We start from the raw sequence: 72089 nt of genomic DNA on the forward strand, positions 1-72089 counted from the left end.
TAACTTTGACAACACGATATAGCTAGATCCTTTGTTGGCTAGTTTTCTTAATCTATTTTGCCATGATCATATCAGTTGTGACTTATTCAATGAAATTTGAGTTTATCTTTGTTTTTGATATATGCTCGACAATGTCTGATGCATCCAACAATAGTGGAAAGTATGGATGAAGGTGGTCCACATTAAACACTAGGTGCAAGCCAAGGAATGGGGGGATACTTAGCTTGAAATCATTTTCACCCATAACCTTTGTGATGGAGTAAGGCCTATATCAGAGTGGTTGAAGCTTCTGATGGGCTCCTGCAAGGTGTTCCTTCTACAAAGGAAACCAAACCTTGTCGCCCACTCAAAACTTATATGGCACCCAATGTTGATCATGAGGTTGTTTGTACTTAGTATCAAATTTATCCAATATATCATGAACTTGCTGGTGGATGTGCTACATGTGTTCAATAAACTTGATGGCTTTATCAACTTTGGATTGAATGTGCATATTTTTCATGTGTAACTGTAAGGGGCATTGCAACATCAATGAGACACGATGCTTGAAATCATATGCCCACCTGAAAGGGGTCGTGGCTAGTTGAGCTACAAAAATATTTTTTGTAGCTATGTTGAATAGAGGGGAGACTCTCATCCCATGTTGGTGGATGCTTAGAGTTGTACATGTGTAGTATGTGAACTATCATCTTGTTGACGACCTTTGTCTATCCATCAGTCTGGTGGTGGAAGGCAGTCGACTTGATGAGCTTGGTGTCCAACAATGATAAATGACTCAACCAAAATGTGCTTAGGAACCTAATATAATGATTTGATATGATGGTATTTGGGATCCCAAAATATACCCACACCCATTCAAAGAAGAGCTTGGTAGTGGCTTCTACTGTGACACTATTCTTCCAGGAATACAATATGGCCATCTTAAAATTTTTATCAATGACTGTAGAGCCTCTACTTTACACCTTATCATCCATCATTACCTACTGTTTTCATCACTTTCCTCTCTCTTTTGCCTCATTTTCCACCCAGATCATTACATTAGTTGTCATTAAACATGATCAAGTGAGCTTTGCTAATGGGTGACTGTTTTGTTTAGTTTTTGACATACTTACAGGCATTCCGCAGCCATCTGCTGATTCCGCAGCCATCTGATGATCCCGCAGCCATTTTGTTGATCTCAAGGTTCCACGTGCTATTTTGCAGAACGAGCCACATGGGCATGTTGGAATATACGTGCTCGAGGTTCCTGTGCCATCAGTTCAGCCAGCCACGTCATCTGTACCTCCGGTCAAAGGGGGTCAAGTTACGGTCAAATAAAGGCAGCTTAACATTGATGCGTAAGCTGTTTGGTCACGTCGGTGGAAAAGATGACTTGTCCGTGTTTTGTAAGCCGTGGGGAACATGATCCAATGTTGGATTCATTGCCCATAACGACCAGGACCTCCAGCTCGACCATGAAGCATATGACGTGTTCACTGCACCTTTAATACGCATGATATTCAGTTTATTTTCTGTTTTATGTTTTACGCATTAGGCCATCTTGCAGATGCCTATAAATACTTGCGTCTGCGTACGCTTATGTTAACTTTTTTAGCTGCTGTAGTTTATGAACTTGTGAGAATTTTAGCATCTTTCTGAACTCTGTTTTTATAGAGCTGTTCCAGCACTTTTGACTATGTATTTCTGCATATGAAGTAATGGAAACAGTGCTGTTTTGAAGTTTTAAAGCATCTGAGTTTTCTGTGGGTTGTATGGATGGAGGGCCCCCGTTCATGACTGCCCTTGTATAAGTATTTCATGTTTATACTTCTGCAATTTCTTTATTTCACATACATCATTTCCTTTTCTTGAGTTATGTACAGCTTGATTTCTTTTCATTGCTGCAGCCTTTATTTTCACTGATCAGATTTGCTTCTTTGCAGGTTTTTACCCGGGATTGAGTGTGTTGTATTTGCTTTAATATCTAATGGTAGTTGCAGTTGTCTTATTCGTAATGCTGCCCTTTTTACTCTGTTTTCTAGATTAGTTTTAGCTTAGTTTTACAAGTTGGATGCTAACTAATTTATGCTCTCTTTATCATGAATGGTTTATCTTTCAAGAGAACAGAACACTAATTAATTGCAGCTTGTTTTTAAGTAGTCTTGGCTTGTGGCACTAATACTTTTTCCACTTGTTACACATAATCACATATGTAGGAAGCAGTATGATGGAAAAGGCTTAGTAGTGTTATAATTTGTCATTTAGAGTTTTTATCAATTCTTGGATTTGTTTTCAGCTACTTCCTAATCGTGTTTTACGCAGTACTATGTGGTAGAAGCAGGGAGTTAGGAAGAGATAACCATTATCATCAGTCCTTGAAGTGATTTTCTTGTTTCTTTTATTTGCAGCAATATGGGTAGAGACTAATGCCATTAGAACGTGGTCATTTGCTTTCAAGTCATTTCAAGTTATTCATTTCTTTCAAGTTCTTTTCCTTTACAAATTCAGCAAGTAATTAGAAATCACCAATCACACACTTTCACTCATCTAGAACTCACTTTTCACACACTTGCACTCATTTGTCTATAATCACCACTCCATTTTAGGAAGATAAATCAACCACAAACAACACCCCCAAACGACAAAAACTCTAAGAGGTTGCTTAAGTACATATAGTACACCTTCACTTCATCAGCTTACGAGCCCCGGGTTGACAATTAATGACATCAATTTAGAAACACTAAATTGACTAAACATTTTGGCGCCGTTGCCGGGGAAGTGAAATTAAGTAGCCATACTTAGAAAAAAAACATAAAAAAAATTTCAAGGAAAGAGGTTAATAACCTATCCAAGTATGCTCTCCTCTTGCACTTCAAAGTGATCTGGAGGATCAGAAAAAGAACTATTAACTTGACTTGAAGAAAAATAAAAAATGACATGCATAGAGCTAGAGATTCTAGAGGACGGTTTTTAGCTAGAGCTCGAAGTTCAATTTTTACAAGTCCATTTGCTTCAAGGGATAGACAAGAGACACCTCCCTTATCTCCAACCGAAACTCCTAGTCCTAGAATTCCCGGAATTCAAGAGCCAAGAGTTGACTCTCCTACACCTTCTATTGAGTTTGAACCAGGAAGAGACTCTTCTCTTTCTCCTACAGGAAGACCAATTGTAATTGAGGAATTGGAATCATCTGAAGAAGAAGGAGAAATCTCTTCTCATTCACCTTTTGTAGAGGAACCAGAAGATTTTGAAATCCCTAGGAGAATCATCATGGCAGAGGAAGAAGGAGGAGGTAGAGGTAGAGGTAGAGGAGGAGGAGGAAATAACAATAACAATAATGGAGGTAGAGGTCCCATTGGAGGAGGAAATAGAAATGGGGATAATTCATTTGGGTTTCCCATTGTTAATGAGGATTCCCGAGCCACCATGAAAAACATATCACCATCTGTCCTCCCTAACTTCCATGGGTTAAGGACTGAGGACCCTGAAACATTCTTATTTGAGTTTGAAGTGGTGTGTCGAACTTATGACTACCTGGATGACTCTCAGAAACTCAAGTTGTTCCCTTCAACACTGAAGGATCAAGCCTTGAAATGGTTTATGGGGTTACTCACTCAATCCATTAGGACTTGGGATGAGATGAAACAGACATTTTTGGATAGGTATTTAGACTATTGCATGCCTACTAATCACAAGGACGAGGTTTTTAAAATGATACAAAAAGAAGATGAGAGTCTAGAAGATTTACTTGAAAGGTTTCAATATAACTTGAAAAGAGCAAAAATGAATACCTTGGATGAAGAGACCTTAAAAGCCCTCTTATTAAAAGCCATTAGGGATGAATGGATAGACATCTTAAACATGATGGGGAAAGGAGATATTTCTCAACTTTCTCTCAATGACATAGCAGAACTTTGTATCCATCTCTCAAGGGGCAAATCAAAAACTCAAAAAGGGCCTAGAGATCCTTCTCTCCTTAGGGCGAATAAATCTGCAACAGGATCAGTGAGTAGGGCTGAAATCGGCAATATGCTTGATGAATTTAAAACTGACATCTTAGGGAGTCTTAGTGAACAACTTGATACCCTTAAGATTCACAATAAACAAAAAGCAGAAGCCGATGCTTTGGCTATCTTTTGCCCGAAATGTAGAAAGAAACATGCTTTAAGGGAATGTCCCTTAGATGCACACGTTGTAGAAACATGTGTAATTTGCTCAGAAACTCATGAGACCAAGGATTGTCCTTCAATTCCTGGCCTCAAAGCAGTCTTTCAAGAGGATCCAGATACACTTGAATCTCTTTGTTTTATTGCAAGGAGACCTTGGCAAGGACAACAGAATCAAGGGTTTAACAACTCTATGAATTCTCAATCCCAACCAAGTTGGAATCCTTGGAAACAACCTTGGCCTCAACCTCAAAATGCTTTCCAAGCATGGATGCAAAGCATGCAAAATCCTTATGGGAGATTTGCACAATTCTATCAATATCCTCCATCATTTCAGAATCAGCAAGCTCCACAACTTCCAAATCAAGGTCAACAATTATCATTGCCATACCCTCAACAACAACAACCTCCTCCACAAAATCAAAATTCTCAACTCTCCCAGTAGAAATCCAATCAACTTCCCTCTCAGCCATTACCAAATCCAAATAATAGGAACCCTCAAAATGCTTACATGATGGAAGGTCAACCATTCCCTACCTATATGGTTGTTCCTCTCAATGAAGTACAACTTAGATCGGGTAGAGTCTTAGATCAACCTTCTACAAGTGTTCAACAACCAAGCATTTCTGAGGAGGAATCTCTCAAAGTCAATAAAGGTTCTGAAGTATCACTTCAAAACCAAAATATCCAAAAAGAAAAAGAAAAAGAATCAACTTCTACAACTCCCATAGTTGAGCAACCTACACCTGCAGCTACACCTCCCTTTCCTGAAAGATTGCAAATTGACAAAGGGGTGGAAAAGCAGATATGGGTGCCTGACTATAGCTTCCTAGATGAATTGAAGAATGTATGTATCAAGATTCCCTTGTTACAAGCCATTAAGGAAATTCCCATTCTAGCGAAGACAATAAAGGAGTTGAGTTTGAAGAAAACAGTAAAAAGAACCAGAGATACCAAAAGGATACATCTAGTTGGAAAAATTGCAGACATAATGATGGGTAAGATTACCATGCAAAAATATGTAGATCCCGGTAGCCCTATTGTCAAAACTCATATTAATGGGGTTGAAATCCCAAATACTCTGATTGACTTAGGAGCCGCGATCAACATCATGAGTAGACAGACCATGGATCAGTTAAAGCTTCCTAACCTTCTCTTTACACCTACTTTGCTGCAACTTGCAGATAGATCAATCATTAAACCTGATGGTGTATTGGAAGATATTCCAGTCTCTCTAGATTCTTGGGAGTATCCAGTTGATTTTATGATTTTAACTCCCAAGAATAATCTAGGAGGACATCCTCTTATTTTAGGAAGACCTTGGCTGGCCACAGCTGATGCTTTCATAAGCTGTAGGTCTGGAGACATGTATATATCAGATGGTAATTCCACCAAGAAGTTCAACTTGTATCCCCCAGCAAAAGCTATAACAGAAATAGGAGAAGATGAATGGGTAGAGGATGAAGATACTATTCAACCTGTTCTAACCATCTCTGAGATCAGTGAGGATAGTCAAATTCTAAATACATTAGAAAATTTTGAAGTATCTTTAGAATATGACTCTGAACATTTTCAGATAGATGCAGACATTGAATATCTCTCCTCTAGACAAATGTCTCTCTTCTCAATGGAAGAGTTTGGTAGTTCTACAGTTGAAATCCTCCCAGGAAAAACATTAAACATTAACAAAAACTTGGGAAGACCACAACAAGAAGAATTAACTAAACTGTTGCAAAAACATTCCACTGCCTTTCCATGGGAATACACTGACATGAAAGGAATCGATCCTAAGACTTGTATTCATCACATCTACATTGAAGAGAATAGCAGACCTATTAGGCAACCACAAAGAAGGATGAATCCAAACCTTAGGGAAATCGTGAAAGAAGAACTCCAGAAATTGCTCAAGGTAAACTTCATTTACCCCATTTGAGATAGCCAATGGGTTTCTCCCTTGGTTATAGTGCCCAAAAAGGATGGTAAATGGAGAGTTTGCATTGATTATCGAGAATTGAACAAGGCAACCTTAAAGGATCATTTTCCTTTACCTTTTATTGATCAGGTACTAGACACCCTAGCAGGTAAAAAGTATTTCTCATTCTTGGATGGTTTTAGTGGGTACAATCAAATTCAGGTAGCACCTGAAGATCAAGACAAAACCACATTTACTTGTCCTTGGGGAACTTTTGCCTACCGAGTACTTCCTTTTGGATTGTGCAATGCACCTGCTACATTTCAAAGGGCTGTATTAGGAATCTTTTCAGATCTGATTCATGATTGTGTAGAGGTATACATGGACGATTTCACAGTTTATGGTAATACATTTGAAGAAGCTTTGGAAAATTTGGAAAAAGTACTGGTAAGATGTAAGGAAACAAATCTTTCTTTAAGTCATGAAAAGTGTTTTATGATGTTTACTGAAGGGATTGTTTTAGGACATCATATTTCAGGAGATGGGATCAAGGTTGATAAATCCAAAGTTGAAGTCATCTCTAAGTTACCTGTTCCAAATTGCCAGAAGGATGTTAGAAGTTTTCTTGGGTTTACTGGGTATTATAGAAGATTTATTGAAAACTTCACTAGGATAGCATCTCCTCTTTTCAAATTGCTTACCAAAGACTGTGAGTTTAAATGGGATCCTGAGTGTCAATCTGCCTTTGAAGCTTTAAAGTCTAGAATATCTGAAGCACCCATCTTAAGGGGGCCAAATTGGAAACTCCCTTTCCACATCTCTACTGATGCTTCAGATACAGCTCTAGGAGCTGTTTTGGGACAAAAGGATTTGATCCCTTATGCCATTTATTACACAAGTAAGAATTTGACTCCTACTGAGTTAAATTATACTGTTACAGAAAAAGAGTTCTTAGCTGTGGTACATGCAATCAACAAGTTTAGACACTACAATGACCATAGATACGCATTCATTACCATGGTTAGTAGAAGTAAGGCTAGACATATAGTTCATGGAAATGGATTCCCAAGACTGGATAGAAGTAGGTAGAGGGGTGCACAGGCCTTGCTTCTTAATGGTTGGCTTGGCGATGACATAGGAAATGTAGGATATGATATATTGGCAAACATCTAGTCAAAGTTTCAACCAATACAAATAATTTTGTAGTATCACCACTATATTCTCCATGCCAAAGTGCCCTACAACCCGACTGTAATGTATCTCCCAAATTAGCTTAGCATGCTCACTTGAAGGAACACAAAGGTGTCCCAAGTAGCACAACAGTGCATCCTGGAGCTAGAATTTTGGAACTTTCTTGCCATCCATCAACATATGGTATGTCATGGTGAATTTTGGATCTGTTTTGTATATTTTTGTCCATCTAGAAGTCTTGTTCCCACGAGAGTTGAGAATAATGGTAAAAGCCACAATCGAGGGCCGAATGAGGAAATTTGTAATGTGATTGGTGCTACCCTTCTTATATTTAATGTTCAAATGGAATTATTGCATATATGTGGACCATTTTTTATGGTGATTATTATGTAGCTTTTCTTGTGTTTGCATAAATTGAAGAGGTCGATGATCTGTGTGGATGATCATCTCCTTCGCCATAATGTAATGTTTCCACTACTAGTAGGCTTACATGATGGAATACATCTCCTTATCATAAGTGGGGTATCTATGAATAGTATTAAAGAGTGTCTCTTTGTGATAGGATGCTTGATTCCCTTGCTAGGTGAGGACTGCCCTAATAGCATACTCGAAGGCATATGTCTCAATCACAAATGGTTGTTGCAAGTCTGGCAATGTGAGGACTAGTGCATAGCAAAGGTGGTGTTTCATCTCAACAAATTCCTTATGTTCTGACTTAGGCCAAAAAAAATCATTTCGCTCCACCCTTGGTAACTTTACTTAAGCACTAGGTGATATTAGAGAATCCCAACATAAAACTGTAGTAAAAATTAGTAAGGCCTAAGAAGTTGGGAAGCTTTGTGAGACTCATTAGGGATAGGAAATCCTGAATGACTTGGATCTTCGCTGGATCCACAACCACACCTTTCTCATCATTAATGTAACCCAGATATTGGACCTCGTCCATGCCAAAGGAGAATTTTTCCAAGTTAACACATAGCTTGTGTTATCACAAAGTATCCAGGACATGTTGGATATGCTGCAAGTGCTCTTTCCAAATATTTTTGAAGGTGAGAATATCATAAAGATATACAACCATGAACAAGTTGGTGAAATATTACAAGTTGTGATCCATCATCCTCACGAAAGTTGCATGGGAATTCGTGAAATTGAATGGCATGACCAACCACTCGAAAATACCTTACCTAGATTTGAAAGCAGTCTTCCATGCATCTGTGGGTTTTATTCAAACTTGGTGATAGTCATACTTTAAGTCAATCTTGCTAAAGTATTTGGACCCCTTTATTTGATCAAGAAGGTCATCAATCCATAGAATTGGGTACATGTTACTAACTGTGATTTTGTTTAGGGCTCGATAATCAATGTAGAGCCTCTAGGTCCCATCCTTCTTCTGTGCGAGTATAATTAGGCTGCCACAGGGTGAGGAACTTGGTCGGATGTGCTATTTTTGTATAATTTCTTGGATATGTCACTTTATTTCCTCATTTTCTAGAAGAGAGCGATGGTAAATTGACCCATTAGGTATAGGTGCATTGGCAGTCAGATCGATGGAATGCTTGACCTAACAATGCAAGGTACATCTATGGGAGAGGAGAAGACGTCTTTGTACTCTTACACAACCTTATCCATTTTTCTTTTCCATGCAGAGCAGCCCTATGTGGAGGCCATGGACATGGCCATGTTCTTCCCCTTACTTTGAGAGTAAATGAGGAGGAAGACAAATTTCCCTATCTAGGAGATGATCTTACTACATTTCTTAATAAAGATCAGAGAAATTGCTATAGTAAGGGATAACTTTGTTATCCTATATAATTTTCTTCCCATAGTAATAATAATAGTACAAGGACTCATACATTGCATGATTCTTCCACAAGTATGGTTGGCCCAACAAAATATAACAAACTTCAAGGGGAGAAAAATCACACAATACCTCATTCGTGAAAGGCTTGATGTTATAGGGTAGGTAACACTCTTGGCTAATATGGATTTATCGTCTTTGATGGAGCCGCCCAATGGTGTATGGTTGCAAGTGTGGTGTTGTCAGTAGACCCAACTTCTTAATGAACTCTACTAAGATGAGGTTCTTTTGACTCCCGCTATCAACAATGAAACATAGTGTAGCCCCCTTTACCCACATTTATGCGTGGAAGAGACACTTACCTTCCTCTAGATCTTTAGGCTCATTATGCAGGACCTTGGTGGCAGAGATAGTCACACTGGGTTCTACATCAATGATCTGTTTCCCCATGTTTGGGTCTAGTTTAGAGTTGGAACATGCATCTCGCTCTAAAGCTTTCATCTCAACCACTAGTGACTATTTTGTGCGACATTAATTTGTGTTATGAGGAGGCTCATGTGGAATTCAAACCACTTTCATGTGTCATTCATCTTCTCGTTGCTATTATTTTATTATGGATTTAATGGGTCATACTGGGTCATTCCACCTTAGCTCTATCCTTCGTTCTATTGTTTGGGGTGCCCTTTCCCTTATTTGGATTTGCAAAACCAAAGTCTTGATTCTTCTGTTTAATTTCTTCTCAATCTGAGTATCATATTGGTATGTGGCGCCAAGCGAGGAGATTTCCAAGAAATCCATCCTTGTCTGGATTTATTTTTGTATATAGGCATGATACTTGAGCACCATATGTCACTCAGAATCCTTGATTCCCAACTTTGTGTGCAAAGTATGAAATATATTCATAAACTTTGGCATGTCTTGGCCCCTTTCATGTCGTATTGTGGTCAAGTTTATCTACTTGTCTTCATAGCTTCCAATAGGTTAATATTGTTCCTCAACAACATATTTATAAGAGTTTCAAGAGGGTGTGACTGAAAATAGTGTAGCGTCCTCTATGGCCCTTTTCTGACAGTAAGTTTCCCACCCGTCCTTAGCATAGAAGGAAACTTTACGCAGTGCAAAAGTAATATTTTCTCTATCAGAATAATTGTGGACTAAAAAATATCCTTCCATCATATTTAACCATTTATCTAGAGAATCTACATCTATCTAGCCTTCAAATATAGGAATATCAAAGTTAACTTGTATATTAAATGGGGTAGTGCCTTTGAAGTGATTGTTGGATGAAAATGTGTCACCCAATGGTAACTGCAAGGATTTCAAAAACCTTGTCCATGATTTCAATTTTCTGTTGCTGGAGGGATTCTTTGTTAAAAATTTTGATAGGATCTCTTTCTCCCTCATCTTTACTTTCTTCCACCATGGGAGGCCATTAGGGTTGGAGAGGACAATCTTGCAAGGGTTCAAGCAGTTTGAGTCCCAACACCTTATACCCCAACCTCATTGGGGACATGCATGGAAAAATAGAGAGAGAAAATTGCTCTGATACCATTGATCCATATTTATGAAGGAATGAAATGAAATACATATTAAAATAAAAACAAAAATATACAGTGAAACTAAAATTCAATTAATAAAATAGAAAATGTTGAAAATTGTTTACATGCAGAATCAAAAGGAAATTAGGTTGGGTGTTGGTAGCTCATCTCTGAGAAGAAATGTGACGGATACTTACCTTATGAACTACGTTACAATGAGGTTTTGAGGCCTTTCTATCATGAAGAAACAATGAGAAATCCTAAACATACAAAAACCTAACTATAGGAGATGAAGTGCCAAAATATTATGTGCCCTGATGGGGTTGGTTGGAATGTTGACTTCCTGGGGTCATAACTTTGGCATACAATCTTTGTTTGGCATGCACGATAGACACTTGGAAATATATATCCAAGAACAACAACTTTCAAATGCAAATATTCGTCATCATCTCATGTTTTCTCTTTTCCCTAGGAAAACACTATTTATGGCCTCAAAATCAATCGAGAAGTTCATGACCTAAAAACTACAAGAAAAAAAAAATATTGAAATAGGAAACTGTGTTGAAAAATATGAAACTGATAGGAAACAATGTTAGGGGTCCAATTGGAATAGGCGAATGTCCACCAATATCCACCGGGATCAACCATTTTTTAAAAACAACCCAAAAGAAAACTGTTATGATAACATTATGATCTATAAATTGTCACAAGTGTTACTCTTAGTAGTTTATTATAATATATCTTAAATGAGACTAAAAAGTACATATAGTTATTTGGTATTATATAGTGTTTACTTATAATTAAAATGTAATATTATAATCATATCAAGCAAAATACTAAAAGGAAATTAGAATAATAAAGATAAGTCACAACAATAAAAGAACACACCATTAACATAATCAACACAGGATGTACTCTAGGAGATTTGATGAGAAAAACATGTCAAGAAGATGAGAATTGTTCCTTTTTCCTTTCTTCTTATAAATATAATGTAATATACGAAGGTATATGAACTTCCTAAAGAGTTATAATAGATATTATGGACTATGAATGGAAACTATATGCTCTTTTTCTTTATCTATTACATTAAAATACCACATTCCTGCGTTATGTATAGCTAGAGAATATAAATAAATACAATAAGAATATTTAAACCCCTTCCTTTTATAGTGGCTCAATTCTTAACATGTCCTAATATGCATCTAAGGTTAGGGTCAATTTTTTTGTATCCCCCAAATATTGATTAAGTTTAGGGTTTTGGAACCTGTTGATGGTGCTGGACCTGCGAACATCAGGGGATCTCCTCGGTATGAAGTCCCAACTAGATCTCACACTGTTTGGTGTAGGAGTCCCATCTGGTATGATGGCTTAGTTTCCATTATCTTAAAGATATGTGTTAGCTCTTGCTTGTTAGCACATGAGAGTGGTCTTCTTTGTCTTCGAACAATGAGGTTCGTTTGCCTCATGAGTGCTAGTGTTACTTGTGTCAAGATTCTTTCAGAGTAGAGAGAGGGTGGGAGCGAGTCTCCAGTCAGAAGGGAGGAAGTCCTAACTTTTTCAGAGACACACAACACAATAGGACATGCACAAATTATAGAAGAGCAATCCACATGGATGTGGCAGTCACACAAAGGGAGATAGCACGTACAACACCTAGTGAGGAAATCTGCATGAGTGCGACGACTGTTATAACAAGTTTATGTGAAAGGTTTTGTCTGATGTCCAGGGAGGTAAAAAACATGGGAAGTACATCATTAACAACTTATAAAACACATTTTCATAAATATATGTGTTAGTTCTAGTCTTTGCAGCCTGTCACCAAGGATCAACATGAGCTCTTACTCTGTCTAGTTTTGTTAGATGTTTTGCACATGATGTTTAACACAAAACATGTCAAAAGTGTGTCCATCAGAATAATCTTGGAAAAATATTTCCAAAGGTATATCACACTCCGTAACCGGCTCCCGGATTAGAAGATATGATCAAAATGAATGAGTGATTCTTAGTTATGCATGTTTTGAGGTCAGTTGCTGCACACAATGACAAGTTTAGTACAAAATCAGTTTCTGAAAGAATGGTAAGGAATTTTTCAAAAGTGAAAGAGATTTTGTTCATCACATACCAAATAACAAAAACCTCCTTCATTTTATGCACAGGTGCTACCATGTGGGAGATATACAGTGATATTTGGAGCTTACATTAAAACAAAGCAAAATTTTCATATTTTTTACTGTTTTAGTCATTTTAGTGCGGGGACATTTACAACAGATGGAAAGTAATTTTGCAAAACCCAAGGGGTTTTTTATTAACCACAAGCCATATAACAAAAACCTCTTTGAGTTTATTCACAGGTGTCATGAATTGGGATATGTGACTATATCTTTACAGCTCATTTTCACAGATTTAATTTTTTAATGATTTTTTGTTTTAGATATGATTTTGTGGAACAAATTGTGAGCTATTGGAAACGAATTTCCAAAAGCTGAGAGAGGTTTTTCTCCAAAATGACATTATCTACAAAAATCACTTTCATTTTTGTAATAGGTGCTATGGTTTAGGAGATACGAGTTCATATTCAACACTTATTTTCAGAAATTCGGCCCAAGTTTAATGTAACTAATTCTATTTTGAAGAAAATGGTTGAGCTCAATCTCTTAGTACAAGGATGAGAAAATGTATATATTTTATGAATTTCATAGTGTAGGGGTTGGATTTTGGTAGAAGGTTGGATACTTGGGATTTCTTGGCACTTCATTGTACATTTCATTTCTGCAATTTTAGCAAAGGAAAGACCAGGGTTTTGCAACACTTGTTGGGATCCATGTGGCTTTGTGTTTTGATGGTGTTTTTCTCTAAGTAATTGCAAGTTTACTGATGTTTATGTGTATCATTTTCCCTTCTCTTTTCTTTTGAAATCAAACAAATGAGTGATTGAGGTAGAATTCATTGGACTGCTGTGCTCTGCCTTGAAATTTTGTTTAATTTTACATGTTTTCATCTGTTTGAGGAGGACTCTTGAGACTTTCTTGCCCTCCTTAGCCCCTCACTAGTCTGATCCATCCATTCATTCAATCCAAAGCATCAAAATGATTGCCTTCCTTGCCCCAATCAGAACTTTGCAAAAACTAGGCCTCATCCCTGGACCCAAATTTGCCTTTCCCTTTTTCCAACAAAAACCCCCAAAAAATCAAATCTAATCCTTGCACTTCATACCTAGCCTAAAATTAGTTTGTTTTTTCATTCATCTCCAGCCCCATTGATTATCTTTCGCTGAGATTGACCCGGAGAGAGCCCTCTCCTGTCCTCGTAGGGCTAGCTACGAGGCTGAGCGTGGTTTGATGTGGACCTAGAACCTTGCCTTTTCAGCCTGAGGCAAATCCAGGCTCTAACAATATGTATTAGAAAATCTAAATGAGTTCAATTATTTAACACTGGTTAAAGCAACATGTATTACAACTGTTCAAGATTAATTCTTACAAACAGTTACAACACATGTGAAAATGTGTTGGCCTATGAGAATGCTTCTGAATTAAGCGAAAGTTCAAAGACACATCGATACACCATACATCACTAACCCCGTGGCCGAGGCATTGGAGCCACTACTCTCTCCTCAAAGAAAATACTACAGACTCTCAAGACTATGTGGGAGGAGCCAAGGTGAAAAGTCCTTTGCATGAAGAAATGAGGGGGTATTTATAGCCAAGGGTAAAACTGGCCCTTGTAAGTGTTCGATTTCCCTCATGATTGTTTGACTTATTTGACTCTTCAGCTTTACATGACTCTTCATAGGACATGTGGGTCTCTTGGATTTCCACATTACATTACGTTGCTTTACACAGTATGGCCCAGAGTAGTAATGTGGTTGACATGACTCATTACATGACTCCACATGACAGTGCTGGTATGTTCATGCTACTACTGGTGTGCATGTCGAGGTGCAATGCTGCTGAGAGATGGATGTCCTCTTGGTGTATCACATCTTCACCTCCACGTTGCAAGATGTACAGAGTCCTCGATGGTCATTGGGTTCGCTTGATGTTGTATGTGCACATTGCTCCTCGATTTTATTTGGCATGCTTGACATGTTCATCTGTTCGCGAAAACATCTCCTTGCTTGTTCTCTTGTTCATCCATCCGTGAGAACATCCTTGCATGTTCACCCATTCATCCGTCTGCAAACACATCTTCCTATGGTTGTCCATTTGTGAACACATGTTCTCGCATGCATCATTTGTTTGTCCATTCGCAAACGTGTCCTTTTGCATGTACTCTCCTTGTTCATCCAATCTGTCGTCGTGTAATGTTTATTCATGTACCTGTATCTGCAGTCACTCATGACAAGATGAAATCAAATCCAAAAACCTCCTAGTCTACCATGATGCATGGTCGTTCACTTTTGGATGCAGGTGACTAGGAGAGAGGACAAGGTTGCGCAACTGCGCGAGGCAAGTTTTAAGCTGGGATGCGAGCTCTGGGCACTGATGGTGAAAATTGCACAGAGGTCACTTAGGAACTGAGATGGATAATTCGAATCAGCCGTGATTGTCCACAGGATCTAGCTCAGATGGAGGGCAGATCTATGCAATTTCTGGAGGGAAGCAGTTTGAGCAGCAGAGGACCTTGGAAGCAAAAACTACACAATTCCTGGAGGGAGCTAGCTCCGGGCTTAAGGAGGCTTGGCAACAAAAATTGTGAAATTCCTGAAGGGAGTTGGTAGTGGGCTGCGGGGTTGCTGGAGATAAAAATTGTGCAATTGTTCGGAAGCTGACCTGCTGAACATCTCTGCGTAGTTTCTGAGCTGAGCGGGATGTTGGGTAGCTGAGGGGCTTGCTCATGAAATCTGCACAATTTTCTGGGTGAGAAGTCGAACGGCTATCTGGGTGTCTAGCTGGAAAAATTGTGCAATTTCTGGAGGAAGACAAGGATGGGCACTAGGTGTTTGTTAGTCCTATCTGCACAATTTTCTTAGCCAGTGGAGCAGGAAAGGTCTGCATCTTTTGTGCAATTTTTTAGGGGAGTGAGTCCCAGGGTGATTTCCCGGTTAAACTCTTCGGTGGACCACTAGGAGGGTTGGTTTATTTGCTTATGGGTAGTGCAGATCGAGATGGCTTGCTGAGGAGCTTTTGCGCTGTTCTGGATGACAGTTGATCTGGTCGATTTCAGGATTTCCTAATGTAGGCTACCTGGGAGACAGCCTCAAGCTCTGCGTAGTTAGGGGCAGCAATACATGTTCACTGAGGGCTAAAAATACACAATGTAGCTCAACGAAGGTTTGGTTGTTGGAGGGTGATCCGGTCGTCATAATTTCAACAAAATGACTAAGTGTATGAGCGACTGAACTTGTGCATACATGACCTTGTGAACACACACTCAACGTGACTCGATGATAACAAACCTCAAACCATAAAGACAAAATATACTCAGTGTGACTGACCAACGGTGCGAGCGACAAGTGCAACACTTATGATAGATCGTTGAACGCCCACGACAACGCTTGTGTGATAGTGCATACAACATCATGTGTGAGTGTGATATATGTTTACATAGTGAACACAACTCAAACACAACCTTGAGCACCACGAGAACGAGGTCGCAAGAATGATATAGCAATCAAAATGCAGAAGATGACAGTTGGTTGAACAAGTGGAAAAGAAGCAAGACATGTAGAAGAAACACATAAGATGACTTTTCGTGTTTGCGCACATGCATGTTACTGAGGACAAGGTGATATGACAATGACAAGTAGTCCTAAAAACTCAAATAAGAAGTGTACTTCGAAATAAGTTCCGTACCTACCATACTTACCCTTAAGATGATCATGCATCTGACGGAGTTTGCATGCAGTCCTGATCTTTTCCATTACTCAGTTCCTTGGTCCTTCTCCTCAACTCCTTGGAAGTGGTTTCGGCATGTCACCTTTTCCTGTAGTCACTAAGAGGTAGATCTGTTAAATTTCAGTGGACAGTGATTGTTGCTAGAATGATGCCATGGGAGGCTCATCTACACAATTTCTACATGCAAGACTGACAAGACAACTTGGAAAACATTGCACAGTTTTGAGGCTCAAAGCACTGTTGTGGGACAGGGCTCCTAGAGGACACCTCTGTGCAATTTCTTAGTGCAGTTCAGCTGGACTGCTCAGCGTATTTCTGGAGAGTAGTGTTGGCTAGGGCCTCTGCAGGCCGCGGGGTTTCAGCAGGCAAGGGAGGAAGCTTGATGGTTGCAGAAACAAAGTGCATAGTTCATAGAAGTTGGATCAGGCTAGGTTTCTTGGGAAAATGGCTAAGTGTGAGATCAGTGAAACATATGCAAAAATTGATGGGAATCGACTGTGATCGCAAACGGACACTTAGTGACACAACATAGACCATCCAAAATACATAAGACATACCTTTATTGATGTAACAACCTTCGTGACATGAGTACATGAGGTGAGTGTGAAACATGTCTATGTGATGGGAACCAATCATGCACACACAACTCCCTTGAAGCAAGACAACATCCCATTTCCATGACAAACAACAACCCCTGTGCCTAAATATGACATATGCTGCATGAAGATGATAACGCAAACAACTCTTAAGATCAAGGAGGGAAGCTTGAAATCATCAACTTACCAATCATGTTACCAAGGATAATTGATCGCATGATCCGAGGTAGGCTCCAAAATTTGCATGCGAACCAAAATTTTGAAGGGTGGTTGTAGCCGCTACAACACTTGGCGACACACTGGTAGAAATCTAGCTCTTTTTATGGACCTTGTTTCGTGAAAATCAAGTCTAACACCTCCGGGAGTATTGTTCAGTTCTCTAATCATCTTGACTCCCACACTAGCTTGATTGAAAGATGTAGCATCTTCCATGTTCTTGGTCGGTCAGCACACATTCCAAGCCAACTCGACATAGTTGTTTAGATTGGGATGAGGGTTATATTGGTGCATAAGCAATATGATAGTCAGAGTTTAAGTTTCATATCTGGTGTTGCTCTACTATTAACGGGCCTTGATAGTACCCCAACGGAGTCACACAGGAACACAAGCATCGCTCCGCTGCCAGTGAGCCTGGTTAGTACCCCGGCGGAGTTATTTGCATCACCTCTATACACAGGAAGCCTTTCTCTTCTTTTGCCTTATTCAATTTTCATTTTTTTTTTTTTTTCATTTTTCAAAACTATGCATAGCACTTATTCATTTCAGAGGTGGAAGAGGGATCCTGACTTATTGAGAGCAGAAGAGGTTATTCCTTCAGTGAATTATTTTGTATATACCTCTGACATGCTCGTTAAGTTTTTCCCCCTCACCTTACTCTACTTGACTAAGCTGACAAGGGTTAACCCAAAACAACCGACTAGAGTAGGTGATACTAGTTAGCATGCAAACATTGTGTTTTCATCAAGGTTCACTTCGAATAGCACGTATTTTTCATTGGTACATCATGGAATGAAGACAACAAGTTCATCATAAAGAGAGAGGACAATAGATAACCAAGTGTTGATATCTATACAAGTCCTCTTAGATTCACTCAGCTTGTCTCGAGAGCTAAACATGGTTTCACAAGAGGCTAACCTACAGGTACAAGCAAGAAAATAAAGCAAAAAGAAAAAAGCAGAACTAAAGTGAAAGAAAAACAAGAAAAGCAAGCAAGCAAGAAAATCGAAAATAAAAGAAAAGAAAGAGGCAAAGATTACTCCTACTCTTAGGCTAAACAATGCATGGGCCTATTCACGTGGAGTGATATTTCCAATGCAACCATTTGTGCCTTGGCTGGCCCATGTTGGTGAAGGAATGGTTCGTGAGAAGCACAGTAAAGTGAACCAACAAACACAAAATATATAAAAATGAACACCAACACGCTCCAAGTTTTAAAATATCCACAGAAAAGAAAAGAGTGAATGCACGAGATAGACATTATGCGGACTTAACATGGTGCTATGACACACTGCATACAAATGATAAACATATGCACTTTATTCATTGTGGCAGACACACAACCATGAGAAAAATAGACAACTTACACCTTTCAAGTGTGCTTGTTGTGAATGATTTCTCCAGTGCGAAAATGATGGGATCATGTGATTTCGGTGGAGGAAGTGAAATATGTTTGTTCAATTGATCTTCAATGCATACAGATGAGCGATGAGGAGCATCAGGTGTTTCAAAATTTTTATGATCAGAAGTGGAACTAACCTCAGGACAACGAGGGTCAGACACAACCATTAGCTTAGGCTGAAGTGCCTCGATAGCTTACGGGGTTTCCACTTCATCGATAGATATAATATCATCGGAGACCAGTGTCTTAGACAGATTAACAATGAGTGAATCAACATCATGATCAAATGAAGAAGTACAAAGATCATGACAACCAAGATCAGAAAATTTAGGATGTTTGTCGGCATCCTCATCATTTGATGAGTCACACAGAGGGGTAGATGAAAAGAAATAATGTTCACCCTCTGCGTTTTCGAAAAAACCAGATGAAAAATCAAGTGGATGTTCAATGAAGAATTTGTCCTCTCCACTGTCAAATGTTGTATTGACATTCGGTGCATTTTGCGAATGATCAGAAGTAGATGCATCCGTGGATGGATTTACACAAGGAAAACCAAAGATAACAAAATCACCAACGATGTCAAGAAAAAGTAGAGCAGACACGGACAGAAGGAGGTCATCCTTCATTGTGGGTTCATTCTTATATGCTCAGTCATATTGTTCGTGAATGACAATGCAGGTTGGTTGTGCAACATCAACTCTGTCGATGGCTTGATCCTCGTTCACAATAGGTGTAGAGTCCGAAATGGAAGAACACAAGATAATGCAATCTAGAGGAATAACATAATGCAGAGATGGAGGTTGAGATAACAAGTGTGTATGACAACTCATGGGCTTCTTAACCAAATCTATGCAGATATTGGGAGTAGTGAGGGTGGGAGGATGTGACATTTGAACAGGTGTGTGCGCATGTTTTCCCACATCACTGTACTGTGGTGGAGCTATTTGATGAGGGGAAGGTGAACAATCACTTATGATGGTGACTGTGTCCGCTTGTGATTCACAGCTCCATCACTGTAGTATGTCAAGCAGGGTTTGAACTTCAACTTTATCTTGGGATAGAGTGATTTGGTAAGGAAATATTCAAATCTGTCCATGAGATATTGGAATTTCATCTGACATTTCAAAGCTTCAAACATGAATAGACAGAAGCACTGTGAAAAATACATAGGCGATTCATGCAGGGTCTTCCGTTGTTTTAACAATTTTTTATCAAGTGCTTCAAGATAAAAATGGTGAAAAAAATTCAATCATATCATTGAAATACTTGAATGAGTGCAAATAGTTATGAGGTAATATGCTACACCATCATAATGGGTGGTCATGAAGTGTGTGCATGAGCAACGAACAGACCTCTGTTTCATTAAAACCTTCCACATTCTCCATGAGTGCATGGAAGTCATCTAATTGCCCAATCCAGGCCACTTCGCCTTCACCATCATACATGATTTGTGACAAGTCATCCCAGAAATCCCTCTCGACGTGAAAGATATTTCCGTTTGACAGACATTTTGGAAGGTGAACCATAAAAACTCCATGATAGATGTGTGAAGATTCAACACATATTGTGAGGACTCAGCTTGTCATCTAGCTCTCCTTCTAGTGCCAAAATGTTGATGGTGTTGGACTTGCCAACATTAGGGGATCTCTCCGGTATGAAGTCCCAACTAGACCTCACATCATTTGGTGTAGGAGTCCCATTCGGTACGATGGTCCAGTTTCCACTATCTTAAAGATATTCCTTAGCTCTTGCTTGTCAGCACATGACAATGGTCTATTTTGTCTTTGTACAGTGAGGTTCACATGCCCGGTGAGTGCTAGTGTTACTTGTGACAAGGTTCTTTCACAGTAGAGAGAGAGGATGGGAGTGAGTCTCTAGTTGGAAGGGAGGAAGTCCCAACTCTGTCAGAGACACACAACACAACTGGACATGCACATCTTCCGGAAGAGAAATCCACATGGATGTGGTAGTCACACAAAGGAAGTTAGCATGTACAACACCCAGTGAGGTAGTCCGCGCGAGTGCGATAATCGTTATAACAAGTTTACGTGAAAGGTTATATCTGATGTCTGGGGAGGTAGCCAACACGGGTAGGACAACGTTAACAACTTATACAAAACATTTTCAAAAATATATGTATTAGAACATCTGAATGAGTTCAATTGTTTAACACGAGTTAAAGCAAATGTATTACAAGTTTTCAAGTTTAATTCTTACAAACAGTTACAACACATGTGTGAAAATATGATGGCCCGTGAGCAGGCTTTTGAATTAAGCAAAAGTTACAAGACACATCGATACACCATACATTACTAACTGTGTGGCTGGGGCGTTGGAGCCACTACTCGCTCCTTAAAGAAAAGTTTACAGACTCTCAAGGCTATGTGGGAGGAGCCAAGGTGAAAATTCCTTTACATGTACAAATATGGGGGTATTTATAGCCAAGGGTAAAACTGGCCCTTGTGACTGTTCGACTTCCCTCATGACTATTTGACTTATTTGGCTCTTCAACTTTACATGACTCTTCTTATGACATGTGGGTCTCTAGGACTTCCACGTTACATTACATTGATTTACACAGTATGGCCCATAATAGTGATGTGGTCGACATGACTCATGACACGACTCCACATAAAAGTGCTAGTATGTGCATGTTGTTGCTGAGTGATGGATGTCCTCTTGGTGTATCACAGCTTCACCTCCGCATGGAAAGGTGTGCGGAGTCCTCGATGGTCATTGGGTTTGCTTGATGTTGAATGTGCGTGTTGCTCCTCACTTGTATTTGGCATGCTTGACATGTTTGTCCGTTCGCAAAAATATCTCCTTGCATGTTCACTCATCCGTCTGCCTGTGAACACATCCTTGCATGTTCTTCCATTCGTTCGTCCATGAACACATCTTTGCATGGCCATTCATTCGCGAACACATCTCCTCGCATGCATCATTTGTTTGTCTGTTCGCAAACAAGTCCTTTTGCATGTGCTCTCCTTGTTCATCCCATCTGTCATCACGTCATGTTTATTCATGTACCTATATCTGCAGTCACTCATGACGAGACAACATCAAATACAAAAACCTCCTAGTCTACCATGATTCATGGTCGTTCACTTTCGGATGCAGGTGACCGGGAGAGAGGACAAGGCTGCGAAACTGCGAGGCAAGTTTGAAGCTGGGATGCAAGCTTCGGGAACTACTGGTGAAAATTGTGTAGAGATCAGTGGGGATCTGAGATGGACAATCCAGATCAATAGTAACTATCTGTGGGATCGGGTTTGGATGGAAGGTAGATCTGCGCAATTTCTGAAGGGAAGCAGTTAGGGCAGCAAAAGGCCTTGGTAGCAAAAATTGTGCAATTCCAAGAGGGAGCTGGCTTCAAGCTTCAGGAGGCTTGGCAACAAAAACTGCACAATTCCTGGAGGGAGCTGGTAGCGGGCTGTGGGATGGCTTGGCAGCAAAAGCTACACAATTCCTAGAGGGAGCTGGCAGCGGGCAGAGGGGTTGCTGGAGACAAAAATTACACAATTGCTGGGAGGATGACCTTTTGAACACCTCTACGTAGTTTTTGAGCTGAGCAGGATGCTAGGAAACTAAGGGGCTTGCTCATGAAATCTGTAAAGTTTTCTGGGAGAGTAGCCAACCGATTGTTTGGGTGGCTGACTGGAAAAACTACTCAATTTTTGGAGGGAGAAAGGGATGGGAACTAGGTTTATGTCCGGCTTGTCTGTGCAATTTTCTCAGTCAGCGGAGCAGGTAAGGTCTGCAGCTTCTACACAATTTTTTAGTGGAGTGAGTCCCGAGGTGACTACCCGGTCAAACTCTTTGGTTGACCAGTAGGAGAGTTGGTTGATTTGCTTGTGGGCAACGCAGATTGAGATGGCTTGCTGAGGAACTTTTGCGTTGTTCTGGATGATAGTCGGTCTGGTCGATTTCAGGATTGCCTAGTGCAAGCTGCCTAGGAGATAGCTTCAAGCTCTGCGTAATTCTAGGCAGCAATACATGTTCACTGAGGGTTGAAATTGTGCAATGCAGTTCAACAAAGGTCTAACTATTGGAGAGTGATCCAGTCATCACAATTTTAGCAAAATGACTAAGTGTGTAAACGACTGAACTTGTGCATACACGACCTTGCGAACACACTCTCAATGTGACTCGGAGACAAGAAACCTCAAACAATCAAGACAACATATACCCAGTGTGACTAGCCGACGGTGCAAGAGACAAGTGCGAAACTTATGATAGATCGTTGAACGTCTGCAGTGATGCTTGCGCGAAAGTGCATACAACATCGTGTGTGAGTGTGATATATGTTTACATAGCGAACACAACTCAAACAAAACCTTCAACATGATCTGTTTTTGTATGATTAGTTTTGTTGTGCTAATAAAAATTACAGATTTATAAATATGTGCATGCTTATTTCTCCTTGTGCTAAGGTTTCATTAGTTGTTTGTGCATACAATCAGGTAAATTCCCTTAAGTTTTAAAAGTCATTCATGAGAAAAATAGCTTCAGAAACAAATATTGAACAACAAACATTTACGATGCAATGAACCATCAAAGAGACACATTAACACAATGTTTTGATGAAGGAGTTCACCTGTCCTCGACTACATCTCCTTGGTCCAACTTCCATGGCTTGGGCCTCTGTATTAGCTCAATGTGAAAAAAATATTGTTTACAAAGCTCTGTGGCTCCTGATACCTGCACCAATTTGTTCGTAATGTCCAAATTAGCCAAGAACACCTCTTTTTGAGCTCAATTTGGTCAAAAATTGCTCAAAATATGCTTCATTCAATTTTTCCCTAGGAAACCCTGTTAAAGCCAGAGAAGACTCCAATTAGCACTACCAAAATTGGAAATTCCACCAAATTTGGTGTGCCTCCAAAACTGCTGCCATTGTAAATTTCATATTAATTAAGTTTAAGCATGATTACTGGTGCCTTAAGTGCGCTTAACTGTTTTGCATTCGCCCATGGTTTTTTTTAGAGTGGTCGTATGGAGAGGAGGATGGCCCACAGGGCTGGCTCCCTCCACTCCCACGGTCGACATTTACTATAGGAATACATATTGTATCATGGCCAATGTTTTCAAATATATATGCGGACCTTGGACTTTAACCATACCATAATACATTTAAAATGTGCCATTCATATGTATCATGCAGATTTGTATAAGGTTTGATACTTAATATCTATCTATCTATCTATCTATCTATCTATATATATATACAATTTCCACATAATATTCACCATGAACTCATAATTCCACCTTGGAGGACATTGGGAAATTTCACCTTCACATAACCAAACTAGCGAATCCTGAAGTGACACTTGTCATAGCCTCATCGGGAAAAAACTGAAGAAGATTCCCATCATGCTGACTATACTTCCATGTCATCATTTTGTCCTATTTTGCAATTTCTTTTAACTATTTAAGAAAACGATCAACAGGACTTTTCTCCTTCATCCAGAATTAGTTTTTAGTGAAACGAATTGCGTTGCGATTGTCTTCATGAGACGGACTTAGTTTTTCCAGTTTTGAACCAATTTGAGAACTTTGATTTTTGAGCTAAATACTGAGCACTTGAACATTCCTCCCCACTAGAAGAATTTTGGACCCCAAAAGATCTCTATTATCTGATAAGTAGATGAGGGTACAACCCCCTCACCTTTCCAAGCTTGATCCAATTGGATCTTGACAAATTTGTTTCCTTGAGCTCCTCTCTAAGGAAATCAACATTCACTTGCCTTGAGGACCCCGTTCCTCTGTCACATATGGTGTCTTGTTGAAACTGATTCAGAAATTGTGTAGGAATGCATTCAAAATGTGAAATCTGAACATTCTCTCCTTATTCAACAACTTGAAGCCTCTTTTTGCAAAACTGACACCAGCTTGCACCGTCGACTTGAAACATGTGATTGACATAATACTTGTACTTGTCTTTGCCCTTTTCAAGCTGATATTGCATTGTTTGTTGCACCATTTTCAGTCTTTCATAGAAACTCATTGTTACCGGGAAAAGTGTCTATTTAGAACTGCTCTATCCCACTAAGGTGTGACAGCTGCCTTAGAAACAAACAGAGAAAAAATACTTTTGTATTTCCTTTATGAACTATAGATAGAGAGGAATAGGAAGAACCAACCTGTGTCTTGCGCTAATCCTTTGATCCAATCCCTCTCTTCTTTGACAGCTTCCAGCTACTTGCTCTCTTACTTGCCCAGCTTCACCAAGTACCTGTAAGATCACAGAAGAATAAAACTATACAAAGACATGGATCTATATTCATAAACAACTTAGGATCAATTTAAGTTAACCATACAAATGTAACAAGCATCAATGATACAAAAGCATGGAGGAAAAACTCAAATAATTTTTATTGATAAACAAGAAGATCCATGAGGAGTTACAACCGATGGTTCTTGACCCAGCATCAACCTCCCAGCAAAGAAGCCCCTCTTCACCTCCAACAAAGCATAGATCACCCAATACTCTGATGTTTGTCTCAAAACCAACAGCAATTCCTTACAATGTGCAAAATTCTAGCCTCTAGATCTCTGGGATGAGGGATCCATATATAGATGTGTGTAAGGAGGATGAGTCAGCTTGTGATTTGATTAGTGTCTTCTCTCTGTCAGTTCTTGCTTCCACTTGGAGACTGAAGGCCTCTTACTCATCCTTGGTCGAATTCAGTGAGGCAAGTGTCATAGGAGAAGATTCTGGAAGCTTCCATTGTCTCTCCACCTCGCGGAATGGCATTGCCATTTGTCATTTCTTGCCCAACGCACCCTCATAGTGCATTTAGGTGTGTTGCAACGCACCTAGCCAGTGTGTTTAGGTGCTATGCAATGCACCTAGCCAGTGGAGTAGCTAAAATGATCCTGTTTTGACTTATTCTGAGCAGTTTCTGGTGGAGAACTTCTGGGAGAAGCTGTAATTTGTTGACCTTGTTCCTTTAGGGTTAGAACAACACTTTTAGGGACTTAGGAGCCCTTGGTTTATGGACATTTCATGCTTGGAGTTGCAAGGCACAAAAATGTCTATAACAGTTGCCCCTTAAAGTATGAGGCCGTTAATCGGGTGAAATGCTTTATTATGAGGATCCGAAGTTCTTTCAATGCTGGGAGGAGACCTGTAATAAGATACAATACAATACATTATCTTCATACTGTTTTTCATGATCTAGCTGAGGCGGGCATTCCCATGCTCAGCTTTATAAATTCATTTTCATGTACATAGGACAGACAATCGTCTGATTGTAGACTGATGATTCTGATAGAGCCACCATCCTTTTGGTAGGATGATTATCTGTGCTGCAATGCTGTACATTTAATGTCTTTATTTCCCTGAATATATATCGCAGCTCGGATGGATGAAACTAGATCCGGGGTCTTCAATCTCGTCCGATCTTCACTCGAAGTACAAGTCGATCCATGTGAGAAATGTTCTGAAGTCGAACATGGAAAGACATCGCTTGATTACCAGTCAATGATGTAAACTGTTAACAAGCGCGAGAGGAATCACCGATAATGATAATGACCCTCAAGGTATTGCAGTACAATTCACGTGGTGTGAATAAAGGACTTGGCGTCGAACACCACGCAAAATCTTTTGGTCGAACGCCATTGATGTAAACCTGTTGCCGGAAGTGAGAAACTTGCCATTGAGGCATGCAAGCTTCAAAGTACTGAATGGGGTGTTCCTAGACCAACTTCTTGGATAATGAGTTGATGTCGACAAGAAGTGATCCGTCACAGGAGGGCCTTAATGAATCCCACATCAATGACACGGAACGGAGCAAATGATTTTGATGGAGGTGAAAACGATCTGATGATATACGGTTCGGGGTGGCGGTCATGAAAAAATGGAGTATAATGTATGGTAGTGGGTGGGACACAGGCGACTTCTCTGGATGACTTCTCTTGAACATGTCGGCGACACTGATGTGATGGATTGGTAGCATTAACCCCAAATGTGGATGGTATGGTGTGACCATGGCGATGTGACCGGTGAATGAAACAACCCAATCCGACTCGGACATGGAGTGGAAGTGTCATGTTCAAGAGCGACTTGCTACCAATAAAGATTCTTTGAGTTTTCTTCCCAATTTTTCCCCAGTCATTGCTGACCAGTACCTCTTTATTTTTGTCAAGCTTGAGGAGGATAACATATGCTTGTTCTATAATTTTCCCTTCGGGCAAACCCATCGCTATGTTTTAACGAGCCTAGCGATAGTGAAACTCGTTCTCGTCTAAAGACAAGTTTGTCGCTATTAATCCTTTTAACGAGTTTAACGACAAAGATAACTTGGTCCTTTTCAATTTTAGAGAGTCTGAAAAGGTAAGTAAAGGTAACTCCAAAATTCCTTTTTCGTCATCTAATCCCTTAAGTCCGAAAAAGTATAAAAAAATACAGAAGGGATGAATTTTCGATAGTTTTAACAAGCCGAACAAAACAAGCGCTCGATCTTTTTGTGCAATAATCCCTCAGGTCCAAAAAGATTAAAATCTAGAGGAGGGATAACACTTCCTATCCCTTTAACGAGCTGGAAGGCCAAGGATTCAGCAATCTTTTCATATTTTACGAGTCAGTTGAAAAGAGCTTAAAGAAGACTCGTCTTTTGAGGAACGAGTGATAAAACGGGTAGCAGCTGATTCCATGTAAGGTTTGAAATTTTCCAATCACGGCAGTGTCACAAGGATGGCTAGTGAAATCACTCTTCGCAGCTGTTCCTCAAAATGGGTAAACAATCAAATGGAGGTGAATGATCGGCCAATGAAAAAGTGGAGGTGACGGTGCAAACACGACCAAGGTTTTAATGGCTAAAGTACTACATTCACGGTGGTTATTTACCGGGGAATAGTTCATTTTTTAACGAGCTTAAACGCGGGTGGAAACATTTGCTCGGTGCGGGTTTATTTTTTAACGAGCTTGAACCTTGCGGTAACACTGCTTGATTAGATGGTCTTGTTTTGATTTTTACCATAAATAGCTTTGTCCTTTCAAAGACCGTACTGTATTTTCAACTCCTTCATCAAACTAGTCAGAAATGAACAATATTTGCTTGAAAACGAGTTTAAAATGCTAATATTTTACTTTGAACTGCGTAAAAGTAATGAAAAAGTGTTTTTTACCTCTCATTGTACCATTTCATTTGAACTTGGTTTGTTGGAGCTTTGGAGGTGCTTTTCCCCCTCGATTTTCATCAGTTGATTTCGGGAGATTCTGTGGACGATTCTCGGCGCCGTCTGGACCGGGTAGGAGCTAAACCTGAGCTCTTTCATTTCATGGTTTCCATTTTGCATTTTGAGCTTGATTCCTAGCTTTTCTAAGTATCCATACGCTGGCATGGACTTCTGGGGTGATCCCGATTTAGTACTACCGGATGGCGAGCAGTGGGGCGCCATTGGTAAAATCTTTGACCATATTGTTGTTTATCGTTTTTTGTTTATAATGTCCTTGTGCTTTATTCTATCAAGACTTTAATCAAACTCATGTGTACATGCAGATGTTGGTCCCGTTCGTCCAGTAGTTCGCCTGAGAGTACCAGCTGTTGCCCAGCAGGAGAGGCCGTCGGAAGGGCTATTCTTCGTGACCTCGATGTGGCCGAGACTCTCACAGCTTTGCAGGAGCAGGTTGAGGGCCTCACTCTCGGTATTCCAGATGTGAGGACCGACGAGCTACCTTTGCGATTACAGTGGCATACTACTGGTGTGCCCAGACGATGGACTCATCTCCTACGCATGATCGCACAGGCTGTGACTTGCTATCACGAGCATCATTAGACTAGGGTGCCCCCTAGCATTTTGAGTTTTTGGGTCGTTTGACCGATTTTGTCTTGGTTACAGAACATTATGTGTAAACCATAAACAGTTATATATATTTTTTATTTTCGAAGTTTTATTTTGGTTGAGCTACATGATCCACATGCAAAACATTGATGATGTGTTTCTTTTTATAAATGTTGCAAATGTCTATCTAACACATAGTTTGCTAATGAGTCAGTTAATGTGTTTAAGTTTCTGGAAATATGTTGATATTGAATAAGATCAAATTGTCTTTCCAAAATCTTAACCCTTAGGAACATGCGATAAATAGCTGGGTTTCGGACGGAATATATACCATTGAGTTGTAGTATTACGAGTTGTGAGTCTAGCCTGACAATTAGTCGGCGTATACCATGAGTGATGGCATCAGAGAGAAGTTATATCAACGCGCTATACTCAACGATGTTATTCGTCGATCGACCAATACATACACCTCTGAAACTTACTAACTCGCCGCTTGGATCAAAAATGGCCCAGCCTGCGGAGGACAGGTTCTGCGAACTACGACTCGCTCCGTCGGCATATCCAACACATGGCTCCAATAGGTTTGACATCTGCAATAAATGTAAAAAGTGGATTACTTGACCAAAACAAACACTTTAGCGAAAACAAAAACATAACAAAAGCATGCTGGTTACCGTTACGCATAGTAACGCTTGAGGTACAACCCATTACGGGGTTGCGCCAGTGGAATTCCGTCATAATCCATTAACTCGTAGGCTCCTTTTGCTAACACTCGTTTAACAATATAGGGGCCCATCCATAAAGACTTAAATTTACCTGCTCCCAATTTATCGGATTCTTGGTCATAAAGCAAGACCAAGTCACCTTCTGAGAAGACACGGGGTTTGACATTTTTGTCGAACTGCGCCTTGACTCGTTTCTTATGGGCTTCATTAGCCAAGGCGGCGTCACGACGGGTTTCATCCAATTGGATTAATTCCAAGAAACGAGCCTCTTCTTCTGAAGCTCCGGGGAGGAGATCAATTGCGAGTTTGAGAGACGAGATTTCACACTGGACTGGTAAGACTGCTTCCAGGCCATATACCAGTTGGAAGGGTGTGAACCCGGTTGCATTCCTTACCGATGTTCGGTAAGCCCACAAAGCTGAGTACAGGATTAGGTGCCATCTTCTTTTGTGAACTCCGATCATCCTTTGCAGCATGCGTTTCAGGACCTTGTTGATTGCTTCAACTTGTCCGTTGGCTTGCAGATAATATGGAGTAGAGCTGTCGTGAGACAACCCTAGTTTGGCAGCTAATTCGACCATCATGTGATTGCGAAAATGCGATCCATGATCTGTGACTATAGCCTGTGGTACGCCGAATCTGGCGACTACATGATTGAAAAAGAAGAGGGCAGTTGTTTCACCAGTATTATCTAATGTAGGCATCGCCTCGGCCCATTTGGTAAAATAGTCAACTGCGACTATGATATACCCATGCCCCCCGGTCGAGGTGGGGTTACATGTCATGAAATCGATGCCCCATTTGGCGAATGGCCCAACAACAACTATTGGCTGTAGAGGTGCGGGTGGTCTTCTGGTTTTGCTATCAAAAATTTGACAAGCATGGCAACTTCTGACTGCGGTTATGCAATCTTTGAACATTGTTGGCCAGAAGTATCCTCCTCGTAAATTTTTTTGTGTTGTAGCATATCCAGATTGATGTCCCCCACACGCGCCTGAATGACACTCATTCAGGACTTTTTCGGCCTCCTCATGGGTGAGGCACCTTCTCAGAACTATATCGATACCACGACGGTAAATTGTATCACCGACGATCATGTAGTCTTTTGCTTGGTATCGAATACGTTTTTGTTCAGAGTGGGAGGTGCTTGGCCTAAATTTTTGGGTTTGGAGATAAATGATTATATCCCCATACCATTCATTGCTTGTAGATATCAGAAACAAACTTTCATCCACAATTGATTCTTCGGATGTTTCATCGTTGGACGACGATGGGAGATCGCACAATAATTCTGCGAAAACTAGAGCTTTCTTTGACTTGGATTTTACAAATTCCAGATCAAACTCTTGTAGGATTGCTATCCATTTTGAGTATTTGCCCCCCAGTAACTGTCGCGACAATATATAAGTCATGGGGTTGCAATCTGACAGAATGGTAGTTTTCCGAAAGAGGACATAGTGTCGAAATCTTTGTATCGCTTGAACAGCTGCAAGCGCTAGCTTTTCAACATAAGAATATTTGCTTTTTGTATCATTTAAGTTTTTACTTAAATAATATATAGGGTGCTCAATTCCATCGACTTCTTGAACTAAAACCATTGCGATGGTCGTATCTGCTGCAGCCAGATACAGGTTAAAATCTCTTTGATAATCAGGGGCGTACATTAATGATGCTTTCATTAGGGAATCTTTTAAAGCATCAAAGGAAGCTTGCGCAACCTGATCCCAGACAAAGGGTACCTCCTTTTTCAAAAGATGTGTATAACCTTTAGCAAGTTCGGTGTAATTTGGAATGAACCTCCTCAGAAAGTTTGCTTTCCCTTGGAGTTTCTGAATTTGAAGCAAATTCGAAGGTGGAGGCAAATTTATGATTGCCTGGACCTTATATGGGTCGAGACGAATCCCATCCTTGGAGACTACAAAGCCAAGTAAACGACCAGAACTGACGCAAAATACACATTTGTGCGGATTGAGTCGTATCTTGTAGTGTCGGCAACGTAGAAATATTGCTCTTAAATGCTGCGGATGATCAGTCCGCTTTCGCGAATGAGCCGGAAGGTCGTCGAGGTATGGTTGAACGATGTTTTTGATGTCATGGAAGGCATAATTCATTTCCCTTTGAAACGTCGCCCCTGCATTCTTTAAACCAAAGGGTAATTTTCGATATGCGAATGTGCCCCACGGACAAATAAATGCAGTCTTTGACTGGTCCTGTGGGCGGCTATTTATTTGATTATACCCGGAGAATCCATCCATGAATGAAAAGATTTCGCATCCGGCGCATTCATCAATTATCTGGTCAATGAAGGGTGTAGGGTAGTTGTCTTTTTGACAAGCTTGATTTACATCCATGTAATCGACGCACACTCTAATTGTCCCCTGTTTTTTCATAACAGGGACAATGTTCGATACCCAATCTGTTAGAGGAACCGGGTAGATGAAACCAGCATGGAGAAGTTTTTCAACTTCTGCTTTAATGGCAGCGACTTTCTTGGGGTGCACCTGTCTTAGCCGTTGTCGTACTGGTTTGACATCTGGATACATCTTAATTTCGTGTTCAACGATACTCGAATCAATGCCTGGCATTTCACTATATGACCAAGCAAAGACATCTCTAAATTCGCGAAAAAGAGCGTTATATATTTCCAGTTCTGATGGAGAACAACATTTGCCAACATAAATATTCTCTACAACATCTGTTTTGGTCGAGATATTTATGGCTATAGTCTCTTCAATGTTGGACAAGTTTCGCTCGGAATCCACCGTATTTACAGTATTTGACAGAAAATCAAAGACTGAAGGATGATAAAGGTCATTTTGAGTATCTTCTCCACAATCCGGAAGAAGAGAACGATGGTGGGAATCATTCCATGGTGCTCCTTCAATTACCATTGATTGGACAATTCCTTCGTCGGTGACATGCACTCGCGACCAAGGATCTGAAGGAGTACCATATTCTCTAGACCTATCTATCCAAACGCTTGATGAGCGTTGATTTGGGTTTGCCTCCCATGCTAGGAACATTGATTGCTATAATATTTCCGTTGGGCTTGGGGGAAAAACAACTGCATGATCCATGTTGATATCGTTTTCTGAGATCTTTGTAGAAGATATCATGTTGCAGGTTCCTATTGTCGCTACTTCCGCCAGATTGATTGGAGGTGGAAGAGCGAAAGTTCCCATTAGTATAGGATCTTTTAGTAGGCCTACTCCGATATTCTGAAGCGAATGGTGGCTTCCATGGATCATGGGAATGCTTCCAGTAACTTGAGAACCATTGGGGAGGAAGTTTTGTTGATCGACGATTGTAATCCCTCCTTGAAAGGGGAATGCAATCTTTCTGAAGTAGGTCGACACAACAGCTGCCATGGCATAAATCCATGGTCTTCCTAGTAGGATGTTGTAATCAAGATTCCCATCGATGACTTCAACATCTATTTCTACCGTTTTCCCTCCTAGTTCAACTTTCAAGTTATTTAGGATACCATATGGGGTATATGTCCTTCCGTCGAATGCTTTTAATGTCGTCGAAGATCGCGACAAGGTTGGAGATCCTAAAGTTTTCCAGCAACTCATCGACATAATGCATGTAGATGCCCCCTCATCAATAATTGTTCGATGAACAGTTTTGTTGAGGGCTTTCACTTGAACAAGGAAAGCTAGTTGAGCTGGTAATTGAGGATCGTATCCTTTATGATCGAAGGATACAAGATTGGAATCCTTTGGGTCAATCCCACCAATGGCCGATAATAAAACCTGCCTTTGGGATGGGCAATTTTGTAGTACTTCAAGAGTCGACATAGCGGATGGCGATTGGGCCAAATCTTCCACTATGTTATAATGCTGTGCCGCTCTAGCGCGGGGATTAAATGTCGACTTGTGTACTACTCCCTTTGGCGGTTTTATCATCAATTCAGGGATGGTGGGTGGCACAACTTCTGTCGAAGTCGTTGTCGAACTACTTGGTTGATCTTTATCCTTGTTGTTCGACAGCTGTGGATTCCCATAATCTTTGTTCCTTGTCGATATCAAAGCATCATTTTGCTGTTTTGAAACCGACAACATTAGCACTTGAGACGGGGAAGCATTTCCACTTTCAACCAAATTTGTTCCTAGATTTGGAAACGGATCAGTTAACACTGCGGAGGTTTTTGAATTCTTGAAGAATTTTTTAACCTCAGCTCTGTGTGGACAGTCTGAGGTCCGATGATCCTCATCGCATATAAAGCATGGATTTTTTGGTTTCCTATTTCCAGGAGGGTTTGAAGAAGATTTTTCAGGTGATGATTCCTCCTGTTTCTTCTTCTTCCCTTTGCCTTTCTTCTTGCTTCCTAGTTGTTTGGTTTCTTTGCCTTTGTCTGTCGATACAACATTTACTTCCGAAGCAAGAAGCTCGTCTTTTGCATTTTGACTTGAAATCTTACGGGCCTTTTTGGATGTAGCCTTTGTCGATTTCGTGTCTGTCGTGCCAACCACGCCATCGCCGGCATGAGAGTCATTGTTTGATTTAGGAGGAGGAGGAATTGAGAATTTCGATCTAGGGGCGTCAGGTATTTTGTCGTAGAGCATGCCATACTGAGTGTAAATCAAGTCCAGATATTGTGCATGAGCGATAACTTGCTCTTCTGTTACGACTCCCCCCTTTGCCACATCTCCCGTGATGGAAGGCAGTAATGACTTGATAAACCATTCAGCTAGGAGATGATCGGGGACGTACGTTTTTACCATCCTACGACGACGTCGCTACTCATGTATATGATCAGATATGTGAGTGGCCGTTGTCTGTTTGAAGTTGGTAAGAAGTTCTGTTCCCATTTCGTACCTTATTGGTAATTGAAAATGGGTTAAAAAGGTTGTGGCTAAGGCACTGAAGTTGTCGAACGAAGCTCTAGGCAATTCAATGTACCATTTTGCCGCCGGACCCGTTAACGTCCTCTGAAAGAGGCGAAGTCTTATCGAATCATCATTTAGGGTGTTTGATGAACACCATAGATGAAAGTTCATCACGTGATTCGATGGATCTTCACCCAGATTTCCATTAAATTTAGGAATATCTGATGGAAGTTTATGCGGAATCGCTGGCCACCAAGGGGCGTAAGCAATTGGATCGTTTGTTAACCGATTTAAATCAGGTAACTCTAAGGTTGCCACAAAGGGTAACTGTTGATTCAGGTTAGGTGAAGCATACCCAGGATAAGATGGAATTGCCTGACCAGTTGGTCTTTGCATACCAGCATAATGCATTTGATGCTGGTATGTTTGGTAAGGTTGGTGGACATGACCATTGTAAAATGGTTGATTTTGACCATTTTGAATGTACGGATGTCCACTGTTCGCAAAGATTTGCTGCTCAGAACCTTGGTATACTTGTTGGAATTGCGGTTGTTGGTATTGCACCAGCCATGGTTGTGAAGCCATGTGCTGTTGCGCTATACTAACCGTTTGACCAAGGTGAGGGGTAATTGTACCCGTCTGGACCTGCGTCGCTCCACTAGTCGGCGATTGTGGTTGAGTCGCAGGGTCAAGGGGCTGTTGCATTACAACCTGAGAAACCTGAGGTTGGCATACAACAGGCAGCGTTTGAACTTGCGACACCGTCACAATAGCTGGCGTAGTCGGGATATTCGACATAGGTATGCATTGTTGCATCGAATACACAACTCTTGGTTGTTGAGGTAGTATAGGTACCCAACCACTTGAGGTAATTCCAGTGTAACCTGAATGTTGTTGTGAACTCCCGTATGGATATCCTCCCGGAGGGGATAATGAAAGGGCATACTGCCCCCCATACGGTGGTAATCCAGAACTCAAGGGAATTGTTTGCCCTTGGGGACCGGAATGCCCAAATTGACCTCCAAATGGATCAATTTGTTGAGACTCAACATAAGAGTTTCCGGATATTATTCCGGATGAACAAACAGGAACGGACCATAACGTCGTAATAGCCCCTGAGTGGGCTCCTTCTAGCGGCTGAGAGCTAGTCGGGACAGATGGTATGCCGGCGAACATTGTAGGAGTTATAGCAGGGAGTTCTGCCGTCGCTGTGTCAGATGACACAGTCCTAGATGTTGATGGTTGTTCAGACATTTGTAGTCTATCCAAAAGATTACCTAGAGATTCTACAGGAGCTTCCGCTGGTGGTAGACTAACTTCTCATGAAGAAGGATATAGAGTGATCCCGAATCCAAAGTGCGTTGGAGTACTTGTTTGAGGATCTTCTACAATTTCTTCAATTGCAATCAGACCAGGTGGAAGGGGAAGACCGTCAGGTCCGTAAAATATTTCTGGTGCCGAAGAAGGTGTGAAATCGGCAGCGACAGATGTTTGAAGAGTAAGACTCTCTGAACCGGTTGTAGATGGAACTGGTTCGGTAACACAAGTGTTTACTCTCAAACTAGGATCAGTATCACTGTCCTTCTCTGGCTGTTGAACTTCTTCTGTAGAGGCAGGGATTCCAGAAATGTTTGGAGCAACCGGAGTCTCTGATGCCGTTGGAACACTTGTTCTAACTTTGATAGGAGATTTGGAACCGGTTGAACGAGTTCGCTTTGTCCGTACTGGTTTCGATTCCGGAGACAAAGACGGTTGACTCGTAAGCCTCCGCGAACGACGGGGTTTCAATTGACTTTCTTCCACGATTGCGGATTACTCAATCAACTAAAATAAAGGGAAGGTATGTTTCCGAATTAAATGAATTTTAGACGCTTTGACACAACTTGTTTTTTTCAGTTTTTAAGAGTCGAGAAAAAACAAAAGATGACTCTAGTCTCCTTCGATTTTTAATGAGCCTGAAGTGACAAGTGCTCAAATGGACCTTTTCCGTTAAGGAGTCTGAAAAGGAACGAAAGGGACCGCTCTGGAGATCTAGGTAGAGGGAGTACCAAACCAATCGTAAAAATGCAGAATACTTTTTATGGTACGACAGTCAATCTTCCCGAATGTTGTGTTCAGTGCATTGTGATTGATAGGGCGGCAGACACGGCTTCCTATGGATAAAGGATTTAAGCCTATAGGGGTCTCCCAAAATATACTCGACGGTACGTGGGAGCACAAGTCTGTACTGGCATTTATCGTCTCAAAGTGGAGGAATCACCCAACCATCAATGAGGACAACAGTTACCAGGCTTTACGACACCGGAATACGTCTCTAGCCTAGACCTCTAAATGTTGTGCGTTAAGTTCCAAAGCGTTGTTAGATTCATTGACTTTATTTTAAGTTGATCTTTCTTATGAAGTTTGCCTTTTGGGATCACCACGAGATGTAGATGTAATTCCTAAAATGCAATCTAAAAGATGATAAACAAACTTTTATCTCTTTTGCGCAATGAAAATCCTAGCTACTAGAGGAAAAGAAATATAGAATCTTTTCACAAAGAGCAAAGAGCACACTGTAAATGCACTTTCCTAAATCAAGCCAAACAGACTGTCTATATGCAAATGCATGTGCATGTATTTGTTTTTCGACTTTCTTAGTATTGATGCTAAAAAGAAAGTTGATGTACAAATCTGAATTTGCTTTCAAGCGACAAACACAAACAAGATTCTTTTCGAAATCAAAAGATAGAGATGATTACGACACTTAACGATTTTGAAATGAATACTCGTTTTGACACTAGAAAATCACAAATTCAGACCAAAGGCAATAGTAAAAGTATAATCGACCATCAACAACAATAAAACTTTCTCCTATGATCGAAATCGACACTTGTGACAGATCTAAATCAAAGAACGACAGTACGAATATTCTACTTTTGCAATGGAAAATTGTAAACGACTCAACAAACACACAAAAACATCTACAGTTCTTTTGTAAAAAGGAGGCGGAATAACAGTAAGGAAAAGGGGTTTTAAACAAACATACACTGATCACCGGCAGCAAAATTCAGAGACAAAACTGGAAAGAATGAAGCACAAGAACCTCAGCTGCACAGGGCTAGTCTGATCAGCGCACCTGTAACACAGAGAAATTGCATTGCATCGCAGGTTGCCCTTTCGGGAAGTGCATTGAAATGCAGGATCTCTTAACAGTACCTGCGCTGGGCCAGAAACGAGAATCTGTCCGGGTTCTGGGTCACAGTTTGCAGTTCAGTCTTTGGTTTTTGGCCGAGTAAAAGCAATCAGTAATGCACAATCAGGGGTAGATCTAAGGAGGGTCTAAGAGCTATCACAAGGGCAATCAGATCGTTTGTGAATCAGCTGTTCAAATCATAAACAAATCCAGTGAATGGATTGAAGCAGCAGATGTCTACTTTGCATTTGTTATGGCAAATGCAGTTCGAATGCTACTTATAAGTTTATGAAACAAACAACAAACAGATACACAAACAAACTAATTAGACAATCTCCCCAGCGGAGTCGCCATTTTGTTACCGGGAAAAGTGTCTATTTAGAACTGCTCTATCCCACTAAGGTGTGACAGCTGCCTTAGAAACAAACAGAGAAAAACTACTTTTGTATTTCCTTTATGAACTATAGATAGAGAGGAATAGGAAGAACCAACCTGTGTCTTGCGCTAATCCTTTGATCCAATCCCTCTCTTCTTTGACAGCTTCCAGCTACTTGCTCTCTTACTTGCCCAGCTTCACCAAGTACCTGTAAGATCACAGAAGAAGAAAACTATACAAAGACATGGATCTATATTCATAAACAACTTAGGATCAGATTTAAGTTAACCATACAAATGTAACAAGCATCAATGATACAAAAGCATGGAGGAAAAACTCAAATAATTTTTATTGATAAACAAGAAGATCCAGGAGGATTTACAACCGATGGTTCCTGACCCAGCATCAACCTCCCAGCAAAGAAGCCCCTCTTCACCTCCAACAAAACATAGATCACCCAATACTCTGATGTTTGTCTCAAAACCAACAACAATTCCTTACAATGTGCAAAATTCCAGCCTCTGGATCTCTGGGATGAGGGATCCATATATAGATGTGTGTAAGGAGGATGAGTCAGCTTGTGATTTGATTAGTGTCTTCTCTCTGTCAGTTCTTGCTTCCACTTGGAGACTGAAGGCCTCTTACTCATCCTTGGTCGAATTCAGTGAGGCAAGTGTCATAGGAGAAGATTCTGGAAGCTTCCATTGTCTCTCCACCTCGCGGAATGGCACTGCCATTTGTCATTTCTCACCCAACGCACCCTCATAGTGCATTTAGGTGCGTTGCAACACACCTAGCCAGTGTGTTTAGGTGCTATGCAACGCACCTAGCCAGTGGAGTAGCTGAAATGATCCTGTTTTGACTTATTCTGAGCAGTTTCTGGTGGAGAACTTCTGGGAGAAGCTGTAATTTGTTGACCTTGTTCCTTTAGGGGTTAGAACAACACTTTTAAGGACTTAGGAGCCCTTGGTTTATGGACATTTCATGCTTGGAGTTGCAAGGCACAAAAATGTCTATAACACTCATGGTTTTGTCCATGTCGCCATCAAAAGCAACATCCTTCTTACCAAGACAACATAAAAAAATATAATGCAAATGGATGACAAATTTCGCTACTTGGTTTACATGACTCAAGCCCGATTTTACATCTTGAAAGTATGAAACTTTCTGAACATAACCTTCATGTAAATCATAATGTCACCTGAATGCAACAGTTACATAACCAATAGGCCTAAAAGGAATAACAATGAACTTGTTTCTTATACCTCTTTTGTACCTTCGAACCAAGTGAAATTTTTACAAGTATCCATCCAATGAAAGTGCATGGATCGTTGCAACTTAATATTTACACCATGGAAATCTTCTGAATGAAATAAGATGGTGAAGTTGCTTGCAAAAACCTAAAACTCAAATGAACCTTTCAAGTTTGAAAGAGCATAAAAAAGAATTGAAATGATCTTTTGGTTTGAAGCAACACATGCCTCTTGTTGTTTGCCTCCCCACTGGAAGACTTTGCACACACATGACAATACATGCCAAGGAGCTTCAAATAAGAAATGCCAACAAAAACTCTCCTCCAACATTGGGCTGCTCCCACCAAACCTCTTATGAAAATGACGATCTTGGGCTTTGACCAATCAACAAAGGCATTGAACTTGGAGAGGCTTTCCTTGAACTTACCTCCTCCAATATCATGTCCCGAATTCATCAAAGAAGTGAAACCCAACTTGTACTTTGATATCTTCAAAACATCAAAAAATTTTCTTTCATAGATGACATGTGCATAAGAAAACTTTCTAAACATGTTTATGTCACCCAAGTGGACAATTTCTTCAAGAAAGGACTCTTTTTTGCCATAATTCAAATACATGTATGTAATAGAAGTAATACAAAGAACATACAACATTAAAAGCCATACGAACCATTCGTGTTTGATGTTATGTATATTCTTGCACTGACCTCTTTTTACAACTTTGCTTTAGTGAAAACTACTCCTTTTGTCCTCTTTCTTGAAATGCTTACCATTCCTCTTTGGCACCATAACCATCGGTGCACAACATGGCGTAAGTGATGATTGAATGTTCCCACTGTTCAACAAAATTTTTCATTGCATTGGTGTCTCTACACTTTGCAATTTTGTCAACCCTTGCATGCTAACATCACAAAGAGAAACCTCTTGCTGCAAAGATATTTCATGTGGAGTTTCTTCTCCTTAAAAAACAATTATTTCACACCCTGAAATATGTCATCACTATGATGAATTGAACCAACCAAATCAGAATTGAAACTTGCATTACATGCAAAAACATTTTCATAAACAATATCATCATTTTGCTTAAACATGAGAAGTACTAAACTTTTACTTGAATTCACTAGTCTGCCCTGCATTAACAACTAATATGTTTAACTTTTTGCGATGGGCTCTCACTATATACTCCACACCATCCTTGAACAAGTGATACTTGTTTTCATGGCAATAAAAGACTGCTTTCCGGTCATACAAATATGGACTACCCAACACTACACCTAAAATATCAAGTGGTATCACATCTAACTCTACTTTGTCAACAAAATTTGCAGTGATTGCAAACTTAAAGAAACATTTTCTTGTAACTTGTAAACTAGTGTCTCTTGTTATCCATCCCAAAGGGTATGGTTTATGGTGAGGTATAGTTTCAAGATTCAATCTGTTGACTAAGTCTTCAGATATTATATTCGCTTGTGAGTCACTATTGAAGAGTGTGTCAATCTCGGTGTGTTTAGATATGACCCTAACACGAAATAACTCAATTCATCTCTTTTCATCTGGAGTAGTAGTAGCGTTACATTTTTGTGAACTAGTGTTTGCAACAATTTCTTTTCCTTTTCTTACCATGGCTGAAATCTTGGTCTCATAATCAGAATCTGAACCAAGGTCATATTGTGTGGTAGCGATCATATTTTGTTTTCCCTTATTGTTTTGTTTCTTAGGCCTTAATTCAAGATGCAATTTCTAGCAATGGGCTTCATCATGCCCCTCTTTGGAACAATGTTTACAGATAATTTTCTCCCCTTCTTTCTTCACACTTGCATTTTACTTCCCTTTCCATTTTCCTCCTTTCTCTTTCTCCTTACCATTAGGTGGTTTTTTATTACTACTCTCTTCATAAGTGTTCTTTCCTCTAGATTCAATATGTGTTGCTTGCACACATACTTCATCCAAATTAGTTGGATTGAACATAAGAATAGTGTGTTTAAGATAGGAATGTAAACCCCCAATATATTTCAACAGTGTATCTTGGGAATTCAAATTCACTCCTAATAACAAAGCCCTTTTTCTAAACTCCTATGTATAATCTTGGACTGTTTTGCCTTTAAGCTGCCTAAAATTATGCCAACTCATAATGGATTTTTGCATATAGGCTAAAGGATAAAATTGTCTTTTAATTGCAGAAACAAATTCAACCCAAGTGATGGATATCTTACCATGGATTCTCATTTCCTCTTGAGTCTTTGCTTCCCACCAAACTAGTGCATCTCCTTCTAGCCTCAATGAAGCCAATTGGATCTTATGTCGTCTTATTGAAGGTTCTAAATTCTGTAGTATACCTCCAGCTTTCGAATCCAATTGTCCAACTTTTATGCATTCACCTCTCCATTGTACATGGGAAGTTCGAATTTTATGTCCAATTTCAATAATGGAGTTTTTCCTTTTTGGGGTTTTGGAATGAGTATGGGAAGTTTCAATGGTGGTAGGGAAGATGATGTTGTTTGCGATGATGGAGATGATGAAGAATATGATGAGGATGGTGGAGATGGAGGTGGCTTTCCACCATTCCCTTTGGAATCCTTCTTCTCATATTTTTTGTCCTCTGAGCTTCCTTCTCCATGTGGAGGTTTAGAACTCTCTCCAACCATTATAGTGTTCCTCTCTTCATAAAGGACTTTAACCATCTTAGTCAAAGTATAGACATATTTCTTAAATTATTCCTCTTCTGAAGAGGGATGCTGCGGCTCTCTTTCTCCACCTATGGATTCAGGCTCAGAAATTGGTATTGGTTGTACCTCTTCAATCTCAGTTGAACGCAAAACTTGAGGAGTTTCAAGTGCAGCTGGAATTGGAACCTTGGGTGGTGGATATTATGGCCTTGTGGCTCTCCTTCTTCTCGGCATTACCTTAGGAGTTGCAACCAATAGATTCCCTTCTCCTTTCTGCAACTTTAACCTTGTAAGCATCGCAATTTTACAACCATTAAAACCCTAATTGCACAAACTCAAGCAATTAAGCAATTTCAACCTTTGCTCTGATACCAAATTGATTTGTTTTTGTATGATTAGTTTTGTTGTGCTAATAACAATTATAGATTTATAAATACGTGCATGCTTATTTCTCCTTGTGCTGAGGTTTCATTAATTGTTCATGCATACAATCAGGTAAATTTCCTCAAGTTTTAAAAGACATTCATGAGCAAAAGAGCTTCATAAAAAAATACTAAACATCAAACATGTACAGTGCAACAAACCATCAAAGAGACACATTAACACAATGTTTTGATGAAGGAGTTCACACCTCCTAGGCTACATCTCCTTGGTCTAGCTTCCATGGCTTGGGCCTCTATATTAGCTCAATGTCGAAAAAAATTTGTTTACAAAGCTCTATGGCTCCTAATACCTACACCAATTTGTTCAGAATGTCTAAATTAGCCAAAAACACCTATTTCTGAGCTCAATTTGGTCGAAAATTGCTCAAGTTATGCTTCATTAAATTTTTCCCTAAGAAACCCTGCTAAAACTAGAGAAGAATCTAATTAGCACCGCCAAAGTTGGCAATTCCACTGAATTTGGTGTGCCTCCAAAACTGCCACCATCTTAAATTTAGGATTAATTAAGTTTAAGCATGATTAGTGGTGCCTTAATTGTGCTTAACCATTTTGTGTTGACCCATGGTTTTTTTAGAATGGTCGTATGAAGAGGGGGCTGGCCCACAGGGTTGGCTCCCTCCACTCTTGGGCTACATCTCCTTGGTCCATCTTCCATGGCTTGTGCCTCTGTATCAACTCAATGTGGAAAAAATGTTGCTTACAAATCTCTATGTCTCTTGATAGCTACACCAATGTATTTAGAATGTCCAAATTAGCCAAGAACACCTCTTGCTGAGCTCAATTTGGTCAAAAATTGCTTAAGATATCCTTCATTCATTTTTTCCCTAGGAAACCCCAATAAAACTGGAGAAGACTCCAGTTAGCACCACCAAAGTTGCCAATTCTGCCGAATTTGTCATGCCTCCAAAACTTCCGCCATCTTAAATTTTGGATTAATTAAGTTTAAGCATGATTAGTGGTGCCTTAAGTGCACTTAACCATTTTGCACTAGCCCATGGTTTTTTTAGCGTGGTCATATGGAGAGGGGGTTGGCTCCTTCCACTCCCACCGTCGGCATTTACTGTAGGAATACATGTCGTATCGTGGCCAATGTTTTGAAATATCTATGCGGACCTTGGACTTTAACCATGCGGGGTTTCAGTAGGCAGGGGAGGAAGCTTGATGGTTGTAGAAACAAAGCACATAGTTCCAGGAACTTGGGAAAATGGCTAAGTGTGAGATCAGTGAAACATATGCAAACATTGATAGGACTCAACTGTGGTCACACATGGACACTTAGTGACACAACATAGAACATCTAGAATACATAAGACATACTTTGCTTGATGCAACAACCTGCGTGAGGTGAGTCTGAAACATGTCTATGTGATGACAACCACTCATGCGCACACAATTCCCTTGAAGCAAGACAACAACTCCTTTTCATGACAAACAACAACCCTTGTGCCCAAATATGACACATGCTTCATGAAGATGAGAATGCAGACAACTCTTGAGATCAAGGAGGGGAGCTTGAAATCATCAGCTTACCAATCAAGCGACCAGGGATAATTGATCGCAGGATCTGGGGTAGGCTCTAAAATTTGCATGTGAGCCAAATTTTGGAGGGTGGTTGTAGCCACTACAACAGAACCTCTAGAATATCCTTGAATTTCCAAAAAGACTAGCTTGACATGTGTGAGTAACGAGTAGCATCCAATTGGTACTATGGTGGTTAAAGCACATGTCAATGTGTTGAAGGAATAACTTCATCATATAGGGTTTGATTGAGGTGCTTTGTGGATCATTGGAAGTTCTTGAAAGGTAGAGAAATATCAAAGCAATATAAGTTTGGTTGCAAACTTTTTACCTAAAAATTGATCATTTAATTCCTAAAAGAGGCTCTAGAATATTTAGGACCCAAATCACCATACCAATCCCTACCCCTAAAATGGAAGTAACAACACCACTAATTTTAATTTTCTACCCCTAAAAGTACCAAAATTGATGAGAAATTATATAGTGGTCCATTTCATATCAATAAGGGTGATGAATGAATGAAGGGAGGCCAATAATAATTGGATGAATGCATCCCATATAGTGGATTCGTAAGGTTAATAAGAGAATTTTCAAAAGAGAATGATATAAGAAACAATATGTTAGTACATTTAAAATGTACACTAAGTTTCAAACCAAAATCAATTTGTAACAATGGTCTTTGTAGACGTGCCCAATGAATTATTCAAAACAATACAAATGAGCCTTTCCACTTGGAAAATAATATTTTTTCTTTCTAAAAATAATTAAATATTATTTTCATTTTTCATAAATTCTCACCAACAAAGGTTAATGATGATCATGATGATGATGGTTAACACCAACCGGGTCTAGATTTGGTTTATCAACCTTAACAAAGGTAAGGGATTCCTTGGATTTATTTAGAATTTTATTTCTATGCTAGAAACATATTAAGAGATCCAATATCAACATAGTTTGAATGAGTTAGAAGGTTAATCAAACTGGTATTGTGCCAAATATTTTCAAATTGGTATCTCCTTTGCGTATATGTTGGACATTATAATAGAAATTACTTTTCATATTTAACCCTCTTAGTATCACAAAGATGATATATTATTTCAAACCATGGCATTTTGGAAATGTACAATGCCCAATTTCGCTATGGAGTCCATGAGAATTTGTTCTTATTTTAGTATCATTGCTTTTCTTCTTTATGCTAGTCAACATAGAGATATACTTTTGATATTATAGATTCGAGTGATCACCTCCTTATAGTATCTTAATTTCTTTTATCCTCTAATTATTTATCACACCACAATTTCTCCTTAAAATATACAAGTAATAATATCTTGTAATATTGTTTCTATTCTACAAAATGATATCTTCCTTTATTACTCAATGACTTAGCCAAGAATTGGCATCTTGATGCCATCCCCGATTGAGTTGTAGGTGGTTTTGGCTAGAGTTTGAATAAATTTTGGGAAGCCTCTTGTCTTCCATGTTTTTTATCTTGTTCTCATGCATTAGGTTCATAGTCATGCCATGCTCGCAATAGGGAAAAGGATTGCTTCTATGAAAATAATAATATAGTGTGTGATGCCTTTAATTTTGAGGTTATAATTTATAAAATTATTTTGGATATGCTCTATCTTTCTCCATGATTATCTTAGGATATTACATCTCCAAATTTCACATCCATATAAGAAAATAGAAGTGACATGAGCCTTTAAGACAAGTTTTTCCTTATCCCGTATCCAAAGACCTTAGATTTATTTACAAATATTTGTAAGCCTATACTAAGATTTCTTCCCTCCATTTATCCTTTTCTCAATGCTATAGTTCTAGTTGAGCTTGTGATGAATATCGATTCTAAGATATTTGTATGAAGGAATTTCCTCCAAGTTGTGGTCATATACGAGATTATTTTAAGTGATAGTTGTGGATTTAATTATCATAACCTTCATTTTTTTGCCAATATCATAGGGACTCCTCACTATAAAAAAAATTCATTGATGTAAATAAGAAGGATAATGACTATATGAGTGAGAGTTAGGATGGCACAACTTGCTTCTTCCAAAAACTATTCTTACTTATTAATATATATACCAAAAAGGGAATGAGACAAAGGAAAACCTTGCTTGACTCTTATATTACATTAAATTTATTCTAAATATCCCTCAATGTTCCTAAATTTGGAAATAACATTCTCATATAACCTTATTGCATCAACTCTCAACTTAGAAATAAATTTTATCTCTTCTAATTTATTCCAAAGGTTCATTGTAGGAATTGTGTCAAAAGGTTTTGTAAAGAACATGAAATAACAAAGGATATTGGTTTTATTATTGCAAAAGTCCTTTGTAATGATCCTATGCATAAAAAGGTGGTCGACAATTAATTGTAGCTCCTATCCAAGATTGGTTTGCTATACCAATCTTCTTTCCAAAATAATTCCTTATATCTTAGCTAGAATGGGGCCAATTGGAATTGTCCTGTAACAAAAGGATAATTTTTATCCCAACTTTTAGAATTAGGTATAATGAGGCTTTGCATGTAGGGTTAAGGGAATTCCTACCTGGTTGTTGAAATGAAGAGCTTGTGTATGTGAGGGATGAGGATATGCCCTCCAAATTTTAATATTAGAGCTTGGTAGATTTCGATGTCATTAGTTTTCCCTTTTATGGGACATTCAACCCTAAACTCTATATCTTTTCTAGAAAAAAAATCATGCTCTATAGAAATGTTTGGAATGTTGCCAATAACATTAGGGGAATTGTAAATATTGCTAAGGTAAGCATTCCAATCCCTCAAGGGAATAACATTATTTCTTTAGATTTATGGGTTATAGTTTTCCTATAGAATTTCTTAGGATCTAGCTTAGATAAGTGCAAAAAATTCATTTTATTTTTATTTATATAGTGCCTTTTTTCCTCTTAAGTAGGTCTTTGTACCTACTTATTTTATCAGATTTAAGAACTCATTAGAAACATCCCTAATGGACTTTCTAGAAATTTTACACTTGGTACCATACCAAGGGTTTGTTGTTCTATTATTTTTTAACATAAAACCTATATAGAGAACTTCTTAATGGAACTAGAAAGAGTTGTCATAAAATTATGATAGAGGCCTTAAAAATTGATCTTATATGATATGAAGTTTATTTCACTAATTAAATCCTTTAAGAAATCAACTTTATTTTCATGAAAAAGAAAGTTCCTTTAGTTATCAAAATTTTCTTCCATGGGGGCCAAAGGAACTTTTCTCGAGTGGTATGACACATGTTTCATGTCCCTAGAAGCATGGGTTCAAGTCTCTGAAGGCACACTATATGCTAGCCCTTGTGGAATTTATGAAATACTTATTCTACCTAGTGAAATATTGGTAGTCATATGTACACATTTTTTCATTCCACTAAGTGGATTGTACTCATTCTTGTTTAAAAAAAAAAGAAAAAAGAAAAATCTTCCATGAGGATTTTGTGCATGACAAAGCTTAGAGTTAGTTTAATAGATCTATGCTGAGAGTCAGGATCATGATCATCTAAAAGGTCAAAATTCACTATTTGGTTGTATAGAAGGGTATAAGATATTGCATGATATCACATAATCCATAATGGTGTCTCCTAGCACATGAATACAATTTATCCAATGGATTTCGACCACTTCATTAGACCATCACAAATTATTCAATATTGGGAATTCCAAAGCTCGATTAGCTTAGTGCCAAACTATATCTCAGTTAGGTCTATAGATTTTGTTTTGAATTTGTTAGCTACAACATGTTCCTCATCTAACCACATAGAATTAGGGTTGAAATCATTTCTTAAAGGAATAGCATGATTAGTATTAGTTTTAACATTAATTTATTCTATAAAGAGGATATGATATTTATTTCTTAGATTGTAAATGTCTTGTTCTCAACTATTTTAGGGAACAATAATTTAGATTTTTTTTCTTATAAAAGGTATAATTAATAGGTGTGACATAATAGATTGCAATATAAATCTTCTTAGCATTAATGTCTAAAATATCCTTCCACATGTACTAATTGAGATGTTTTTTCTTATGAAGTCATGTATTAAGTAGAATGTGGGGATAAATATTCATCTTTTATGTAATAATATATGCTTCAAATGCCATTGCAATCGAATTTTCTATTCCATGCCAACCACAAGGAAAATCCTTGTATGTTAAGGAACTTATATTCTTCATGCTCCCAAGTTTCAAATAGAAATATAATATCAATTTGACCCAAGATATAACTTAACGCATGATCTTTTCTCCATTGAAATCCACAATGATTCCAAGGGTGTCACAAAATCCTATTTATTTTATCTTTTTTGTTGCTATCCTTAATAATATATTTATGATTCCTAAATATTTCTTACTTTTGTTCGTTCCTATGACTTATTTTACCTTTTGAAATTCCTTTCTTAATTTAGATTGGTATGATGGAATGAGATGTAATACATCCCAATTATTAAAAAATAAAAAGTATATCTAAATTACATATAGAATATTGAAGACAATAAATAAGACTTGATTATTGAGGACCCATTTTTGTATTTTAGTCTAAATTCTTTAGGATATCTTAAGAAAATGGAAGCTAAATTTCCTCTTCTTTTAAGGATCTCAAACCTCTTTTCTGAGGCCACAGTCATCTTATACTCATCGAGAGCTTTCCAATTATATATGTTTCATCAATGTCTAAGTTCTTGACACAAAGTTATGGCCCTTAAAATATTTCAACGCCTAACCCATGCAAACATACCATACCATTAACACATGGAAGACAATAGATAGTCCTGCCCATGCTTTTCCACCATATAATGCCACATTCGCAAGTTGAAATCATCTCATATTCACAATATATTTGGATCTGATTCTGTTTCTTTGTAGCCTTTTCTAATTTTTCTAGATCATTTAGATTTGAATAAGGTGCCTAATCACCAATTCAACTCTCTAGATATTTGCATCTAGATATTCCAAAAGTCTCCTTTTATGAAAAAACCAAATTTCTGGATTTCCATATTCCACATCACCTCCACCACCAAGACCACAACCTAGCCTTCGCCTTAGCATTTGTAGATCTTTGTGCCACCTCAATTTCATCAATTCAAGTTAACCTTCTGAATATCCAAAACACATGAATCTGGAAAAACATAAAATTACCATTTTTACAATTTTATGGATTTCTAGATTCTCAAAATTCATGTCACTCGTCATAATAATTGTCATGTTGGATTTCTTACACCTTCATGAAATTTTATTATGCCCCTAAATTTTCTTGCTTTCCATATCAACATGACATGTCATCCTACCACATAATCATATTGCATCTATAAGCGTTGATATTTCTAGTGTATAACCCCACGTGTCCCCTTCATAGCCTACCCCACTAGCATCCAGGTATGGATTTTTAAAAAAATGCAATTTAAAGAAGTTTTGGATTTTCAAGCTTCTAAATATATAACCTTTTTTAATTCCTAGATGAATAAAATTGTTGAATTCTATCAAAGGATAGGGAAGAACCCTATGAACAAGTGGAAAGAGAAACCTACCAAATTTTTGATCTTCCAAATATTTAGATTTTGTCAAATGATGATGAAGATTCCTTGTAACTGACAAAAAGAAAAATTGTTGAATTCCTCTTTTTAGCCCCATTTCTATCTAGGTCCATGGTCATAACGTTGTCAATCCATATGCCAAGGGGTAAGGAAAAAACTTGAATCCCCAAAGTAACATTTTCTTGGGCTTCCAATTCTTTTCACCAACACATTAGTTTACACTATAATGAAGTTTAGTTTCATTTTCTAAGGGAAAGGCTCCATATCAAAGAAAATCATGAAGTCAAATACTTATGATCAATAAAGTAATTTGAAAATACTAGTAGTAATATCTGTTATGTTTGAATTGAAACTATTTTTATCCCTAAATGAACATCGCTATCAACCAAGACACATTCATTGTTTCTCAACTAGTCGTAGAATTTGCAATGTAACAAAATGGGGACCAAGCAAACTTTCAAACAATATTATCCTGAAATCATAAAGAAGAAAGATTTAAATTACTAGAAACTATTAAGAATGAGAATGCCCAATTCAAAATTAATATATATTACTATAAAGAGAAGAATCCTACCATGACATACCAAAATATTGACTTTATTTCTTTGCTTCCATAGAGGAAACAAAGGAGAAAATACAAAAAAAAACATATAAACAATGAACATAAATAGAAATAGAAGTCTCATCTAAATACAACGAATATGACAAGGAACCAAGCCAAACTAGGTGATTTCCTCCGAACCATGGGAAGTTCATTGTACAGATCCACCACCTAACTAGACTATGATACTGCCATCATAAATAGGAAATGAGTTTTGGGTTAGCTTATAATGAATTCAAACTAGGGTAATTCTCATTGACAAGTTTTGTAGAAGGCAAAGAATCTCCTGGTTCCCTCATTACCTACCTATCACAATGGAAAAGGACTTCCTTTTTATCTTCTCAATCTCTTAGAGGTCTCTCATTATTAGAATTTTTTTGAGGACATAGAAAGATCTAGATGATGCCTGAAACCCTTCTTGCATATATTCCTAGTTACCTAGCTGTTTCAACAAGTATATCTAGTTATTTTTATGGCCCATCTAATCTATGTCTTCATGGCCCTTTGTTTTCTTCCTTTCTAGTATATAAAACTTCCCCGTCCCTTTCTTCTCCTTAACCTCTCTCTTCCCCATCAAATTTCCCATGCACTTCCTCCCCCCCCAGTACTTCCTATTCCAATAATGTAGGGGAGACACCTTGCTAAAGTATAGGAGTAATGGATTAACTTGAGGAGTTCATTTTCTCTACTACTCATATCTTAAATAAGGTGAAAATGATAAGGTAGGATAGATAGAACTAAAAATAAAGAAATCATTTGAGCTCCCTACCTTTCTCCACTTGTGGTATCATACCTTGTATATAGGCTCATGTCTATTGGTCTTGGGCACCATAATTTTATTAACTACAAAAGAAACAATATTTACAATGTTTACAACACTGTGGTATATCTACCTCATGGTGATCAAGAGAAAACAAAAATATCTACGCATATGAGATATTACATTAGGTATTCATTTATAATAATTCTTGATCCTCTTAAGCTAAGAAATTTACCAATTATGTCATATTTTCTATCATTTTACACTGTGTGAATTTGTAATTTTCTTATTTTTAATGATAATACATTTTTTTGCTATATCATACTCTATGGCTATATGTATTTCCTTATAATAGGCATTGTTTGAGGTTATATATATAAAACAAAAATAATGTTAGGATGGAAAGACACCACATTTATTATACTATTAGAATATAGCAAACAATGTCAATACATATTTGTTAATGTCTATGTGTTTTGTTGTTTATAATGAACTTTCTTGGAATTGTTGCAAATTCACATTACTCCTAAATATTTATAAGTTTTGTAATCATGATTTTATCATTTTCAATTATATAAATACGTTGTTGTGAAACCATCTTGTTCTGTAAGCAATTCATATATAAATAATGTTAAAATAAAAAGACACCATATTTATTATACTTTTAGAATCTACCAAACAACATAAATATCTATTTATTAATGCTTATGTGTTTTGCAGTTTATAGTGAGACTTTATAATTATTACAAATTCACATTATTACTAAATTTAACTTTATTATAGTTTTAATGTGAGTTTTCTACCATCATAATTTAATCCCGGATCATTCTTAAAAGTATAAATATAGTATAAAATATTTATAGTTTTTAATAATTTTTCTAATCTAATGTTATGGTTTTCAATTATGTAAATACATTGTTGTAAAAGAATAGAGCAATTCCATACAAAAGGTATTTATGTTTCCATATTGTTGTTGTGTTATAGTCACAATTCATAATATTTAATAAAGAGACCCATATACAAAGATTTTGCTTATAAATCTAACCAGTAATGGGGTTATTTTCCGCATCGTAATTGGCGATTGTGTAATGGGGATCGATTTGAATGACTTGTTGTGTGGAGAATTTGAAGTTATGTCAGGAATAAGAATATCTATTCAAAAGTCATCTTTGACTACTTAAACAATTCATAATTGGAAATAGGACTAGGAAAAGCTTTGACTAAACTTGGTTATGCCATATTGAGGACATTATTCTTTACATAAATTTTTATGATGGTTATTTCATGTTAATAAAAATATATGTTTCAACGGTAATTTGACGAAACTTGGTTATGCCATATTGAGGACATTATTCTTTAAATTATGAGTGAAATTAAAAACTCTATGGTCATTATTGATGTTGTCGCTATCTCAACTATTTTGGAAAACATTTTAATATAATTGAGTAAAAGCTTTACAAATGTGCTAATATTGACGTTGTCTCTGAAAATTCGAACTGGGAGCTCGTGGGCATTGCTGTTTCCCTATAAACGAGTTTGAAAGCTCGTGAGTTCGATAAAGGAAAGGGGCTAGCAAGCTAAAGCTCGTGAGTTCGATAAAGGAAAGGGGCTAGCAAGCTTCAATTGCATTGAAGTGAGGCGCTCTGTTATCTCCTAAAGAAACGTAAGCACTCGTATATGTTTGTCGAATTTACGAATATGGATGTTCCGAAGTTTGGAATCGTGTAAATTTGTGGAGAAATTACCTAGAAAGGTTGAGCATCCCAGGAGCTCCAGGAGCTCCAGATCAAAAATTCTAGGCAGCGATCTGGCTTCGTCGAGTTTGCAAGCTCCTGAGTTCGATAAAGAAAAGGGCTAGCTAGCTTCAATTGCATTGAAGTGACTCAAGGCGTTCTGTTTTCTCCTAAAGAAACGTAAGCACTTGTATACGTTTGTCGAATTTATGAACTTGGATGTCTGAAGTTTCGAATCGTGTAACTTTGTGGAGAAATTACCTAGAAAGGTTGAAGCATCCCAGGAGCTGCAGATCAAAGATTCTCGGCAACGATCTGGCTTCGTCTGAGGAACTATTTGACGAAGTAGATTAAGTTCAAAATTTAAAACTTTATATATCATCTTCCGTGAAGAGAGCTTTAGAACAGCTTCTTGTTAAATTTTTCGCGGCCTGTTCCTTCATGAAGAAGCTAAAGATCAACAAAGCCTGTCCTGGTCCGGACCTCACCTCCATTTCGGCATTTCCTCCCATTGTCGACAATTCGAGGCAAGCTATCCTGATCTTATTTTTTTCCATTCCTTAATTTGGAAATTTCACCGTTAAATCTGGTAACTTTATCATAGATTGTTGAATCCCGTCTAGTATTTGCCATTGAGAGTAATAAATAAAAAATGTGTTTACGCTACAAAGTTTGCCTCCTTTAAGGCAATAAATTCCTTTCTTCCTTTCCTAAGTTCTGAGAAAGAGAACGTGTGCTGAAGGAATGTAAATACTTTCCGGACGAGATTGGACGGTCGAAGTGCTCCTCCTGCACAAGTTTTCAACAATAGGCATATTCCCTCATTGCGGAACTCCTACCTTCAATCCAGTTCACAGAGTCAGCAATCTTTCTCTCAAGGACCAACGCAGTTTTCTCAAAATACAGCGTTTTCTCAGAATTCACAAGAAGAAAATATTATGAACGATCAGGTGTTTGTTTTCCTGTTACCTATTTCCAGTATAACTGAAATTTAAATGAATACTCTTTCGTATAGCTTTAATTCTTTAGAATTTTTTCAGTCCGAAAGAATACGGATTTTATAAGAAAAAAACGTATTTTTTTAGATATTTTCTTTCAGCTCTAGGATATGGCGAGAATTACACTGCTTAAAAAGTAAATTTTTCGTTTTCTGGAAAAACTGAAGATGTTAAATTCTAGGTCAAATCGTAAAGTTTCGCTCAAATTTAGTGTTATACTGTATATTTTTCTCTTAAATGTACTGTGTTTAGCATTCATATATTAATTTAGTTCCGATATTGAAGGTTGCATTAGTGATACCAGCTACTTTCTGTAGGTGTTTCTCAAAAAATCGGCAAAAGAAAAGACCTTTAGATGTTTCATTTTCCTATTTCCTGGTGTTCAGTAATTTATATTGTTAGTATACTCTGTCCTAGCCATTCGGTACAATTTTTTTAATCTGTGATTACAGTGGAGACATGGCTCTCAGGAACGAGATAATCCAATCAGGAGAGGTTCATGCTTTGCGCCATATTCTTATGGTAGCAGCAGAGATGACAGCTCTCAAGTACTCTCGCTAACGAGACCATCCAGTGCCAATAATACGCATCAGAGAATCAACCACGGATGTCATCTAGACGACAAATGTATCCATTGTCCAAATTCTCACCTTTTATTAGGTTCAAAGTTCGAAAATAAAGCATTAACAGAATTATATTTCATTTGACAATATTTTCGACTTTGCAGGCCGTATGTCAGAAGAAGTTGAACAAAGGCTTTGCAGTGTGGATACGGCGTTGAATAGAGTAGTCCTTGTTTTAGATTCTGTTCAGAGCGACTTGCATCAAATCAATAAAGCATTAAAAGATGCTTCAATTGAAAGTACATAGTATATATGTGTTTATAATCCTTCATTATTTTATTGTCTGAAACAATGATTTACATTCAGCTTCCGAGTAATCCGATGCCTGTATTTTTTTCTAAATAATGATCTTACTGAATGACTCAAAAACGCCGCTGCAGCTGAAGGAATAGTGCAAAAAATTGTTGTTCAAGAAAATACTCTGCAGCTACTGGTAAAGTATTTTGAAAGTATTTCATGAATTGAGCTCTAAGATGTTTAATATATTTTCTTGCACCTGAGACTTGCACTATAGCTAACCCAAGTCAGAAGCACTTAGTGTCAGATGCACCTTAGTGAAACCAATATGGTTCAGGGACATCGTAGTAAAGTCTCGAAATAGAACCACATAAATGATAAAAAACTATAACTAACAAATGAGCCAGTCCTTTGACTCTAGAACTACTCTGGTTTTCAATATCAATGGCTGTTCCTGAATTCTATCAAGAAAAATTGCAATGTTTTCTTTATACTCTTGAATATGAACCTCCGTCAAAAGACTAAAACAGAGTACCGGGAATTTTTTTGTACGTTTTGACCAATATGGCTTGGATCTAATAGTTGTGAATATGCCTTATGTAACCAACATGAATATCACGTGGGTCTTTATGCTGTGAATACCAATCCACACGAAAAGACCATTGGGTAACCAGCAGTGCAAAATTTTGAACGTGAGACATTGTACTTGTATTTGTGACTACAATGGCAACGACAAACATTATAGACTACGGCATTTTGTAGTTATCTGTTACAAAATCAATGTTTCACTGTCGGAGAATTTTCTGTTTCTGACATGTGGGAAAATTGCCTTGTTTTGATCATAATTCTGGTAATGAAATTGTGTATGCAGTATCCCACAGTATCCTAAAAATCACTAAAATCAAGATCCCATAAACATAACTTACACTCATCGCACTCAACACGAAACTTTTATGTTAAGTGTCTTAGAATAGTGTTTTCCCGAACTTTAGAAATGAGCCATATGTAAACATCCATTTACAGAGCCTTTTTATAAGCAAATTAAATCAATGTTCAATAATTATTAATTTGTAGTAATCTGGCTTTGATAGTCCTTAGAGGTGATTGGCTTTCCACTGCAATCACAAGCTCATTTCTCAGCCTGCAATTTCAAAAAAGACTGCCCGTTTTATTTTGAGTTTCATTAATCCAGTGGTTATGTTGGAGACTAATCAACTGCTTCTCTCATAGCTAAAAGAGGAGGAGGGGACAAAAGAAAACTTGCTCGGGGCTTTGAATGCCATTCCCAATCGAATAACCGAAGAAACAAGCAAGTTAAAGCTGGACGAACTTTCAGATGCTCTAAGGACAATACCCAAAATGTTGACAGAACATTTATCTGCAATGAAATCAGAAATATGTATTACCTTTACAAGGGAATTGCAGGTACCGTTTAATCATCGATCATCTAATCAGAGAACTGATCCCAATGCTGGGTATTTTGTAACTTTCATAGTTAACCAAATCAGAGCTCCAAATTTCAGGATATAAGTGAAAGTCTGAAGGCACACGAACATGAACATGAACCTGTCAAGCAGAGTGCAGACCAGTTTTTTCCCGAGGAAAACCGTGCAGACCAGCTATGTTCGAATACTGTAATATATCTCTGTTTATTTTGATCCTCATAGCCGATAACTTTTGTACGAATGAAGTGGAATTAATCAAACCCCACGGCAATGTATTTATTTCTCGTTCGTTGTACTTCTCAGCTTATAAACAGCGCCCTGCCTTCCAAATGTCAAACCAAACACCTTCATGAAGAAAACCACAAACCCAGTGCCTCCAAAGCACAGAGCTCCGGAACTCCAAAAAAGGCAAGGACGCAGAGTGAGAGAATGCGTCAAGTTCCCCCAAGAAAATTGGAGACAAAGAGTTCGCTATACTCTTTCAATAACTCTGATGCCATGGACTTTTACCAACCTTTCAAGCACACAAATACCAGAAAGATGAACGAAAACCTTTACAGTGACAAGCAGGTAAAAATTGTTTTCCGTGAGGTTTCTCTTATTCAATTCCCATGTTCATTTGAAACGTTTTATACTTATCTTGCATATTGTTATTCAATTCCCATGTTCATTTGAAATGTTTTATGCTTATGTTGCATATTGTTATCCAATTCCCATGTTCATTTGAAATGTTTTATGCTTATCTTGCATATTGTTATCCAATTCCCATGTTCATTTGAAATTTTTTATGCTTATCCTGCATATTGTTATCCTTTCCAAATATACAGAAAACGAAAATGTCAGAGATCATTATTGACATCGAGGAGGATACTGAGGCGGATCTTCTATATTTCTTTACTAAGGAAGGTACGCAAAGTGGTCATGCGATTCTCTGGCAAAATGTAATTTTAATTTTTTTAAATTTAATTATATGAAACTTATCGACAACGTAGATCCTTGGAGAAACGCCGGCAACGGTAATTGTATTGAGGACCTGTCGGTGGGTCCTCGAGAACAACAGAGCTATCAGGACGAGGATAAAGAGGCAAAAAGAATTCTGCAGAGGGCAAGGAGAAAGAGAAGAATTAAAACTTCCTATAAATTTAAGTAGGGTTAGGGCCGTTTTTAGCCATAAGTGACTCATTATGAAAAATCATATCAGAGAATTATCGGAATGAAAATTCTCAATTCATGTTGAAATTTGGATGCATCTGCCTAATGTAATCTTACTGTTCTTCTATGATTTTGAAACTTGCTGTTGCAGTTTTTAAAGCCGGAAAATGGTTTATAGTGGTTGCTGTTCTTATATGATTTTGAAACTTGCTGTTACAGTTTTTAAAGCGGGAAAATGGTTTATAGTGGCTGTCAACCAAGTTGCTGCCTCCATAATATAGCATAATTTCTCCCCTAATATATCATAATTTCTCCGTGTTGGGAATTTGTTTTTAACCACGTCAATTCCTATACAATTATAAGTGCTCTTCTACCTTGGGCACGCACGATTGATGAGCCTAACAAAACCGAAATTGGATAATGACCATGTGACTGGATCTATATATGGGTTTATTTATATATAGTGATATCTATCTTTCAAAAATGGCATCTTTACATACATATTAAAAGTGGTCATCGAAATCCATCTAACACCGTGGATAAAAGTGGATAAAAGTGGTTAAATATATTTAACACAGTAGATAGATATAGAGTTAAGATGCATATAAGTTGGTTTGAGTGGTGTACTATCAAGTAAAATCTATCCAAAATATGATTAATTTTATCAATAATATGTAAATACATCTAATATTAATATAATCATTTTAAATATGCTAAATATGCCTGAGATTATTTAAATTTTAAATTTTCTTAGTTACCTTAGTTTGTTGAGATGATAAATATTGTTAATAATTTTAATGATGAAATAAAAAAAAATTATGCAAAATGACAATGTAATAGAAAATGTGAATAATAAGAATGTAGTCAACTACAAATAGTCTTTATTGTGATCAATCTCAAACTATTTTCTTCTACTATTCTTATTGTAACCCTTATTAGTTTTGTCATCTTTTCATAACCATTATATGAAAATGACACTTGAAATCGTAAACCATTTAAATTTGTTGTAGCAAACATCATACCTTGTTTCTCTTGCTCTCCAATATTAATAAGTTGAATTACTATAACACAAAAATCAATGTACATTGTCAATAATTTTTTGTGCTTATACTGAAATCAATGCACATTATTAATCCAATCACTTTAAAAGTAATGTAACATATATATCCAATTACATCAAATCATAAATCAACATCTACACTAAAATCAATGCATGTAATGCAAGCAATCAAACAAAATTAGAAAACAAATTCTACACTTAAATCAATGCATCTAATGCAAACAATCAAATAAGGTTAGAAATCAGCATCTACACTCAAATCAATGCATCTAGTGCAAGTAAGCAAATAGGATTACAAACCAACATCTACACTAAAATCAATGCATTTAGTGCAAACAATCAAATAGGATTAGAAAACACTATCTACACTAAAATCAATGCATTTAGTGAAAGCAATCAAATAGGATTAAAAATAATTTACATTGAAATCAATGCATCTAGTGCAAGCAATCAAATAGGATTAAAAATCATCTACTTTGAAATCAATACATCTAGTGCAAGCAATCAAATATCATTAGAAATCAACATCTACACTAAAATCAATGTATCTAGTGCAAGCAATCAAATAGGATTAGAAATCTCCATCTACATTGAAATCAATACATCTAGTACAATAAATCTTCTTCCCTCTCTGACCCTTCTATCTATATCTATATCTCCCTCCATCTATCCCTCTTTGTCTCTCTATCTCACCCCTTGAAACACACACACTCTCTCACTCCATATTTATCAATCTCTTTCTCTCCCTCTCTCTCTCTTCTTCCCTTTCTTCACCTTCCATCAATATCTCTATCTCCCTTTGTCTCTCTATGTCACCCTCAAAACATACACTCTCTTTATCCAATATATCTATCTATCCCTCCCACTTTCTCTCCCTCTCTCTCTCTCTCCCTCTCCCCCTTCTCTCCCTCTCCCCCGCTTCTCTCTTTCCTCTTGTTGTCCTCTCTCCCTCTCTCTCCATCTTCCTTATCATGCCCTCTCTCTCTCTCTCCACCTTTCTCTCTCTATGTATTTCTTCTTACCTCCCACTCTTCCCCCCTCCAACTTGATCTCTCTTTCTCTCCCTCTTTTCATTCTCTCACATCCTCTCTCTCCCTTTCTCTCCCACCTCTCTCTCTCTCTTTACCCCCCAACTCTGTTACTATATCCCTCCCTCTCTCCTCTCTTTTTCTCCCCTTTTCTCCCCCCTTCTCTCCATTTCTCCTTCTTTGTCTATTTATCTCACCCCCAAACATACACACTCTCTCTTCATCTCTCCCTTGTCACTGCCTTTATCTCTCCACTTCTCACTATCTATGTATTCTTCTTCGCTCCCTCTCTCCCCCTCCAACTCCATCTCTCTATCCCTCCCTCTCTACTCCTCTCGCGCTCCCTCTCTCCTCCTCTCTCTCATCCTTATTCTCTCTCCCTTTCTCTCCTACCTCCCTCTCTCTTCCACCATCACTCTCTCTCTCTCTCTTTTCGCTACAATCCTCTCTCTTCACCCATCACTCTTCTCCTCTCTCTCAAGCCCTCTCTCTCATCCTTCCTCTCTCTCCTTTTCTCTCCTACCTTCCTCTCTCTTCCCCCATAATTCTCTCTCTCTCTCTATTCCCTCCAATCCTCTTTCTCTCTTTTCCCCCCAATCCTCTCTCTCCCCTCAACTATGTTACTTTATACCTCCCTTTCTCCTTCTCTCCTTCTTTGTCTCTTTATCTCACCCCTAAACATACACACTCTCTCTCCATCTCTCCCTTGTCACTCCCTCTCTCTCTCCACTTGTTACTCTATGTATTTATTCTCCCTACCTCTCTCTCCCTCCAATTCCATCTCTCAATCCGTTCCTCTCTCCTCATTTCTCTCAATTCCTCTCTCTTGTTCTTCCTCTCTCTCCCTTTCTCTCCTACCTCCCTCTCTCTCTCTCCAATCCTCTCATTATCTCCCTCCTTCTCTCCTTCTATCTCTTCCCCCATCTCTCTCTCCCCCTCCAATCCTCTCATTATCTCCCTTCCTCTCTCCTTCTCTCTCTCCCTTCTCCATCTTATTGTCTCCCTCTCCATCTCTTACCCTTCTCTATCTCTCTCATTCCTCTCGCTCTCTCTCTCTCTCTCTCTCCATTCTTCCTTCCCCATCTCCTTTATTTTATCTCCATCTCTCCCTTGTGACTCCTCTTATCTCTCCAGCTTTATCACTCTATTTCTTTGTTCTTCCCTCTCATATGTATCTAGAGTTAATATATATCATGATATATTAATATATATTATAATATAACAAATTTAATGTTGTATTAATCCAAATTTATTAAATTTAATAATATTAATATTACAACATATTAATATGAATATTAGATTTAATAATAATATTTTAATATTAATATTAGGGTTAATAATGTGTTTTTGCATGATATTAATAATAATTTGGCCTATAGGGTTCACCTAAATAAAACTTGTTTTTTGAATGTTCATGAATATAAAGTGGATTATGGAGTAAATATAAAAATATAAAAAGAAGTTTGTTTATATTTTTATTTATTTATCATACCTCTTTTGTTTACCATAGTATTTGGCCTATAGACTTGGTATACAATTAGATGTTGATTTCTAATCTTATTTGATATATTTTTATTTATTTACCATACCTCTTTATACCTATTTTATATTTATTTATTTACCATACCTATTTTAAATATGGTATTTAGCCCATGGTATTAAAATGATATTTGGTCCATAGGTTTCACATAAATAATTTTATTTTTTGAGTTTTCATAAATATAAAAAGATGTTTTATTTATTTACCATACCTGTGGAGTGTTAGGGTCCTATAATTTTTATAGGATTTCTTGATTATAGTTTATGATTATTATATTTCGGATATTGTAAATAATATTCCATATTGTCAATTATTTCCAAAAATGGTCAAAACCTTAAGAAAAATAAAAAATATGCTTGCAAGACAAAACACATCATTAGAGGATAATTAAGTATGTTTAGATTAAATTAATCACATCATTTAAATGTGACTAAATAAAATTATAATAAAGGCCTTGGTACTATAGTTTGATTTTATTATAAGGTTGAAAACGATAAAAAAGGATTTTGTCACATGGGATTAAAAAGTTGCAACTTTCCTGCTCCTCGATCCTCTCGCTCCATAGATCGACGACTCACAATCCTTTTCGGCCCCCCTTCTCCATCCTATATTTACCACCAGGGGGGTGGGGGGTCTGAAAAGGCAGTTTTACCTTGTGAGTCCCACGCTACGTGTCTTCCCCTCTGCCTTTTGCACCCCCCCCCCCCCCCCTTCACAATACCGCTTACCACTCCAACCCCCCTTAGAAAACTACTTACCACCTTCATGTTTACCACTCTCCTTTCCCACCATCTTTCCCGTGCACTCTTGACCCTCCATTCCCCGACTACCATGTCATCTCCCACATCCATGTCATTCATTTGTCTCATGATCATTTGAAACTATGCTTTTTCCTATACGTCACATTGACTTCAAACATTGTTTCCAAACCAATTAGGATGAATTTTCAAAAACTGAAAGAGATTGTTTCTTCCAAAATCCTCATGTACAAAAACCTCTCTTAGTTTTCTAACCTCTTTTATTGTTTGGGATATGCAGATGAAGCTTTGCAGATATATTTTCCCAAATTTTCCTGTTTAGTCATACTTTTGCAGAACATATTGTGGCCAATAAGAGATGACTCTTCAGAAACTGGAGGAGGTTTGTGTTTCTAAGATATCAAAGTACAATACCTACTTCATAGTCTACACATCTATTACAAAATGAGAGATACATTTACATCTTTACAGCCTCTGTTTTGGGCTGTGCAAAGTCCTCTTTTAGCCATCTTTTTGTAGAGAATATTGGGAACAACTGGAGCTGAATTTTTGGGAACTGAGAAAGGTTTATCACAAGAACATATTTTTCTAAAATAACCTCTCTCACTTATTATAGATATATCTCGGATTGAGATATACAAAGGGATGACTGGACCCTATTTTATAGGATTTCGAGAGAAAAATGTTCACAGATAGTTAGGCACCTCATCAACTAAGAGGTGCAATCAAATTCGAATTTCTCTTCTTTGTCAACAAAATCTATAATGATAGTTCCAAGTAGATACATTAGTTTTGAATGTCCTACATTTCATTTCTATTTGTGTAAAACAGTTTAGGATACTTGTAAAAGGATCTTGAGATTTTTATCAAGATATATTTTTTTTTAGAATTTATATAAATACTTCATAATTTGAAGTAATAGATGTTTGGATTTGTAATGAGAAAGAATACCATTCATTGTGAAGTTGTTCACTGAGTTCAAGTGACCTTTTGCAGTAATACTATACAAGTTGTTTCAGGATTCATGTGTCATATCTATTGGTGAAGTGCATCTACTATTCTTTGTTTATTTTCTTTTTCTATCATGCTTATGTATTCTCTATTCTGAATTAATCAACAGAAGTCGTGATAAATAGTATTTGTTACCTAGAGCGCCCTATTTTCGCTGTTGTTAATTCTACATGTTTTCCTCTGATATCAAGTTAAAGAATTATTAATTGCTCTTTAGCTTCAATTGAGTCTATTTCCCTTCTTCTACTTCATTTCATTTAAATCTAAAATATCCAATAGTATGCCTTGCTGTTTCACTTAAACTTGATACTTTTGCAAATTGATCACCCCAAGCTCTTCTGACTCCATTTCCCAATGGCCTTCCCTTGTTGTTCCAACCAAACCAATTCAAAAACCAAACTCTGAGCCCAATAACTAGCATGAAATTCCCAGTAAACAAAGCTAAATCTCACTGAGAGATCCCTCTCTGAGTTTAGGAGGGCTAGACCCTAAACTCGAAAGAGGTTTTGATGTTGCCTCCATGGTTTTTTTCTTTAGCCTTGAAATTATGGAATGCTAACATAGTGGCGACCATATTGGGGAGGACATTTTATCTTCCTCAAAAAAGTGTATCAAGTTCCAAATCTGATTGCTGATGGTGAACAGTGATCAGGCACAAGAAGGGTGAATTATTCACCTGGTGACTCCATGTTTCAAGAATCCGAAGCTCAAAGTTTGCATGGCGGCTCCCTTATCAAAGAATCCAGAATTGTAAAGCACTTATGGTGACCCTATCCCATTCTTTATTGTTTTAAAAATGAGTTAAAGAATACAACGCAGGTATGCTCCTATGGACAGATCAAGAATTCCAGGTTTTCCAAATCCCATGCCCAACAGTGATTGGTTAACGTATCTTCCATTGTTTAAAGATAAAAAAGGAGATGATGATGTTGTACATCTATTGAGTTTTCATATGCACACCCATAATCTTAAAATCAAATTTCATGAAGATTGTCTTATGAAATTTTTTATGGCAACTTTGGAGGAAAAGGCTAGATCTTGGTATGAAAATCTGCCTGCTGCTAGTATATGTTCGTTAAAGCATTTTCGTACTATTTTTTGTGAGAAATACAGAGTGGATTACCCATCTTTGTTGCTGATTCAAAATTGTTGTGATCATTTTGAAATTTTTATTCAATATATAAAATATTACTATGATGATGATCAGTTCACAAATGATGAAATACTAGAGGCTTTATATGGAAATCATTTTCAACATTATGAATAAAAAGTAGAAGTCTTGCTTGAATTTTCTTCCCCTTAGGAAAAAAATGAGGATGTATGTTGTATATATGTTCATGAAGATTCCCCACAAGAAATAATTCCTGTAGCACAACAACAAACTGATCAGCCAGAGGTAAAGGAAGAAATTTAACAGCCTAAACCTAATCAAGAAGAGGACAACAGTGAAAATCAGCAGGATATTTCAAATACCATGGACGAACACATAAACATTGTGGTTGTCTCAAGTAAAAAAGATCAAATTAAAGAACAAATTCCTTGTACTAATCAGAAAGTAAAGGTAATTGAGCATATTGTTGAACATTCATTTGTTGATTTACAACAGTCTCGTGATCCGAAAGAAGAACCAGCAGAGCTTAATCCTCTTGATCCACAAGAACATTTTCAACGAGTGTTTTCTTTAGTGATTAAAGACCAATCAGATTTACATATGAAGATCTTATGTTGCATGTTTTCCATGATCCTTTGGTTAGTTTATTGCATTCATTGGTGAAGGGAGAATTTTCCATATCCATGTGGAAAATTTGAGTTGTCATTTTCTGAATTTATTTTCCACCAAAAGAAGTAGAATGCAAAATTCAGTTAAGTATCCATTTGCTTGAATGGTTGCACTGGATGTTTGTTATCACTTGATATGGCAATCATTTTATCAGATTAAAGTAGGTAGCAGAGTGCAAATAAGCTCAGTACCTTGAGCATTTGTATTTTTCAAAGCATTCTTTCCAGTTTCAGTTTCAGATTGTAGTAAGACTTTGAGTTCAGCGTATATTTCAGATTTCAGTGTGAAGAATGGTTTTGATTTCCATTTGAGAGTTTTTCAGTAGCAGACATTTTATGGCAGAATAGGTTGCAGGTTTTGGGATCAACCCAATGGATCAGGCTACTAGTCTACATTTTTTTTTTTTACACTTCACTAGGAAGTGCCATCCCTAGCTGGAGCCACTGTTAGGGTCCTATAATTGTTATAGGATTTGATTGATTATAGCTGATGATTATTATATTTTTGAGATTGTAAATAATATTCGATATTGTAAATTATTTCCAAAAAAGGTCAAAACCTTAAGAAAAATAAAAAATATGCTTGCAAGACGAAATGCAACATTAGAGGATAATTAAGTATGTTTAGATTAAATTAATCACATCATTTAAATTTGATTAAATAAAATTGTAATAAAGGCCTTGGTACTATAGTTTGATTTTATTGTAAGGTTGAAAATGACAAAAAAAAATTGTCACATGGGGTTAAATAGTTGCAGTGTTCTTGCTCCTCGATCCTCTTGCTCCATAGATCGACGACTCACAATCCTTTTCGGCCCCCACTTATCCATCCTAGCTTTACCACCAAGGGGGGTACAAAAATGCGGTTTTACTCCGCCAGTCCCACGTTATGTGTCTTCCCCTCTACATTTTGCACCCCCCTCCACGATGTCGCCTAACACTCCGACCCCCCTTCGAAAACTGCCTACCACCTTCCTGCTTACCACTCTCCTTTCCCACCATCTTTCTCGTGCACTCCTCATTATGTTACCCTCCGTTCCCAAATTACCATGTCATCTCTCGCATCCACGTCATTCATCTGTCTCATGATCAGTTGAAACTATGTTTTTTCCTATACGCTACATTGAATTCAAACATTGTTTCCAAACAATTAGGATGAAGTTTCAAAAACTGAAAGAGGTGTTTTCTTCCAACATCCTCATATACAAAAACCTCTCTCATTTTTCTAACAGATTTTATGGTTTGGGATATAAAGATGAAGCTTTGTAGACATATTTTCCCAAAGTTTCATGTTTAGCCATACTTTTGCAGAACATATTTTGGCCAATAATAGATGACTCTTGAGAAAATGGAGGAGGTTTGTGTTCCTAAGATGTCAAAGTACAACAACCTACTTCATATTTTACACATCTATTACAGAATGAGAGATACATTTACATCTTTACAACTTATTTTTCGGACTATGCAAAGTCCTGTTTCAGTCACCTTTTTGCAGAGAATATTGGGAATAGATGGAGCTGAATATTGGGAAACTGAGAGATGTTTATCTCAAGAGAATATTTTCTACAATAACCTCTCTCACATTTTATAGAGATATCTCATATTGATATGTACAAAGGGATGACTGGACCCTATTTTATAGGATTTCGGGAGGAAAATGTTCAAAGAGAGTTAGCCACCTCATCAACTAAGAGTTGCAATCAAATTCTAATTTCTCTTCTTTGTCAACAGAAATCCATAATGATAGTTCCAAGTAGATACAATATTTTTAAATGTCCTACATTCCATTTCTATTTGTGTAAAACAGTTTAGGATATTTGTGAAAAGATCTTGAGAATTTTATCAAGATATTTTAGTTTGGAATTTGTATAAATACTTCATAATTTGAATTAATAGATGTTGGGATTTGTAATGAGAAAGACTACCATTCATTGTGAAGTTATTCACTGAGTTCAAGTGACCTTTTGCAGTAATACAAGACAAGTTGTTTCAGGATTCATGTGTAATATCTATTGGTGAAGTGCATCTATTGTTCTTTGTTTATTTTCTCTTTCTATCATGCTTATGTATTCTCTATTCTGAATTAATCAATAGAAGCTGTGATAAATAGGATTCGTTACCTAAAGTGCCCTATTTTGGCTGTTATTAATTCTACATGTTTTTCTCTCATATCAAGTTAAAGAATTCTTAATTTCTCTTTAGCTTCAATTGAATCGATTTCCCTTCTTCTACTTCATTTCATTTAAATCTAAAATATCCAATAGTATGCCTAGCTTGCCCTGTTTCACTTAAGCTTGATACTTCTGCAAATTGATCACCCCATGCTCTTCTGACTTCATTTCCCAATGGCCTTCCCTTTATGTTCCAACCAAACCAATTCAAAAACCAAACTCTGAGCCCAATAACTAGCCTAAAATTCCCAGTAAACAAAGTTAAATCTCACAGAGAGATCCCTCTCTGAGTTTAGGAGGGCTAGATCTTAAACTCGAAAGCGGTTTTGATGTTGTCTCAGTGGTTTTTTCTTCAGCCTTGAAATTACATAATGCCAACATGGAGTAAGTATAAAAAGAGGTTTTATTTATTTACCATGCCTCCGATTTATTTATATTTTTATTTATTTACCATATCTTTTTTTGAGTGTTCTTAAACCTCTTTATATTTTAAATAAATATTATGTTTATACATAATAATAATTAGATTGATTTTTAAATGGGGTTGATATTATATTAAAAATATTAAATGTTAAATGTTAAACATTACATGTTAAATGTTTAAGTGAGAAAGAAATATTAAAATATTTTGGAGCAAGATTTTGGATTCTTTGTCTTGAATTAACCTTTTCCCTTTGATTTAAGAAATGACATTGACTTTAGTAAAGAGTAAAATTGTTTTTGCTTAATTTGAAATTTTAATGAAGTATTTTTTTTTGTTAAAGGTAAATTTATGATCCATTCAACTTCACATATATGATAAAGGAACTATTAAAATCATGAGATAATTTACTATCCATTCAAATAGATAGATATATTTTAATAATTAATCTTACTCCATTAATAAGATTAAAAAGTTATATATAATTTAACCTAAAATTATTTTTATTATTTTTTGAGGATGTGACATACTTACACATCGGGTCATACTGGGTTGTGGGTTGGTCTCTCTCTCAGCACAATTAAAAGTGGCCATTGTGGCCATTGTAATTCATTATCTAGTGAAATTGGATGGCCATGTGTGAAGTAGGAAAGTGTTCCCTTTGCGGACAGAGGCAACCCCTCTAGCCCTAGAGTGGGTCTAGTCACAGCAAAGGCAAAGCAACAATTGGTTCCCTTAAATAGTCATCATTGGAGGCCTACCTCAAACTGGTGGTTGATGAAGTTCCATTGCGCTGCTCCAGCTTTTGTTTCTTCTCCTTAATGAGCAATCAACCTGAAACACCACAAGAAAACAACAAAGCACGTAACTGAGAACAACAATGATCTATTTACTCACAAAGTCAAGAAATCATGAGCTATCAAGTAAATTACTTACAAGACATAGGAAATCATCATTGATTATATTAATAATGAATTAAGAGAAAAACTTGCAACCAAGTCTTGATGTCGCAAGCCTTCTCGAAGGGTCCAGCCAGTATGTTTCTTCAAGCATTCACTCTCAAGGATGGGTCTCCCAAATAAATAATATCTCTCTCTCACTCACAAGCTTTAATACAAGGTTAAGGGCACTCCACAACCTCTTGCAAACTATTTAGCAATCCCACACTTGTCACGCTCACACCAAAGCTATCTACCAAACTCAAATGCACTAGTTAGCACTATCTAACCAAAAGAACTAAAAAACTAGCAGATCATAGCAATGGTGAGTGGTTTTATAGGAGAAGGAGTCTCCATGAAATGAGGGAGAGGGAGCTTATCCTCAAGGGAGGTTCCATAAAAGGTGGAACCACCATCCTAGAGGGGGAAAGGTGACCCAATCTGACCCAACAACTAGCTTTAGAAACATCCAGAAGGCCGACTGTTTGAACTAATTCACCAAATCTGGATCGTCGCGGGTCATGAACTAGGGACTAGTGACATCGCAATGATACAGTGCATGAAAAAGAGCCGTTGTGCATTTTAAGGGTTTACTAGCGACGATGTAGGAACTTAGTAAAAAAGGGTCAATCTTCAACATTAGAGAGCATTTTCTTAATCTTCTTTCATGAGTGGGAAGATATGAACATGTTTATTTGACACATGACACAACAGAGGGACTGAGATGAGGACAGTGACAAATTACTATGTAACACCATGTGACTTAAATTTATAATTTCTTATTTTTGGAATCTGGTAAAATATAACAATTATAGATTATATGTTTGCAAGCATCATAACACTCTGGTAATTTTTTTTATAATGTAGTTGTTAATTAATAATAAGAATAAGCATTATCCATTGGTTAACAATTACTAATCACCATTATCCGAAAGCACACCATCTAAAATAATCTATTGGTTGTCCATGCTATCTCAAAAGATATGTTAGTGGTCCACAAGGGGGCAAATTATCGCTCCTCCCACATTCATTTGAGTTATTAACAATGTGTTTCCTTACATCTAGGGAAGAAGAGCTCTAATAGGCTCAGAAGCAAATTAGGTCTTAATCCAAAACCAAAAAGAGGTTTTAACTTAAATAATATCGAGTACTATATTTTTTTGTAAGAAAAAAATCATCTAAGAGTATCTTTACACTATTGATTTATGAAATTCTTGATCCTTGGAAAATTGGGATTCTTCAAGAGTTGACAATAGAAATAAGAAAGGAGTTTTACCTGAGATAATGCTCAATTGATTACAAGGAAAATGCTGAAATTTCTATGCACCCTAGGCCAAGTCTATGCCCTAGCTAGGAACACAAACACACTAGAGATTGCCAACAATAAGGCACTTTCCATGGCAAAATATATAAATAGTGAAATCAACAATAGTACACAAATTTTCCCACCTAGAAATACCTTCCGAGCTACCCATATTTTGACAAAAAATTTAAAGAGAAAGGAGAGGTACTCCCTCAATTGGCCCTCAATGAATTCATGAGAGATGAAGGACCCTCCTAGGAGAGGCGTGGCATCCCTAGAGAGCTCATTTGCATACTTTTTTTAGTTCCCTATATATATATGAGTGAAAGAGGACCATTCCATACCAACAATGAGTTCACTTATCTAGCACAACATGGAGTAAAGGTAAACCACCGATATATTAATATTTTTTTGTCTCGTTCTACCACAAATTTCAAGTCCCATAACACTTCAACATTCTATAACCCAATATTTTCAACAAAATGAAACAATGTCCAAAGGGAAACAAATTCCACCTTCATGTTTGAACCCAAACTAGGAGAATACCTTAAATGAAAGTAATGTGAAGCATTCAAATACAAAACAACTCCCACACTGCACTTGGGTAGATGACCCTGTGAAGCACCATTAAAGTATCCCCAAGGAACATAAAATTCAAGAGAAGGAATAACTCGATGGCAAGGCTTATATTTTTTAGGTTCATATTTTTAATCTTTGGCCATCCTCTGAATTAAACCAAAAACCACTTCGACAAGAATATATGAATCTTGGAAAATACTAAGATCATTACTAACCCATCATTTCTACTAAGAGTATTTCTAGCCCATATAAGGTGGCATAATTTCCATCTGTTCCTACCTAAGACACCATGATTTGGAAATTTGATCTACTAAAGAGTAAAGTTGGCCTGGTTGTGCAAATTCTCAGCTAATCCATTAGAGAGATCATAGGACACATCATCCCTTTCCCAAGGATCTTCCTCCATGCTCACCCTCTTGTCATTCCTTATTTTTGTTACTGACCACTTGCTAATAAGAAGGAATGCTATCACAAAATATTTCCAAACATTTGAGTAATTCTTGACATTTTTATTAGGAGATCTAAACCAATGTCCAATAAAAAAACTACAATTTTTTTTTATGAACCAACCCCATAGAGAGTTGTTTGCAACCATTCTCCAAATATTCTTGGCTATGAGAACTTTACTAAAATGGTAAATATTTTTAATGCCCCACTCGCTCCAAGTTCTTAGGCTGATAACTAGTAAACCATTTCACTAGAGTGCATTCATCTAGTTCCTACAACAAAGAAAGTGCATGAAAGCCGTGTTGAGATTGTTCAGAATAGATTTTGGGACTTCTTCAATTGACAACCAAGATACAAGGATACTCTCCAACAATGACTTAAGCAAGACCAATTTACCTCGTAGAGAAAGGAACTTATACACCCAAACAAAAATTATGGACTTGATTTTTTGTAGAACCAAAACTAATCATCAAAGGGGTATGATTTTAGATATACAAAAAATCCATGGTATGTCATGCCTTTGTCCAACTGCTTAAGCATGAAGGGGAGCTAACTCTCCAACTACTCCACAAAATATTTTAGGGGACAATTAAAAAGAATATAGGATTTCACCATGTTGATTTCTATACTAGTAGCAGAGAAATAGAGATCAAGAATTCGTCTAATTCCATCTAACTCCTTAGGGTATCCTAAAATGAAAAAAAAAATTGTCAATGAAAAGAAAATTATAGATAACTACCAAAAAAATATTTTTATACCTTTAATTTTGCCCCAAGCTCTCACATCACACATCAACTTTCTAAGACCTTTTGCCACTAGCAGATAAAGAAACAAAGAGAGTGGACAACCTTATCTCAACCCCATGGAGGGATGAAAAACATAGATGGGGAACCATTGATGTGGATCACAAAAAGGAGTAGATTTAATATAGCTTTATAATCCAATTTAACGGAGAAATGTTCATTCCCATATGTGGCATGACCAATCTAAGATAATTCTAATTTAGTTTTTCATAATATTTGGAGAGATCTAAGGGAGACAAGAGAGGGAGGGGCATTTTTTAGCCTTGGTGGAAAAATTGTGTCACAATTTTCTTAGGGACTTGATCTCACATCCAATAATCAAGATGCGTTCCTTACTTTGTGGAAAGGTTTGGAAACAAATATCGCAAAGAAAATTCCCAATTTATTGGTTTTTGATGACTCAATGTTTGTTATTAGACAAGTAATCAAGGCCAAGAAGGTGCCATGCTCATATCATCCTCCCATTATTCAAAGGATTACCTTAATCACGTCTCAGTTCAAGAAATTGGAGTATTTTCATGTGTATAGACATTTAAATTCAGTGGCAGGAACTCTAGAAAAGAAAGGATTTACTATGGGACAAGGTGTAATAGATATGGACCAATGTTTAACTAATTATGCCCCCATTCCTTAATCATTCCTAGAATCCCAAGGCACGCTAGATCCATTTTTAAATATGTCATCGCTGGAAATTTGTTTCATTTTTGGGTGAGGCTGTATGCCTCCCACTCAACCTGGCTTTCGGCTTGATTAAAGAGAATGAATGGTATTGGGATCCAACTGTCTTTCATTTTCTAGCCACAAATCCTCATGGATTCTTCTCAGTGTCACATGCACCTAAAAAACTGGCACGTAAATAAAATTGTCCTTTGTACAAGGTGGTATTTGTATTTAATTCACCTTTGGTTGGAGTTGTTGGAGAACTATATGGTCATGGAATTCCATTCATTGTGCATTGGGATGGAATTAATTTTTTCATCCTGTGATTCCTAGTAGCGGTCTATTCATTGTCCTTTCAAGGATTCTAATTTGGCTATGCAAATTTTTCTTCAATCCAGCTCGTGGTAGGGTTTCAAAGTTTATTATTTAAAACTCCATCTGGCTTCCCTAATCTTCCATGGTTTGTTTTTCCTTTTTGATCTTGGAGCGTGGTTAAAACTTATTGGTGCGAGAGACAAGGAAACAAAAGGAAGATGTTGCAAAAAAGTAAAGACAATCATTTCAGCTCCTCTCGAAAACCAAGATACTTCGACATTTTATCAATATGGAGAATTTATTGAATGGTTTGCGTAAGGAGGTCAATGCTCTTAGTGCTCGAGTCTTGGATTTCGAGAATTTCATACTTGGTAGTGCTCATCTCATCTTGGGGGGTATAGGATCCAACACTACTCCTGAAAGTAAAAATGTGTGCTGCTTGTAGGGGGTTGATTCTCCTAACCATGGTCATTGTTGAAAGTTGGCTCCTGATCCAGATTTATGAAGGAAAGAAATGAAATATAGATATGAAAATAAACACAAAGATGCAACGAAAATATAACTTCAATTCATTAATAACAAAGTACTAAAAATTGTTTACATGTAGAATGGAAATAAATGAGCTCAGGTGATGGTAGATTATCTCTGAGAAGAGATGTGGTGACTACATGCCTTCTAAACTATGTTACAATGACACTCGAAGGCCTATTTATTATTTAGAAACAATGGAAAACCATAAACATCGAAAAACATAACCCTATGAGATGAAGCACC

This window comes from Pinus tabuliformis, chromosome 9, assembly GCF_031772625.1.
Source record: "Pinus tabuliformis cultivar Carrire ecotype Pingquan chromosome 9, CPIR1, whole genome shotgun sequence".
NCBI lineage: Eukaryota > Viridiplantae > Streptophyta > Pinopsida > Pinales > Pinaceae > Pinus > Pinus tabuliformis.